General features: G+C 32.0%; 3 protein-coding genes and 1 pseudogene across 10 annotated transcripts; all 4 read left to right on the top strand.

Moving 5' to 3' along the window:
• Positions 1-10,598: 10,598 nt before the first annotated feature.
• LOC120084714 (UBP1-associated protein 2B-like) lies at positions 10,599-18,785 on the top strand. Of its 8 annotated transcripts, none has more exons than XR_005483761.1 (3): positions 10,599-11,890; positions 17,750-17,830; positions 18,499-18,538. XR_005483761.1 is itself a non-coding variant. In XM_039040541.1 (3 exons), exons 1-2 carry the CDS (start codon positions 10,680-10,682, stop codon positions 17,792-17,794), a joined length of 1,302 nt encoding a protein of 433 aa, XP_038896469.1. In that variant the 5' UTR covers positions 10,599-10,679; the 3' UTR covers positions 17,795-17,825; positions 18,499-18,785. The 8 variants fall into 8 exon arrangements, 6 of the variants coding, with proteins under 6 accessions (XP_038896469.1, XP_038896463.1, XP_038896458.1 ...); XR_005483760.1 differs by having other exon boundaries at positions 17,147-17,830; positions 18,499-18,520; XM_039040541.1 differs by having other exon boundaries at positions 17,704-17,825; positions 18,499-18,785.
• Positions 18,786-35,740: 16,955 nt separating this feature from the next.
• On the top strand, positions 35,741-43,824 carry LOC120070267 (transcription factor TGA1-like). The gene is given in 10 exon segments (XM_039022163.1): positions 35,741-36,045; positions 37,559-37,683; positions 38,672-38,746; positions 40,444-40,503; positions 40,602-40,679; positions 40,808-40,871; positions 41,963-42,234; positions 42,734-42,961; positions 43,372-43,384; positions 43,387-43,824. Coding segments are annotated over 10 exon segments (1,107 nt in total). The 5' UTR covers positions 35,741-35,969; the 3' UTR covers positions 43,503-43,824.
• Positions 43,825-45,961: 2,137 nt separating this feature from the next.
• Positions 45,962-47,125, top strand: LOC120078340 (transcription termination factor MTERF5, chloroplastic-like). Its single transcript, XM_039032591.1, has one exon. The coding sequence runs from the start codon at positions 45,962-45,964 to the stop codon at positions 47,123-47,125; it is 1,164 nt and encodes a 387-aa protein (XP_038888519.1).
• A 9,465-nt stretch (positions 47,126-56,590) lies between these two features.
• On the top strand, positions 56,591-56,727 carry LOC120070405 (annotated as a pseudogene).
• Positions 56,728-62,981: the final 6,254 nt, after the last annotated feature.

Below are 62,981 nucleotides of genomic sequence, written 5' to 3'. Positions count from 1 at the left end.
CTATATTTTTTTAAAAAAAAGAAGTTTTTTTTACAAAAAGTTTGAAAAGAATTTAAGTTTTCTCTTCGGCGAAAAGAAACTCACGGTAGTCGTCAAAGTAAATACAGATTTACTAAAATGCGTCTACGACTAAACGATCGTGCAGATGCTAGCTAAACGAATCGGCAGTGTTTTACTAACGATCGCATAGCTTTGCTAGACGATCGCTGGCCCAAGGTAACGATTGTAGACATTTTAGTAGACTAAACGATCAATAACGATTTTTACTAGACGATTCGCATAGTTTATCTAGAACGATGTGGGCATCGACCTATACGAAAGGTCTCTGACTTCTCCACTTGCCAGATCATGTAACGCGATAGTTGTTTCTCCGTTCGTCTGCCTTACACCAAGTTCAAACAGAGCCCACCCTCTAGATTCTCACACCGAGAATACCAAGGTCGCCTTGTTGGTGGTGTCAGACTCAAACTCGACACCATCGAAGTTTTCCAAAGGCTGTTCGTGGTCCTACGGAGGGCCGTTCGTTGTTGCGGAGGAGTTCGTGATCGAGGAGATCGTTGAGGATGATCGCGAAGTGTTCGTGCGGTGTTGCGATCATGTAGATCGAGTGTTCGTGGTCGCTATTGTTCGAGCGGTCGTGCATCGGAGCGTGGAGACGATTCTGCCTTTGTTAGTACAGTTTTTCCCACTGTACATTTGTTGTTTCATGTTGTAATTTCTCTGTAAATTGTATAACCACTTGTATTGAAGTCAACTGTAAATGATTTGTTGATTCATGATTGTAATTTGGAATAGTCTTGCTTCTGCTGCTCACAGAAATCATCATTCCGATTTCCTTCAGAGGCAACCTCTAACACTGAGCAAAAGGGACCAGATCTAAGGAACTATACCTTGGCTAGAGACAGATAAAGGAGAACAATTGTACCACCTTCAAGGTATGATGAGTATATCAACCTAGCTCTAAATGCCTCAGAACAAGATAATGATTTAGAACCTTCTAACTTTGAAGAAGCAGTCAGTTGTGCAAACACAAGAAAGTGGATAGAAGCAATGAATGATGAAATTGAGTCCTTGATGAAAAATGACACATGAGACCTAGTTCCTTTACCAAAATGGTTCAAACCAATAGAATCCAAATTGGGTGTATAAGTTTAAGGAAGGCATCCCCAATATTCAAGAACCTAGGTATAAAGCTAGGTTGGTTGCTAAGGAGTTTACACAAAGACAAGGAGTTGACTACACTGAGATATTTTCCCATGTGGTCAAACGAACCTCTATCAGATTACTTCTATCTATAGTAGCACAAAAGAACCTAGAGCTTGACCAACTTGATGTAAAAACAACTTTTCTTCATGGTTATCTAGAGGAAACCATATACATGTGTCAACCTGAAGGCTATCAAGTCAGAGGGAAAGAAGATCACTATTGTCTACTCAAGAGGTCCATCTATGGACTCAAACAGTCTCCTAGGTGTTGAAATAGGAGGTTTAATGAGTTTATACAAAAGAATGGGTTTATTAAAAGCTCATATGATAGTTGTGTTTACATTAACACTAAACTTTTGCAAACCCTGTCTATCTACTTCTATATGTAGATGATATGCGGCTATCAGGAAGTACCATAAAAGAATTGAAGCAGATTAAAGATTTTTTGAAATTAGAATTTGAAATGAAAGACATGGGAAGAGCAAAAATGATACTTGGCATAGACATTAGAAGAGACAGAATAACACACAAACTTTGCATAAGTCAGACCAAATATTGTGAGAAATTAATTTAAAAGTATCATATGAAAGAAGCAAAAACAGTAAGCAGACCTATTGCTCAACATTTCAAACTATTAGCGGATAATTCACCTAAAGAGACAGATATCGAGCATCAAAGACAAATGTCTACAATACCTTATTTCCAGGCAGTGGGAAGCCTAATGTATCTGATGATCTCTATAAGACTAGACATAGCCTATGCAACCAGCTTGGTCAGTAGGTATATGGCCAACGCAGGTAAAAGACATTGGGAGGCCACCAAATGGATTTTGAGATACCTAAAGGGCATAGAACCAGAGCTATTTGGTTTTGTCAACTCAGACTATGTAGGGGACCTCAACAGAAGAAGGTCATTATCTGTTTATATCTTCCTATATGGAAGTTGTGTCCTAAGTTGGAAGGCTTCACTACAATCAGTGGTAGCCCTTTCCACCACTGAAGCAGAATTCATAGCCCTATCAGAAGCAGTGAAAGAGGGTATATGGCTAAAAGGTCTACTACTTGACTTTAGCAAATAATAGAACACGGTCAAAATCTATAATAGAACACAGTCAAAACCTATTGCGATAATCAAAGTACCATACATCTATCTAAACATCCTCAATATCACAATCGTACAAAACATATAGATGTAAAACATCACTTCATTCGAGAACAGATTGAAGAAAAGAAGGTTGAAGTTCTGAAAATACATACCTCGAATAATGCTTCTAACATGCTGGCCAAAGCCGTAACCCAGCTCAAACTCCAAAAGTGTCTGGATATCATCGGATTTGAGCTGCAAGACAAAGGATAGAAGAAGAAGGTTAGCAAAGAGGAGCTGATTCAAGCAAAGTTAATTTCAAGGTGGAGATTTGTTGAGAATTAATATGAAATTAACCTTTACATACAGTTATAACTACTTTGTAAATCCTATATATAAAGGATAGTAGCTATAAGTTGATTACAAGCTAATAAATTACTTCAAAAAACTTTACAACTTATCTATATTTTCCTTTGATCTCTCCGAGAAATAATATCCTCCAGCTCCTCCATGGATGTAGGCTTTACCTTGCCAAACCATGTTAAAAATCTTTGTGTTCATCTTCTTTTCTTCTTCTCTTCATCCTTTCTTCTCTTCTTCTTTGCATGCTAGCCTTCATATCATCTTCTTCTTCAAAGTGTTTTTCTTCAGAACCCTCAAACATCTACATACTCTCTCTCGTTTTCTCATTGAACAAATGACAAACTGAAACAGATTGACTGCAATCTGTAAGGCATCAGTGGGCTAAGTAATTCCTGACCTTTAACATGTAAGGGAGGATTTTCTTTTCACGTGGATTGTGCTTAGCCATATGTTTTTTCAAATACCGGAGGTTTTCAGCTCACGATATGTTTTCTTTTCTGGTTTTAGGCCTCAATGCATAGTGGACAAGCCCAACAGATTCCATTCATGCCTATTAAAATAGGCAATTCGTACAAAAATCCTGTAGGATGAGTTCACTTGAAAAGGGCATGCACTACAAGAATTTTGGGCTTTAATGTCGATTGGAAAAGGTGAAATCGTATGTATAATGTCGGTTTCAAAAAAATGAATCTTTAATGTCGGTTTTAAACCGACATTGAAGATGGGCTTTAATGTCGGTTTTAAACCGACATTGAAGATGGACTTTAATGTCGATTTTAAACCGACATTAAAGGTCTAATTATTATTTTTTCTTATTTTATTAAAAAACCCTTTTCGCACACATATTTCAACACTCTCACGCGCGCCGGCCCTCGATCCATTTCTCTCTTACCCAAACCCTAACTAATCTCCTTGACCGTGCGAATCGTTCGTTCGTCTGTGGTTGTCCGTCTATCTCCGATAGTCTCCATCAAGTTTGTTGTCCGCTCTTCAATCTCCAACCGTCAATCTCCATCGCGTCAGTGTTCAGATCTGTAGTCGTGGGTCGTCTCTATCGTTGCTCGTCTCTGTCGTTCAGATCTGTAGCGTTGCTCGTCTCTGTCACAAATCAAAAGGTTAATGTAGGTCTCTGCCTCATGGTATTTGATTTGTGTTTACAACAGAGTATTTGATTTGTGTTTTCTAAACTCCGAAAGGTTAATGTAGGTCTTTCTTCCTTAATGGATGTTCGCATAACATATCTAGATATCATGAGACCGTTTGCTGAATTTGTGAATTATTGACAAATACCATCATAATATATAAATTTGTGAAAAAATAAAGGTTCTGGATTCTTATATGCAGGTTCATGACAGCAATTATCCTCAAGCCCTCCATTATTGGGCAAACATTATATGATAGTATAAATTCTTAGACTTTCTTTTTAGGATTGTTGATTCATTATTTGAATATGTTAAATTGAAATAAGAATTAAACTATTTCAGAGTAAGGTTCTTTTGGAAAGTAGTTGAATTAGAATCTTTGAGTCAACTCATTTGAGCAATAATGAAATGATTTTGAATGAAGTTTTTCATTTGTTAGGTTCAAGTTTGATATGTAAGGCTAAATTTTGATTCTTAGGGATTTGGAGGGAAGATAGGAAGATTGCATTGGACATGTTTTAAGAAAGTTGACAAGTGGAGAAGGTGCACCTAACACAAAAAGGACTTCATAACAACATTAATAACAGGTACAAGGTAATATTTATAAGATGTTTATCTTAAAAGTCTATTTGTTCTAAATTTATTGATGTTGCATATTTTACAATCATGGATAAGTCATGGATGAAAATGAATAGAATGTCAGCTGAGTATGGTTTAGGGGTCGAGATGTTTATTAAAAATGGTCTACAACATTCAAATATACCGAATGTCATGAGTTGTCCATATTTAAAGTGTGTGAATGCAAAGACTCTAGATGTGAACAAAATAAGAGATCACTTATTTTTTAATGGTATAGATCAAAGTTATCAGACATGGCCTCGTAAACTTGTAGTTATGGTTGACGAGAAAAAAATGTCTCTTTTTCAGTATATGAGTTTGGTTATTTATATTTTTCCTACTTTGAACTTTTGTAACTTTGGTTATGGTAGGAACATTCAACAATTAAGAGCTTCAGCCAGTTCTCCAAATATACTAATGCCAATGGTACCATCAAACTATTGAAAGGACATGCCATGCATAACATGAACGATGTAGACATGATCTGTATCACTTTGGACGAGCATATATTTGGAAGAGATAAATTTATTTATTTAGACCGCGATGATCTGATCCTATATTGCAATATGGTTGAAATAAGCTACATATGTATTTTGACATACATTGCGTAAGTATTACTCATCTAGATTCACTCATGTATACTTTATTTCATGTTTATAAATAATAACTTTTACTTTGTTTAGGTATCTTTAGGATGAATGTGGTCATGATATTACGAAGAAGTTTTTTATAATTGATCAAGCAAGAATATCGCCACACGTGAAGTCTCAAGATATCCGATCCAAAAATTTAGCCAATCAACTAGAATTGGCTAATTTAGACCAATTAGTCCTCATTCCATATAACACAGGGTAAGTAGATACAAGTTCTTAAGTTATTTTTAATTTGCATTATACACATACTAATATTTCAAATTGTTGGCTTATTATAGTTATAATTGATATTGATTGTAATATCAATCTAACAAGAAAATTGTGTTTTATGTTTTGGACTCTCTTCGAAGTAAGGTTCAAGAGGATTTTCATGGAGTTATAAATATGTAAGTGTAATTGAACTTTCTGAGCTCTTAATTGAAGTATTTATGTTTAACTAATATTTTTAAACATTTAGTGGATTGAAAAACATGGCAAACCAAGCACAATCTCCAACACCATCGGTCTTCTCCAAAATGAAAACCTGTAAAGGAATGCATTCCATATTCTAACATTTTATGTTCATTCAAACATAAGAATAATTGTTTTCAACTTCTTTATATGCAGTGCCCTCGTCAATTAGATTCTGTAGGATGCGGGTACTATGTGCAAAAGTATAATAACGAAATAGTGCATAATCCTACTTACTCCCATTACTAGCCCTCGTACGTAAATTATTTATTTTTTATATAATACTAAGCTTTAATTTAATAAATGGACGTAAACTAAGTTGAATTATATTCTTTTTTTTTTCTTCTTTGTAGTTCAATACAAAAGATGCATATACCCAAGGAGAGATTGATGTAATTCGAACCCAATGGGCAAGTTTTTTGGCCGATTTGTGTAAGGATGTAATTCTTGTTTTTTGTCTCAATAGAATATAAATGCTAGCTTAGAATGAATGTAAACTTATCTAATCATGATCTTTGTGAATGAAATTAGTACTAATTTATATTTGTGAATGAGAGAAATGATGGTTTGGTGTAAGTATTGCTAAGAAAGTCTGGTTCTGGTATTGTTATGCAAATGTTGGTGATTAGTGTGTTTATTTCATATTTTGATGAATATATGTAATGGATTAGAAATATTGATTCTTGTTTGTGGATAAATTCATAAGTGGAAGAAAAATATTGATGGGCTTGCCATGCAAATTTTTTTATACTTTTTAATATAAAACAATGACAGACATTTCCTGACCCAACATGAGACATATAATGTCGTTTTTAACTTATTGACCAAAAAAATGAATTCGTCAACAGAATTTAAAAAAAAAAGGGACAGATTCAGGACTTCAATGTCAGTTAAGAATTTTAAAAAAAATAACACAGGCTTTAATGTCGGTTGCAACCAACATTGAAAGCCTTTAATGTCGGTTGGAAATTTCACTGAAGACCTTTAATGTCGGTTGCAACCGACATTGAAGGTTGTGTTATTAAACTGACATTAAAGACAACCAACATTAAAGGGCTTTAATAACACTATCTTTAATGTCAGTTTAAACCCAATATTAAAGCCCGAAATTCTTCTAGTGATGTTATACTCGCATGCTATACTTAAAATGTGTTTAAGGGGTTCAATAAGACACGAGAGGCTCACTATATTGTGGTGCTAGTCATATCAATCTTTAGTTATTAGAGATTCCAAGTATTTAATTATGTGATGATCATGTACTCAAGAAAAGATACACCCAAATTAGACCTTTTTTGAATTAATATTAATATTTTTAAAAATAAAAAGGTATTTGTAAAATATACTAATTTAAAAACTTGTTCGAACAATATCCAAGTTTTAATTAAATCAATGCAAAATGATATTGCTATGCGTGATAATGTCATCTCTTCAAGAGAAAAACTTCAATAAAATAACAAAGTATTATTTCTCTAGCACTGTGTCAGTTTTTCCTTGTCTTGGAATCAAAATGAGCATGGGTTCAAACGCTTACTATGCATCAAGAAGATTCCAAGTATCTAAAGATTAGAACTTATAGGTAAATAAGAGTCAAATACTAGAATAAAGACCACACATATAAGTATGTAAGGGATGATTGAATTAACTTAAAATCTTCTTGATAGGTTGTGTTCAGTTTCTCGTCCCATGTGAAAAATCTCATTGTTCGAACATTTGAAGCTAGAGTCCCATGCATGCAATATTAATTGTTAGAGAGGTTTTGTTTCTCCTTTACGAGAAGACTAGTAAATATTTAAGTTTAAGTTTGAGAAGATATTTTGTAAACAAATATTTAATATTCCATTAGTATATAAAATAAAATAAGAGTAATTATTGTAAATGACAAACTGCTGAAAATATTTTCAAATATAGCAAAATATCACTATCTATCAGTGATAGACAATGATAGACGCTGATAGACTGTCGGTGTCTATTACTGATTGCATTTTGCTATATTTATAAATAGGTTAGCTCATTTTACTATATTTGCAAACATCTTTAAAATAATATCTAAAAGTATAGTTATAAATGTTCAACTATTCATAGAAGTTTAAATTTAAATATTGACATAGTAGACTCTCGTACTTCACGGTGACATCTGATTCTCCAACACCCAAACATTGGTCCTTCAAGATTTAGAGATCTGATTCATTAAAGAATATGAAGAAAAGATAGGAGATGGAATGAGGTAAAAAGTGGATCGAGAGTGAGAGCAAGGAACGAAGATTTAGAATAGAGAGGTCTACAGACTTATTTGTTGGTTGTTTTGATAAATTCACTCAACGTTGACGTAATCTAAAGGTTAAAAAAAAACAACTTGGATTTTCAAAAATTGGGTGAAATTTCATTTGTACCTCTCAAAACAAGTCATTTGTACGAAAATCTCATAGGACAGGTTCACTTGAAAAAGACATGCTACTTTAATGGGAAAAAAAAAAAAAAAAGTGTTTAAGAGGCTCAATAGGACATAAGGGGTTTACTCTATTGGGGTACTAGTCATATCAATCTTTAGTTATTAAAGATTCTGAGTTTTTTTATTTTTTTATTTATTTTTTTTGGTTAGTTCAACATTCAAGTATTTCGTTCATTATCAAAAGCATTAAATTATTCAATGATCATACACTCAAGAAAAGATACATTCATATTAGTCCTTTTTTTATTAATATTAATATTTTAAAAATAAAAGGTATTTTTAAAATATACTAATTTAAAAACTTGTTTGAAGAATATTTTGGTTTTAATTAAGTGAATGCAAAATGACATTTCTGCATGTCATAAAGTCTTCTCTTCAAGAGACAAACTTCAATAAAATGACTACAAAGTATTATTTTTCTAGCACCATGCGAGTTTTCCTTATCTTGACATCAAAGTAAGCATGGGTTCAAACTCTTACTACGCACCAACAAGATAATATTTGCATATAAGACAAGACATAACTATCAAGAGTCAAGTTTATGATTTGGAATCTAAATTTGGGATCTGATTCCCCTGGTATTTCCTTACATCTCCTACGACCTGGTTACATCATCATTCCTAATCTTGATGCTTAACTATCCCCACAAACCAACACGGGTTCTTTCAGCATTATTTGTCCTCACTCACATGCTTTTTAAGAAAATTACAAGAAATTACCCAACATAGTATTGCTCCAAGCTAAGCACCCTTTGTATGCTTTGTCCTTATTTACATGTTTCCCAGGAAAATTTTCAAGAAGTCACCCAATATAGGATTGCTCAAGCTAATCACTCTTAATTTTGAAGTTTTTATGATTGAGTTACTGAAAAGGAAAGTGCATTTTGTTAGTATAGGTAGTTACTTTCAATTCTTTTAAGTATTTTTTAACCATACTTATATATCTTCAAAATCTCTCCCATTTTGATGCGGTCTTTGTTCATTTACGTTTCCCTCCTAAACTTGGAGTATAGCATAGATTGTGTTCAATTTCTCATTCCATGTGAAAATCTTATTTTTCGAACATTTGAAGCTAAAGTTACATGCATGCAATAGTAATTGTTAGAGAGGTTTTGTTTTGACTAGTAAATATTTAAGTATGGAAGGGCCCTTTGTGAACAAATATTTAATATTCCATTAGTATATATTCTAAAATAATTATCTAAAAATATAGTTATGTTTAACCATTCACAAAAGTTTAAATTTAAATATTGAAACATAGTTTCAAATCATTTTAATTTCAAATATATAAAAAATATAAGTCATTAAACAAAAAAAAATAAAATTAAGAAAAAAAAATAATTCCATCGTATATTGGCCTAATAGTCAATAAGAAACATGATCTTGATAAAGGGAATAAGAGTCATGAGTTCAATTCATGGTGGTGACTTATCTAAAATTTAATATCCTACGAGTTACCCGTAGGAAATGGAGATAAAGAGTAAATGGAGATAAAGAGTAAATGGATAAGTTTATTGAAATTGTATTTTTTAAGTCCTGATGGGTAACCATTTGGGTTTTTTTAAAAAAAAAAAAAATTAAGATTATTTCATCTATGTTTCTTACAATGATTTGCATCTTTACTAAGTACAATGATTGAATTCTTAGCCAAATTCCAAAAACAGAAACTACTTTTTTTTTTAATTCTCAAATTTTAGCTTGATTTTTTAAACCATCGGTGAAAAATAGATAACAAAAGAAGAAATTTGGAAGAGAAGTCTATAGACTTAATTTTCAAAAACAAAAAAAATATAGTTATCAAATGGGACCTTGAAATTTCTCTTAATACAAATGAATTTTTTAAACTGAGTAAATAGAAACAAAATTAGAAACCTATAAAAAAACCTATTAATTTTTTCCTCAAAAAAAGGATAATTGCAATTGGTAACATTTTTTGGATAATAACCAAGTGTATAACATCATTTTGAAAATTTGCAAATATAGCAAAGTCTATCATTGATAGAATTATGTCGTTGATAGACTCTTACCAACTATAGATTTATCACTGATAGACTCTACCAATAATATGGTCTATCATTGATAGACTATCTAAATTTTGACATATTTGTAATTGCTAATACTTTGGGTCTGGGGTCTATATTTGTAACTATCTCTAAAAAAACTAATAATAAATAAATAACATGCATACCAAATTTGTGATTTACCGTGTACTCAAAAATGAAAAAAAAATACCATAAAGTAATTCTTCAAAGAAAAACAAACCATAAATTAATGTATACGAAGGGAAATTATATTTTTTTCTATTTATAAAGAAGGCAAATTTTCAAATAGAAAAAATGTTAAATTATTTACAGAAATAGCAAAAAAAACTACTAATAAACACTTATAAACTTCTATGAACGTCTATTAAATACTGACAGACTTTTATTAGCATCTATAGTGATGGATTTTCAATCTGTTTCTAATACGGACTTCTATCCGTTTCTATAAAAAAAATTAAGATTTTTGCTATTTTTTCTTCTAAATTTCTCTCCATGATAATTGATAACAAATATTTTATTATTCATTTTCATCAATATATTAATAATATATATATATATAGTATATTATTATAATTATTAATATTCCCAATTTCGTTCACACTCGGGGCAGTCCGCCGAAACCTTGTTTCTTCTTCTTCCCCTGTTCTTCTGAAGAGCCGACTCAGTAGTTCTCCAATGGAGGGAACCAACAAAACCACCAAAAGAAAGCTGGTCAAGAAATCTGAAAACAAGGTCGATAAGAAACCCAAGAAGGAGCTTGAAGATACGGTTCCCCCTCAACCACACGACGACGCCTCCGACTCCGATTTGGACGATCTTCCCAAACTCCTCGAACCCTTCTCCAAGACCCAACTAATCGAGCTCATTTGCACCTCCGCTCTCAAAGACCCCAATCTCCAAGCCCAAATTCGAGCTGCTGCCGACCGCGATGTCTCTCACCGCAAGATCTTCGTCCATGGCCTTGGTTGGGACGCTACCCGAGAAACCCTAACGTCGGTTTTTGAATCTTTTGGTGAAATTGAAGATTGCAATGTGGTTATGGACAAAAACACAGGGATGGCTAAGGGCTACGGGTTTATTTTGTTTAAATCCCGGCAGGGTGCGAATAAGGCGTTGAAGGAACCTAGGAAGAAGATTAATAACCGGATGACTTCCTGTCAATTGGCTTCTGTGGGTTCAGTGCCGCCCTCGCAAAGTCAGGAGGTTGGGCCGCGGAAGATTTATGTTTCTAATGTGCACCATAATGTGGATGCTGAGAGGCTTAGGGCGTTCTTTGCGAAGTTTGGAGAGATAGAGATGGGTCCGATCGGGTTCGATCCCGAGACAGGGAAATCGAGGGGTTATGCCAATTTTATTTATAGAACGAATGAAGGCGCGAGGAGGGCTCTTGAGGAGCCACACAAAGTGTTCGAAGGGAATAAATTGCACTGCCAGAGGGCGTCTGAGGGGAAGAACAAGAATCATAATTCCACGCAGGCAGCGCAAATCCTGGGGCAGACTCAGCCGCCGGTTATGGCGGCCATGGCTGCAGCTCCAAATTTTCAATTGTTTGCTCAACATCCGAGCCTTAATCCTGTGTATGGTGGATATGGGAGTCCAGCTTTGGGAGGTGGTATGTTGAACCAGGGAGTAGTTCCTATGAGTCAAGTGGGTCTGGTTGGTAGTTCAGTTGGGGCTGGGATAGGCTTGAGTGGTTATAGTGGGGGGTCGTATGGCTTAAGCCAATTAAGTGCTGGGGCTTCGTCATTGTTAGGCTCTTATGGGCCTGGTTCGTCATCACTGAAGGGGTTGCCGCACATTTACTCGAGCACAATGCTTGGTAAGACGGTTTCTGAATCAGGTCAGGCGGCTGGTGGGTCTCTCGGTGGATACACGTCACATTTGTGGTATGAGATGTTTCATATTCTTTTTATTCACTGCACTTTAAGCATATCATTTATATGTTTCAACTGTTCATTCAATGCATAGCATTGATTACAGTGATAGCTAATATATATAGATTATTGATGGGTGCTGTTAGGACTGCCATCAACAAAAGCCTAAGTGTATAATTGTGATTTAGTTTAGGTGATTGGTATATGAAATACCTATGGTGGCCATTAGGTGGTAATTCTGAGAATTTGTAGATTATTGCAATCCTCTTATTGGTTATTACAATCCTCTTATTGGTAAAATGGTTATCAAACTACTTTAGAAATGGTTAAATATGCCCTGCTCAAAAGGTAGTCATGACCTCTGGCCTAGGCACCTTTATTTAATACTTCCCACATATTATCTGTATATGTTTATGATGTCTGGTAGAGTTATCAAAGTAAAGTACTTGAAAATAAATTGTAGGGACTTCTTTAAAAAGAGTTCGGTAAAGGAGGGTTATGAATTATATCTAGTAACTGTAGGAGGATGGCTTGTTGCTGTGGGTTGCAAGAGGTTTTAGGAGAAATAATGTTTACGGGGTGCAGGCAGATGCCACTCCCATTGTAGTAAAAGTTTATGCTTAAGAGCCAACAGGCCTATCAATTTTAGAACAAAGATATCCAAATTGACTTATTGGAGGACTAAAATTTCTGCATGATTGACCAAAAAACATCCAAATGGATTGCCAAGCTTACAAGAACGGAATCAAATTGACCAAATCAACCCAATTTGTTATACCTAACTAATTTTTGGTTATGAATTGTACCTGCCTATCTGCATTGCTCAAATCAACCAAATTGACATTATTTGGTTGGGTACTTCGGTTTTGATTTGGGCTCATAGTACCATTAAAAGGAGTTGTAGGAAAATATTATCATGTTTTAGGTACTCTTAGGCTTTTCTCGTTGGTCCTCATGTGATGAAAGAGTAGATCTTCGCTAAAAGCTGATTGTGTTGATGGAGAGAAAGGAGGTCCCTGCCATTGGATCTGAGATCAAACTTCATCTTTAGAGGATAGATAGGGCGATTCGAGTAAGGTTCAAGTAGATTCACGATGAATCTAACATCTTTGATAGGCATACAAAAACAACTGCACCCCCATTTTAGAGAGGGATGTTCGTGTTTGGAATCCAAATCCTAGTGACGGATTCTCTTGTAAGTCCTTTTTCAGATTCTTGTTGGATCCCTCCCCCATTAGGGAGTGGGTTTTTGACGTGGCTTGGAGGATTAAGATTTCAAAGAAAGTTAGGTTCTTTACTTGGAAAGTTTTGCTTAGTCGGGTGAACACTTCAAGTAGGCTTGCTAGCAAGATGAACTCACTTGTGATGCCTTTCTATTGTATTCTCTGTCAGAAGGTGGCAGATGAACATCCGGATCATCTCCTTTGGGACTATCAGTATGTGCGGGTTGTATGGAGTTGCTTTTTGCAGGAGTATGATGTTTGAATTGTCGGCCAAAGGAGCATTCGAGCGAAAATCGGGTAGTTCCTCTTCCATCTATCTTTTCAAGAAAGGCCTGTTTTTTTTTGTGGTTTGTGGGGGTGTGTGTGGTAATATGAGATATTTTGGGGAGAGAGGAACAATAAAGTGTTCAGAGGCAGGGACAAGGACTCTTGCGAGGTTTGGTCCTTAGTGAGGTTTCGTGCGTCCCTTAGGGCTTCGATTTCGAAGCTTTTTTGTAACTATTCTCTCAGTAACATTTTACTTAGTTGGAACTCCTTCCTTTAGTAGGGGTGTTTTGGTAGGCTTTTTTTTTTTTAACACCCTTGTATTCTTTTATTTTTCTCCATGAAAGTTGTTGTTTATATATTAAAAAAAATAATAAAGTAACACTGAGCCCCCAAAAGTCATTTGAACACCAAAGCAGTTAAGATTAACAAGTCTTTGGATTTTCTTATTAATGATAGTTCAAATAATTTGGATTAGGATTCTCTATTGTTACTATTTTAATCAGAGTAAGGCTTTCTAAATCTTTAAAGCTCTCTACATTGTTTTGGAGAAATAAGGTCTTGTAGTAAATTATTTTGTTCTTGAGATCTGTGCCAATTCATCCATCTAAGTTCCATCTTGAGAGAGATACTTTGCTTGCAGAATGGGGGTGGAGATAGCCGAGAGAGTACAATTCTTAGTGGCCCAAAGTCGTCTTTAACAAACATGGGAGCCAGGATTTGTGATGGTTAAATACTGCTCTTATAAGACCTTTAACAATCATTGGACTTCCTATTACTAAAGGCAGTGCGGTGGTTTAGGATTGATCCAAATGTAAATCTGGTAGTGGTACATCTATTAGATATATGAGGGAGATGTTTGATGTAGTATGAAATTTTTTTGCCCTTTTTTATGTACACTGAGCACCTCTCATATTATTAACAAGATACGATCAACAGTTGCTGGAATATTAAGAAATGGCATCGGCTTGCCTTTATTTTGTTGATTGTCAAATAATGTGTATTGTCCATCGTGCACACAAGGGAGTCCTTTGTCCAAGGGAAATAGGCACTAGTTATATTAGTTTCCTTTCCACCAAAGTAAAAGATAATAATAAATAGATTACATAGGCAAAACTGAACATCTAATTGAAATAAAATAAAAGATAATAATAATGTAATCCCGTAACAACCTACATCAAGCTGAGAGAGTGGGGCGAAAAATTGGTCTTCTGGTTTTGCCATTGTTGGGTAGTGAGGGATCAAGAATGAGTAAGAAGGTGTGATTGCTTAAGTGTGGGGGCACAAGGCATTGTCACGGACAACTACACTGGATCTCAAGGTGGTGGAGGGTAGGTATGGCAGCGATGCAAATGGTTGAACTTGAGACTGCTATAGCTGTCGTGAATCTGGACATTTCACTGTAAAGTATCCACACTGTGTCCATTGATCTCGAAAATTGGTGATTGACAGTTGCTTCTCTTGCTTCATGGCGTGTTTATTTGTTTTCATCCACTCTCTCAGTTTTGATCCATGGGTCCTTAAGCAGGGTCTGTCGGGTGTTCTGTGACAGGATCAAGTAGGGCTCTATTTATGGATTTTTTTTCTTTTTCTTTGGGTGATAAGAAACCTGTGGATGTATTAGGAAAAACAAAACCTCAAAACAACCTATAGAGCAGAGGAAGAGAGAACCCTCTTCCAAAAGAGCAACAAATCACATAAGAGCCTCCAAATCTTGAAGAATCATGGGGAGTAGGTAATTACAAAAGAATTGGTATTTGGCACCCTATCATTACTTGGGCATTGATGTTCGAATTAGGATATTTTATAGGAGGAGATGATTATTGGGGGATATGAACAAAAGAAAATTCAAGATAGGAAGAGGTTTTGGGAGGATGTTCAAAGGGGGGACTCACATTAAGGCCTCTCTCTAATATTTCTTCTAATAAGTTTTTCAGTCATTTTCCTCCCTTTCTCTTTTTAAGAAAATAAACTATTGGAGCTCTTTTTTCGAAGTGTTGTTTTGAATCTTTTGAATGCCCCTTTTCAGTTGATATGACCTTGTTTGTCCTTTCCTTCATTTTTTTTATTTTTATTTTACCTTTATACGTGCACACATCCAAATGCTGAACTACCATAAACTGATTCCTTATTAATCCTTTTAAAATGACTTTTTTGATAATCAACTTTAAAATGTTTGTTAAAAAATTATTTAAAATCAACTTAAATTTCAATTTATTGGTTACCAAATATTGCCATCTAATTCACTAAAGTGCCCCTTTGATAACCATTTGGTTTTTGGAAATTGTGCTTGTTTTCTTACAACTTTTTACCATAGTTCTCATCTTTCCTAACTATATATATGTATTCCCAGGCAAATTTCGTTCTCATCTTTCCTAACTATATATATGTATTCCTAGGCAAATTTCAAAGACAAAATAAGTTTTTAGAATTTTTTTTTTTTAATATTTATTTTCAAATTTTGGTTTGGTTTTCAAACACACAAGATAGATTATAGAACAAAGAAATCAATTGGTGGAAGTAGGGTTTACAAGTTTAATTCTCAAAAACTAAAAACAAAATAGTTATCAAATAGAGGCCTAAAATATCCATCGCACAATAGATATACTTAAGCTTGAAAGACAGCTCTACCCTAACTGCACCTCCACTCGAACCCGAAAGAAACTTCTTCCTTGTTTCACTCATGTTCTTAGATTTCTTCTGGCCTAATTTGATTTATAACATGTTTTTATTTATTTTCCAACAGAATTTTCCTTGTCTTCTCATGATTTGAAAAGTGATGTCAGGTTGAAATTTTGTGTTCCTTTTGAGTCTTCGACTTCTACTAATGACCAGAAAACACTTCATCAAATTTTTATTTTTATTTTTATTTTATTTATTAATTGTTAATTTTCCTTATGGTCACAAATACTTAAATCTGTCCCATCATATGGTGCTTGTCTTTTAATTAGCCAATTTGGTTCAGTCTTTTTATTCCGCGACTTATTCACTTCCCCATTATTTTCAATTATTTCTTTTGGATTATTTTTTTAATAGTACACTTCACTGGACTTATTCTTATGTTTCCTTTTGATGGTCGTTCTTTTGCTATGCTTCTTCTGATTGGAGCTGTTTGGGGAACTGTTGATTTTGTTGTATTTCAGTCAACAAGAATACTGTGGATCTGTTTTTGGTTTTTGGTCTTTTCCTTTTCTTATTTTATTTTATTTTTTCCTTTTTTCTTTCTTTGATTTCTTGTTTCTTGTTTCATTTTTCTTATTTGGATCTTCAACTTCATTGTTTTGATGGGAGTATTCATTTTACAGGCCAGATTATTAGTTTGCGTTGTCTTATTTCTTTTAGATGCTTGGGAATCCATATTTGCGTTTGAGGTGCTGCTGAACTTGTGGATGAATGATTCTGTACTTTTGGGAGAGTTTCTGTTAAGAGCTTCATTTGGGCTTATTTGGCTTTGATACCATTTTCCGACAAACCCTTTTCATTTCCTTTTACTGTTTTTCATTCTTCTTTTCCCTTGTTTTTTTTTTTCTTTTTCTTTTTTCTCTACCTTTTCTTCTTTCCTCCCCCCTCTTAGTTGTTTTATGTAGTAAGGACCTACTGATTGGCACTAGCCTTATGTTTTATACTTCACCTTTGTTAATATTATCTTTTCTAATCTTTTTAAAGTCGTTATATATATTTTTATCATTACTATTTTCTTTTGTTGTAATATGTTTCTCCTCAAGTAATTTTAATCCTCGACTTCTTAGTTATAACCTTCCTGACTAATAATAATAAATAGAGGCCCCCTTTGTGTCCACTTGGAAATGATGGAGTTAATTGGAGGCTCCTCTTGGAGGCTGCTAAGGATCATTCAGTTCCTTTTAAAGCATGGGTTGAATATTTAGGACTAACCAAACTTCTCAGCGAGTCCAGTGCTTAAAATATTCAGAGGGGTGATGATAAGATGCTTGTTATTTGGCGGCTAAGTTTGAAACTGTTCTTCGGTCCTATTGTTCTGCTAATTTTCTAGGCTATGATATCATGTTGTTTTGTGCTCCGGGCTCAGAATTTGCAGTGGAAGAACTTTCGTTATGCAGGTTTATCTCTTCCTTTTCTTTGGTAGCTGCACTGCATCGCCTTCAACCTCATCAGTCTTTGCTCCTTTGTTTTTGCCCTTTTTGCCTCTACGCCTCATTTTCTCCCCTGTTTTTTTGCCTCCATTGTTGTCGTCGCAACCACCGAACTCATATTCTCCAACCTTTCTTTGAATCGATTCTTTCGATTCTAGGAGTTGACTGTAAAATAAAGTATAAACCTCACTGACGGCATCTGATTCATCATTTTTCATATATGGAGTTGTCAATTGGCTTGGATGTTTGATTCTCCAAGTTCGATCGTACAGAAGGCTGATGATGAACAGAGCAGAATGAGGCAACTTGGAATGTGATTATGTTGGCATCATTCTAATTCAAGACATGGTAAGGTATGGGCACGTGTGTATATATATATTTATATGTATGTGTATAGATATTTATGCATCTGCATTCATTCAAATTAAGCATTGGTTGATGCTTAATGTTAACACTGCATCTAGGTGTTCAAAAGGTCCAGTAACCAACTCATTTGGGTTGAATTGCGTTCAAATAAATGAAAATTTATTGGTTTGATTGATTGATGAGTTCACCTAAAATAATATAAATCAACTCGAATCAATTTGAATCTTATTATTAATTTTAAATTGTATATTGTTTTTACTTACAATTATATATACATATATTAATTTTAATTTTTTTTTTGTATAAATTAAAATTGAGTTAGCTAATTTTTTTAATATATGAAAATAATTAAATAAAACTTTTACATATTAACATTTTACTTTTTCTAAGAAAAACCGAGTAATTGGAAATTCATCCAACCTGATCCTAACCCAAACAAGAAGAAATTTAGAGGGTATATGACGATTTGTAATTATCATGGATCTGGAACCTATGAGAATTACATAATATTTTATATTATGGGAACTTAATTTGTTTCCTAAAAAAGAGTAAATTAATTTCTCCCAAATTTCTTTCTTTCTTTTTTTTTTTTTTTGGGTGAGTGAGTAACGATAATGATCTCCAATTTGTTAATTTTCTCGAATTAATTTTATAGTTGTGATTTGCCTTATAATTCTGGGCTTACTGGTGAGGCGAAATACTCATTTGGGCCTAAGGTAGGCCCAACGAATCAAGTGCACGTGGCGAAGAAGGGTGGCTGAAAATGTATCGGTGGAAGTGGAACGACGTGTCGGAAAGCATCTTCTTTGTGAATCCTCTTTTATAAGAATATTTTTGGTATTTTCAATTTTGTTCCTATTGTATGTGGAGAAATGTTGCAATATTACATTTTATTTTTTTCTAGTTTAATTTAAAATGTTAGTGAAAAGAAAATTTGTAGTCTATTCCAAAATTAGTGGAATAGTTTTTTTTTTTTTTTTTTAATTTATTGGGTGAAGAACATGTGAATGAGAAGAGGAATAGAAATGATATGAAGGATGATTAGTAGTAAATACATGAAAACTTATATTGCACTTATATCGACATTATATTAAATTTGGATTCTATAGCATAATATATGTATAAACATAATACATAAATCTATCAGACAATATGTATCACAGAATAGCCGTTATGTCTAAATATATGACTACAAGAGCAAACAAAATTGTTTTTGTGTTGTATTGTCAAAATAAAAGTAAATATACTAAATTAATTAAGATCATTTGCGATAAAATATAAAATTCATTTGCAAATAATAATAATAATAATAATAACGAAAATAATGATATGTAATTAATACAAAAGAAAAAAAATTACTCTAAATTAAGGATCCCAATATAGGAAAAGTGAAATATGATCACAAATATAGATTAAGAAAGTTCGACTAGTGGTAAAATTGTAAAAAATCTAAACAAGCAATAACTGGATTCTTTTCACAAAAATTGACCATGAAATAAAGTTTAGGAAATATCCTATTTGACCATGGACACAATTTAAGCAAGAACATGTTTGGGACAAGAACTATTTTAAGATTATAATAATCACTTTTTGTTATCGTAAATATTATTTTGTATTCTCTAATTACCTATAGTCAAACACCATTTCAAAATTTTTATTTGTTAAAATATTTACTATTTGCTATAGTTTTTATTATTTTACTTTCATTTTTTTATTTTTTGTTTTAGTGTTTACTATTTCCTTCTCAAACTAAAATAGTTTATACCTCAAACACATACTATTATAATCTAAATTAAAATAATTTATACCCAAACACAAACTATTATAACTCAACTACAATAACCTAGGACATAATAACTAACTCCTTATCCGAGACGCTCCTTAAATGTTTGGGTGGAATAGGCTATTAATAACTTACTCCATGTTTGAGTTTCAAATTATAACCGTTGATATTTTTAACTATTATAATCTACAATTAACTATAGTATTACTATTTTAATTTCTCTTTATTACCATGCTTACTATTTGTTAAAATATTTACTATTTCTCACTCAATCTCATTTTCTTTTTATTATAGTGTTTACTATTTTCTACTTATATTATAACGGTTTACACTCCAAACATAAACTATTATAACCTATATTAAAATAATATCCACTCCAAACATAAACTATTATAACCTAGATTAAAATAATCTACACTTCAAACATAAACTATTATAACCTACCGACAATTATATTTCGTAGACTATAATGACTATTAACGACCCAAAAAGCATCTACTAAGTTAATGAAATTTTAATTTTATGCCCATAGGTCCACCTCGTTTTATAGTGTCTAAAATTTTCAAATTTATATGTAATAAATCCTTGAACTTATAATTTTATGTCTAATAAATCATCGACGTCTTTGACATTTTAAAAAATTTACAAATCTATTCGACATAAAATTTAAAATTTAGCATCTTATTAGACACAAAATTGTATTTTATGTAATGTATTTGTCACTTCTTATAAAGTGTCGAATATGCCATTGATCTATTTAACAAAAATATGAGTTTCTAGTTCCGCTTTTAAAGTTTAGAGACCTATTACAAAGTTAAAAGTTCAAATATTTTTTAAAGTTTAAGGACTTATTAGTCACATACATACTAAACTTGTAATTTAATCTTATTATTATTTTTAAAAAAAAAGATTCGATGACAAGATTACGATGTATGACTATCTCAATTATGTATGAAAATTTCCCCAACTCTAAATGAGCCTCCACAGAAATAAGAAAGAATATCTCAAGAAGAAAATAACTAGTACAAGACAATTGTACATATTTATTTAGAAAGATGATCAATAATCAATATAAGAAAGGAGAACTTGTTAAATCAACCAAAAAACTTAGCTAATAAGTGAAGGTAAATTTAATATCATATTATCGAACAAAACTTGAATATGGAAATTTTTCTAGTACTATACTCTATTTATTCACATTATAAATTTATCTTCATAAATATTTATGGACCTCACATTAATGTCAAAAACGAGTTGACGTGACACACAATAAGTGAAGGTAGCATGAAAAATTGTCCATATCTACCGTCCCATTGATAGACACCTTAACTTCGAAGTAAGCATTGAATGATTCTTATAGTCGTTTAACTCTATTTCGCCCTTGGAACGTGTGACATAATAATTGCCCTCATGACATGATTAGGTTGAATTGGAGTCTCGATTGAGCTTAGTTTTCATGTTGTTGAGACTTCCCTCGTGGTGTCTTTGATTGTTTATTTGCTTATGAGGATTAATCAATTTAATTAATTGATTAATACTAATAGAGAGTGTGTGGAATGAAATTCGGATATGAATGGAAAGAAAGAGGAAGCTTTGAGATTAAGATATGATCACCACACCCTACGCCTTGTTTAATATCAACATTTTCTTTTTAATTATCATTATTACTCGTTTCTTTGTTCTTAACCTTTCTTCAAGAAACAGAAATCGTTTATTTTTATGATTATTTTTATTTTTAGTTCCTTATTGAAAACTAAAATGTATAAACATTAATTGTGAATTTATAATTTTAGAAAACATCGAGAAGAAGAATGTCTTATTCCTTGTTGAAAATTGAAATATATAATACAAAAAGAGAAAAGTTAGAGATATATTTTGAAATTTGAAAATAACAAAACTATCAAATAGCACCTGATGTAATGTTCACGACAAGAATGAAATAATAAGTTCAAAGGAATTATAAAATCTAGGAAGTTATGAATTCGTGAGACTAACGATTTAAGGAGTTAATAAGTTATAAAATTAATGTTTTTTTAGTAGTGGGACCCATAAACTCTTTGAATCAAACAATGAGTGAAGTTCACAACTCTACTTCACAACTCATATTGTTGAATCCTTGAGCCAAATACACATGAGGTGTTAAAGTTTCATCCAAATTTAATATAGTTGAACTGACATAAGATATGTGTCATTGACTAAAAAGTTAACTCCACATATTATTGAACTAAAAAGAATATATTGATATATTTAAAATAATTTTGATTTTAATTGAGTAAATTTCTTTATGATCTATTATTAATATGACTGCTTATTTTTATTGAGGATTTCACACAGAAATCAAGGAATCTTACAATCTTAATAAAATATGTTGACAATTGATCCAAGACCTAAAAGTCCACGAGCGAGCTCAAGCTTAAGAAAATTTGGGTGATGACATGAGAAAGCACAAGTCTCAAAGGAAAAAGTCAGATCCTCGAGTTCTAGGTCAACCAATCGAGTTGGTAAATATTAGAAAATAATCGAGTCATGCTTGGACTGGCACCTTGAAGCCTCAAGCGCTACAAATCACATTGACATCACCAAAGTTACAGGTAACATGCGAGTGTCAGAAAAAGAACAATATAAAAAGACCTCACAATTTTGAAGGAACATATTAAGATCTCATATTGAAAAAAGCTAGGCGTTATAACCGATTAATTTTTTAGATGAAATCCATATAAAGAGATAATTTAAAACAAAAATAAAAATGGACATAAAAAAACAATTATAAATAATGTATTTGGCACCAGTCCAGTCCTATCTTTGGTCTCCATCATTGACATTTTGCCTCCATTTTCATCCCCAGCTATGTACTTTCAATCATTTTAGTATTTATTATTATTATTTTTTAAATTTTTCTNAAAAAAAAAAAACTAATAATAATGGAAATGAAATGTATGGCCAAATTCTCCCCAATGGCATTCTCTGTCTTTTCACAATTTCTCTCAATCATCAACTTCTTTTCCATTATATATATTTGGAAATTTGAAATTACCTCAGCAAATCGGAACTCAAATTTCCTTAAATGGAAATCAATATTTTCCTCTCAAATCCGAATACTTAGCCGACCAACGCAACGAATTTTCTTTTAGATACATTTACACAAAACTCCCCTTTTTGACCAACTAAAAAGGGAAACCTTATTTCTAATATATATATATATATTCTACCTTTATCATAATTTACATCATAATTTATTCCAATTCAACCATAATTTCATCTCATTTAACTAATTGAATAATTAATAAACTCAAATACTCTCAATTAACTATTATTTCAAACTCAAATACTCTCAATTAACTATTATTTATAGTTGAATGAGATTCTTTTATGGGTAAAAGTCGTTAGAGCTACTTTTTATTAGTAATATTTTTAGAGTAACGTTATCAGTAAGGTTTTAAATGTCTTTTTGATGAAAATATCAAAGTTTCAATTTTATAAAAATATCAATATATTTATCTTTGACATGCCAAGAGGTTATAGATATTTTTGTTATGTTTTATTAGTTTTTTTTTTTTTCTGATCTTTTGATTCTCTTTTATATTGATGTTGAACATGTGAACAACGAAAGTATCAATGAAAATATCAACATGTGAAGAAATTTAATTTTATTATTATTATTATTATTATTCTTACTCTTTATTGTTATTTTGGTTTGATGATTTGTACTCATTCTTATTTTTCTTAATTATATTATTTGGAAAATAAGAAAATTTAGGAAAGGTAATTATAGCCAACCATATGTTCATGACCTCATCCTTAATGCCAATGCACTTTAGTATCTAGAAGAGATTTGGAAGTATAAGAGCCCCAAAAAAAAAAGGACAATTAGAAATAGAATGATATATAAAAAAAAAAAAAAGTAGTCAATAGTAAGGTTTATAATTTTTGTAAGTAAAATGGAAGTTTGCATGACTTTTAAAAGTATAATTGATATGAATGGTTGGGATTTGTGCCCCAAAATCTCTAGTTAATTAGTTATTTAATATACTATTTGATTATTTTATCAAATATATAATAATGAATTATCTATTATAGTAAAAATCTAAAACTATTATATGTAATCTTGAACCGTATGTGGTTGATATACACGTAAATCATGTTCAAGTAATAACTCAAAGGGTATATAGTATATGAATAAGATTAGGTAGATTATCTTGGTAACACTATAAATACGATCCACTTTGTAATTGTTACAAACGATATGATCTAAACTGTTCATGTGAAAACATGTGAGTGGAGTATCCTATTCAAAGAATTTGTATAAGACTGGACTGCAAAATAATTAATCTCTCTTTGTAAATCCGTTAGTTGAAAAGATTAATATTTCACAGAATGATCATAAATAACTTGAAATTAATCCTGAGTGAGTTATGAATTTCTGCTTGTGAGGGCTTGTCCTTTGATTTGTATGGGTGAGAGTGGCCCGAGCCACCATATGTCTTCCATTTTTGGGATTTGGCCAAATAGGGAGCTTGGAATGTAATTTCATAAGATGGAATTCGTTCCTTTCCGTATAGGGTAAGTAGATGAGTGTTTCACTTAAGTGCTAACTCTTGGACTTGAACAATGGGACCCCATTGTCTCAATGCACCCGAGAGAAACTTAGTTTATGGTTGAACCATAAATAAATTGTTCATTAAAAGATCAATGGTACTTAAAGATACATATATAATTATAGGGGTAAAACAGACATTTGACACAGCTGTAATTACAAACAACTCGTGAAAGATCAACTTACATATAGTTATTACATCCATGGACGTAATATGTTCTATAGTGCATAAGAATACAACTATGGGTCTATAGTGGTCTACCTCATAGTTAATGAATGTTAATTAATTAATTAAATAGTTTAATTAATTAATCTCGAATCACTGATGTTTATAATCTGTAGGTCCATTAGGTCTCTTTACTAGCCCACAATAGATTAACAAGGATCAAAATTTTGAAGGAATAATTTGAATTGTTCAAATTAGATTAAAAAAACATATATTAATTATATATAATATGATTAATACCAAATATAATATATATAGATGTATTATTATATAACTACTTATGAATATGATTCAAATTTTAAAATTTTCATATTCATAAGTAATTATATAATAATATATTTATATATAGTTAAAATTTGAATGTGACTCAAATATTAAATTAATATGAATAAAGTTCCTATTAAAATTATAGATTATAAATTCATATGAATGTGATTCATATTAAAACTATAGATTAAGAGAGAAATATACATTTGAATATGATTTAAATTTTTATTTAATTAAATATGAAATATTTAATCAAATTAATTAATTAATTTCCTCTTAATGAAGGGGAAGTGGGGAGTTAATTTTCCTACCTTAAATCCGAGATGGGAGTTATTATGGAAGATGGATTTTTTAGATTTTCTCCAAAAGCTCTCCTCTTCTCTCTATTCTCAAATACAGAAAAGTTCTCTAAGACTTACCTTTTACTCTCTCACAAACTCCCTTAATCTTTTAACAAGACTCCCACCGGTCGGTTCTTGCAAAGAGACATAGCCAGGAAGACCTTTTAAAAGCGTTTTCATTAAGATGGAGATTAATTTGTTGGAAGAGATCACATTGCTGAAAGAAAGAGTTCTTCAAAAGTAATTGTTACTCTTTTCATAAATTCTATGCTTAGCCTTGTAAATTTCAACATAGTTTCTTCAATATTCTAAATGTTTTATCCATATAAAATTCGATGTAAAAGCAATCAATCGCTTCAACAAACATTCGATTCCTTCATATTATTCACAATACTTTTCAATGTGAGTTTATTCTGGTTTACGCCAAGAAGAACATTGATACAAATTTATATTTAATGCATTCAAGCTTCATTTATGACAAGTTTAAGTTAAACAAACTTGCATAATGAAGTCAAGTTGTATTAAATGAACACGAATAATACATTCCAACTTTTATTTAAAGCAAGACAAACATCAATTAATCGAACTACAATTCCGACTTTTAATGAAATTTTAATTATACATGGACGACGATGTGAATTATTCTTAGATTTATTGTCCTTTACAATGTAACTTTTTGATCCTTGAATCTTTTTTATGTGGTTGGATTTATGTTATGTTTTGAAGGCTTAAAAGCATTTTGGTTGTAACAAAAATGAGGTTCGTTTTTTATGATATTTTAATAAAATTGAAGTCCTTTGGAGTTAAAGGCCATGAGCAACGTTCTTTGCATATATGTGTTTAAACTTTTTGTTAAGATTATATAATTAGTATATTCATCCAACTATTTATATTGGGGTGATCAAATCTTGAATTTAGAAACAAATTTTCTTCATACATGATATTGATTTACGCATATCATTTAGGGAGAAAGGTGTGTTGTTACTAAAGCTATTGATTTACGCATATCATTTAGAAACAAACTTTCTTTGCATAATTTGTTTTTATTTGTAAAATTTGGTTTAGAAATTCAAATGTACTTCTAAGTGTATAATAAATCAACTTGTTTGGCTCAAGATTCCAAGCACGTTTTGAATAATTCTCTTAAAAAAAAAAACTGTTTGGAATCGCTTTTTAAATTAACCTCAATTTTTCTATGAACATTTTCATAATAAATTAATTAGATGCTTTGAGCACACTCTTGATTCGGGTTTATTAAAGACATGTTTTGATTGATTAGAGAAAAAAAATATTTTTTTAAAAAACTCATTTTTATTTGAACTCCTTTGATAAAATCTAGTTAAAATATATTTCAAAAGTTATTTTTAGTGGTCGCCAAACACTTAATTTTTTTCAAAATCAAAATTTAACATTTAAAAAATTAATCCAAATGCACCCTAAAATTTGTGCCCGGAGAACAAAATAACTAAATTTATAAAACCTACCTATATAGGTTTGAATTTGTTTAACTTGTGTCCTCTTGTCTTTCCAAAAAGTAAAAGAAAATATACTGACAAATTTGAGTTTGTTGAACTTATACACTACAAGAAAATTGAGATTTCATAGCATTTTCTAACACTGTCTTAATTAGTTTTTAAATGACAATATGTTTCTGTCAACAATAAACAATTGCTAGCTATAAACTATCATGGTCAAATGTATTGTGATAAGTTTTTTTTTCCAATAATTATACTAAAAATTAGATATTATTGTATCTATATATATAGATATTAACTGTAATAAATATGACAATAAAACATATATACATATTTGATGGGCAAATTTAAGATTTATAAATTACAAATTTCGATCAATATAAAAGGCACGGTAATTTTATGCATAGATAAATTTGGTAAATAATAAATTTTACTTTTCTCATGCATGTTTTAAAATACGATAATTTAATTTTTGGCAACTCAACATAGTTCAACTAGATGGAATATATTCTGTTATGAATAGATTTATCGAAATAGGAAAAGCCAAATCTCAAAGATATAAAGCTTAAAGACAAAAAGGGATAACTGAAACGCGAGGGGATCGAGGACCAAGTCCATAGGAGGTCTATAGGTTGGTCAAGTATGCACACAATGGTCGATCTACATGTAAACTGTGTCGCTGCCTCGGCCTTTTCCTATGAGACCGACCCACAAGTATGTATTTATGGGAGCCATTCAAATTTTTAACACATGATCCATAAAAGATATATATAACACTAAGAATTGAATGGACAAGGTACTTAAAAGGTCAATTATAGATTTAAATGATGATGGTATAATTACCACCGAGTGGTCCAACAACTTCAAAAGTTACAAATAGGACAATGATGAGCCTGAATTTCAATTATGTAAGACTAAGTGATATATAAGCTATGAAAATCATTTGTCTATGGCACATTGAATTTGTTACTATTATACTATTAAGCTATTCATCACACGAGACTAACTTGATCGTCAGAATGTATGTGATTTATTACCGTATTGAGATGCACATAGTTCTTTTTAGTAGCAAGCTGACTTCAATTTGTTAAACCATTTATAATATCAAAATATATCATCGACTCAATGTTAAAGGTTTAAATTCTCTCATTCTTACGTTAGAATTAAAAAAAAACGTGATTTTATTTATAATTCTACTTTTAGTTTTTCTATGGAAGTAAAAAGAGAGAAGATTTATGCCTACATAATTATATCATATGAAAATCAAATATTTTTTCAAACCCATAAATTTTAAATTAGTTCAATCTATTTAAACACATAACTTAAGTCATCTAATTTTTTAAACACATCACTTGAAACAATGCACTTTTTTGTGATATTTATTTAGAATAATCAGAAAATCTTAACAAGATTCATAGTGATTCTACATAACTTAGATTATGGATATTTGAAAGGAAAGCAAAAAGGCTGACAAATCCAAATTGCGTTTTTTTAAAGAACAATTATGATATTTTTATAGGAAAGAAAAAAAGCAAGAATAATTGCTTTACAACTATGTGATTTCATCTAATTTATCAATATAGTTGAGACATTCTTTCTCGTTTTGGACTACATTTTTGGTCCTCTAATTTTTAAATATATTTTTTTTAATTTTCAAATATTTTTTAGTGTACTTAAATTTCATATATAAGATTATTAACTTATTTTGATAAATCATTTATTAAGGTTCCACTTGGTAATTATTTTACTTTTTATTTTTTATTTTTAAAAATTAAGTTTATTTTCTCCCAATTTTTACAATGATTTATATCTTTATTAAGAAAAATAGTTGACTTTTTAGTCAAATTCTAAATATAAGAACAAGTTTTTAAAAACTAATTTTTTAAGTTTTCAAATTTTAGCTTGATTTTTTAAACCATTGGTAAAAAATAGATAACAAAGGAAACAGTTTGAAGGTGAAAGTAATATCTATAGGCTTAATTTTCAAAAACAAAAAACGAAGCCCCTGTTTGATAACCAATTCGTTTTTTGTTTTTTGTTTTTGAAAATTAAGCACATTCTCTCTTATTTCTTATCATGAATTGCATCTTTTTTAAATATAATAGTTGAATTCTTAGCTAAATTCTAAAAACAAACAAATTTTATAGGTTATTTTTTTTTTTTTAGTTTTTAAAATTTAACTTTGTTTTTTAAATCATTGATAAAAATAAATAGATAACAAATGAATAAATTTGAAGGTGAAAGTAGTGTCTATAAACTTAATTTCTAAAAACAAAAACAAAAAATTAAATAGTTATTAAACTAAATGGTTATTAAACCGGACTAAATGATTATCAAATGAAATCAAAATAATTAACATAAACGTGAATCATTTTGAAAATTGATGCTACTGTATGTCACTTCAAATATTTGTTATTATTGTAAATAAATATAATTACTAATTTTGTAAATATGCAAAATACACATTTATACTAATTTTGATAAATTTATAAGAACATACTGAAATATTTTGCATTTAACAAAATAAACATAATAAGTTGTTCTTTAAAAAAAACATAATAGGTTGTGATTAAAAAAAAAAAAAAACTATAATAGGTTGAAGTACACGGATAAAAAATAGAATAAAAATAGAAGCTTAAGAACTAAAATAAAGTTTAAATTTTTTTTGGGGCCTTTTTTCTAAAAAAGAAGAGTTTTTATTTTAATTTATTCAAATGTCACTTGCTAAGAGGACAAGTAGCCTAACATGTTAAAATATTACAAAGTTAATCAATAACTAGTTAATTAATAGTTACTATAATTGTAATCTCCATCATGTTAGTTAATTTTAAATATAAAATTTCTTTCAGAAATTTAAAATAAAAATTACCATGATATGAGTCCAATGATTTAATCATATAAGATTAAGTTTAAGTTCAATAATAAAATAATATATAAAAGAAAATTATGAAAAAAATATTAGAATTATTCAAATATAAGAAAATGACTGTTTATCATGATATTTTATTATATTTAAAAATATTTTTAATAATTATACCATTTAAAATAAAAATATTATTGATTATGAGTTTTGGTAGCTTTTTAATTCCATAAAAAGAATGTTACCAATAATAGTCACCAAATTCAATTCAATTATTCAAATTATTTATAATTTATTTGTTCAAATTCTTGGAATGATAAAGAGGACCATTTTGATATCCTAACTCTCCAATTTTTTTTTTTTTGAAAAAAAAGAAAGAACAATGATGTCACCCTACACATATATTAATTGTTACATCTATCATATTAAATTAATGAACACTATATTATATTATTCATAATAACAACTTATATAAAGTGGGATTACAATAGCAGAGCATTAATTTCATCCATCAATTAGATTTATTTGACATGTCATGTTTCTATTGGTTAATTTATAAATTGAATATTGCTTTTGCAACATTTCACTCAAGTCTACAACAAAAGACTTAAATATTGATACTGATCCAGCTATCAAATTCTAAAATATTACTCTGACATCAATAAATATTTAAGAAATAATGGATAAAAATTCATAAAAGTATTCAAAATCATTTTTTAAAAGATGTAATCTCTTGCATTATTTCAAAAATAAGATATTTACTTGCTTAAGATTTTTTTTTTCTTTTTCTTTAATTTAGTATGTATCTTTTTTTCTTTTAAATTCAACCCTTTCGAAAGTGGGAGATCAATTCATTGACTTTCGATGTAATTGTATTATTAATTTTAAGAATATATTTAGGAGTGATTTTAAAATTATTGTTAAAATCACTTTTGTCATGTCTTTGATAACTTGAAATTAATTTGATATTTAAATGTGACACTTTTAAATGCAATTTCATTTTATCACTATTGGCTTTGAATCGTTAAAAGTACGTTTTATAGTAATTTTCAAAATGACAAAAATGATCATTTTAAAATCAATCACGAATCCGCCTTAAGCTTATACAACTATTTACTGTCATCATGTCAATTCAATCAAAATTCATATAATAGACATATCATATAAACATCTCATAAATAAGGTTAATGACTTAAACTAAATAGATATGTTAATTCAAAGTTTAAAACGTAATTAAAACCTTTCAAAGTTTAATCTCTAAACAGGCATGTTGTTAAGGAGTTAAATCTATAATTTATCGAGATTGTTATCGACTTAAAATTTTAAACTTGATAGTTTCATTAAGAACAATATATTTTAATAAACGAAATCAAGCGACAACTATGAAATTAACTTCGGTGTATACAAGAAGACTCAAATCGACACGTATTTCATTTTTTTAAAAAAAAAAAAAAGAAGAAGAAAAGGAAAAATTAAAGTATATATAATTGAACGTAATTTTAAAGTAGTAATATAGATGTGTGAATGAAAAAGTTTAGATCCATTTGGTTAATAAAGAATTAAAAGATAAAGTGAAATAAATATTTAAATGTTTGGTTTCATTTTCCAATAGTCACGTCCAAGTGGCTTTTCGAAGTCTCAAAACGAGCTCTTAAGAACAAATCTTGCCCCCAATATTTTATGGAATAATTTAATAACCACCACGTCAACATTATCAATTTACAACTCCGAGACACTATTTTTCCATAATTAAATTTATGGTCCCATTGTGGACGTGTCGAAATATTATTGGTTGGAACACAATTCTTTTGGTGGACAGGCATGTAGGCTTTTTAATCACATGATTAGCTTCGGTACTTATATATGGCTTCCTAGTTGCCCAAAGGGTCTCAACTTTTTGTTTTTATTTTTATTTCTTTTAATTCTTTTGGAAAAATTAACTTTTTATCGCTATGTATATATATTTTGAAAACATTACCATCTTTTAACGAACGAGTGAAGATATATTCGAATCTATAATATGAAAAAGAGATTCTCAAAGGTAAATTTTTTCTTTTTTAGTTTGAATTGTATTAATCAGTGTTATGCCAAATTAATATTCTTCTATCTGTATAAATAGTTTTAACTTCACTCGAGTTAAATTCTAATTTAAAATTAATAAATCCGTAGTTTTTTTCTTGAAAAATTATGTTGTGGGTGTTTTATATATATATATTTATTGAATGAGACTATTTTTATGGCAATGGACTGTTTTGATTATGATATTTTATTTATTTTTTTAGCTAGATTTGGATAACATAGACTTGGACATTTTTCTCCTACATTATTGGAGATATTTATTGGTTAGAATTTAATGTGATTAATTAGTGAGTTCATGATAAATTTTTATGATTTAGTAACATTGAAATAAAAAGTAAAAAAAAATCATTTATTTAAATAACGCGAGCATGAATTAGTATATCATAAAACATTGATAGTCCAAATCCTCATTCCAACTATATTTAAATTTAAAAAAAAGTTAAAAAAAAAATTTGAACAACTCATTAAATTATAGAAGTAAAAGAGAGTTCCTTTTTCTTTTTCTTTTTTTTTTCTTTTTCTTTTTTTTTTTAATAATCTCCCTAAAGACTCAATCTTGATGGAATCTAAAACTTGATTGCATTTCTATTTTTTTTAATTATTGTTCTTAAAATTAAAAATAGTTAAAATTGGTATTGTAAAAAAAAATAAATAAATAAGTACAGCACCATGCAAATGAGAATATATTCATTAGCAAAGTCTTTTTCTATTTAGATATTTTAAATGTAGGACTCCTCTGCTCCTTCACATCAAGCATAATTATATCAATCTTACTTTAACAAGTTCTTATTTTAAATGTGTTTTAATCTCTCCTTTTTTTCTTCCTTTTTGACCTTTTAAATTAATGTAGTTTGAGTTGAAAAATTAGATTTCTTATATGGATAATTATTCGATAGAAATTAATTTATTTACATATTACATAGTATGACAATGAAATTAATTTTGTCAACGTAAGCATAACTCAATTTAACATATAGTTGAAATTATCCTATAAAAACAATTAAAGTAACTTATTTACTATATACTGTAAATAATAATAATAATTTCGAATTCTATTTATAAATATAATTGTATTCGTTTATGATAAAAATTAAGAGAATCTGAACATGTCAAAGAATACAATTACTTTAAAAATTAAAAGAAAAAGGGAAAAAAAAACAGTTACTTGCAAATTCTGGCCTTCTAATACTTATCTCTTATTAAAAAATTACTTCGGTCTCAATAGTTAGTCGTACACGTTAAGTATTCTTGTTATTTCTCGACTCTTTAAATACAATACACAATTGATTTTACCCTAGTAAATATGAAATTAACTAAACTGACGATAGTTGGATTGACATTTGAATATATTGATAACAATAAGGTCCATAATTCGAATTTTCTACTTCTAATTATACTAAAGTAATAATAAATAAAGGAAAATTTTTTAAGACAAAATGTCAAACTATTTATAGAAGTAGGAAAAAACACTGATAGATATGATAGACTTTTATCAGCGTCTATCACTAATAGACACCGATATATTTTTATCGGCCTCTATCCGTCTCTATTAAACAAGGTTAAAATTTTGCTATTTTGAGTAAATAGTTTTCCTCATTTTTAATTTTTGAAAATCTCCCTAAATAAATAAATAAATATGAAACTCCAAAATTGAAACCTTTAAAATTTAGGCTATTTTTCGTAAACATTTGGTTTCTAATTTTTAGTTTTTAAAAATTAAGTCTATAAACATCACTTCCACCTCTAAATTTCTTATTTTGTTATTTACTTTTTATCAATATATTAGATCTCGTTTGGTAATCATTTGATTTTTATTTTTAGTTTTTAAAAATTAAGCCTATAAACACTCATTGTGATTCTAAATTTCTTGTTTTGTTATCTACATTTTACCAATATTCTCAAAAACCAAGCCAAAATTGAAAAATCATAAAAAAAAATAGTTATCAAAAACTTGTCTTTGTTATTGGAATTTGGTTTAAGAATTCAAGAAGATATACAAACCATAGTAAGAATTTAATAAGAAATAAATTTAATTTTAAAAAACCAAATAATTATGAAAAGAAGTCTTAAAAAGATGGAATTACGAGTGAGAATTAACCAAATAAAAGATATAAAAGAAATAGAAATAAGAAAATAGCATCCTATAGCCAAGTTGAGAAGTGACTTGGAATCTAAATTCTCATTCTTGTTAATGAATCTAAGAAAGAGAAAGAAAGAAGCCATTTGTAAGTGGGAAAGCACTTTAGAAACCCACTTAGAGAAGTAAATAAGAAAGAAGCTGAAATAGGTGACATTCCATACAAATTTGAATAAGCATAGAATAAATTAAAATATATAAATAAAAGGCAAAAAAAAAAAAAAAAAAAAAAACCACTATGGAATCCAATCACCCAACCCAACCTGCATTAAACAAATCCCAATTGCCTCCCACTTTCTTTACTTTATATACATACCATTCCTCCATCATGCCTAATTATTCATTTTTTTTTCCTCATTTCTTTTTCCTTTATACTTATCTCAACCTATTTTAATTTCTTTTTAATACATTATCCACCATTTCCATCCTTACTCGTTCTTTCGCGTGAAGAACCACTTCAATTATTCTAGATAACAATTCATCTACCAAAATATATAGTCCAATTGATATAGTACTTATATTTTTAACTTTAAAATTAGATCTTTGATTCTCCAATCTCACATGTTACCAAGAAAAAAAATATATAATTCATTTAAAAGCTACAATTATGAAAAAAAAATGATTAGAATATTTGGTAAATAGTTTTGAAATCTCTAAAAGAAATTTAGAGAAACCATATAATTAATAGCATTTCGTGTAACATGTTTTATATATTTTTTTAAAAGACTACTTCCAAAAGTTGTATTAAAAACTATATTGACCAAACTTGTTTTTTAGTTAGGACTCATTTGTGGAATATTATTTTAAATATAAGATATGATAAGAAGAATTTATTAGATTTCTATTCTTTAAAAAGAAGTAGAAATTAAAAAGGGTGTCCAAATAAAAATAATTTAACAAACTTTATACAATAATTTAGGAAACACTTGGATGTCTCTTCAGAAAAACACTATGGCAACCATGGAAGTGGGAGATGCTATTTGAGAAATTGGTTGGCCCCAATCACCACATAGATATTCCCCACATTCTTCTATAATTTTGTAAAAAAAAAAATAAAATAAATAAATAAAATAAATAAATAAATAAATAACCAACAAAAAAATAAAATAAAATTGGGGTCTCTAGAAACCAAGCATGTTGTCTCTCTTGGGATGATGAGCTATACTACAAATGGTAAACAAATTTGTTTTTATATATACTTGAAAATTGGAATAGTTTCATGACAATTAATTAAAAAAAAAAGAATTAAATCATGTTTTGTTAATTACTAAGTCATTGTCTTATTTTAAGCATGATTGTTAACAACTTGCTTAAAGGTTAAAGAGCAAATTACAAAAAAATATCCTTAAAATATGATAGTAGTCATAGTTACATCTTTAAATCTCTACAATGTTAAAATTAGACCTTCAAACTTACAAAAATTGTAAAAATTAGATCCTTAAATGATAAAAATTGAACCCCTTATTCTACAATTATGTAAGTTTGACGGCTCAATTTTTACGATTGTAACTTTCAGGGTATAATTACAACCACCACTATATTTTATGGCTATTTTTCTTTGAGAACTTAATTTTTTTAAAAAAAATATATAATACAAAGTCATCATCCAATTCCAAGAAAGTTTACATAGGTCATCAAAGAAATAATAAGCTCCCTTTTAACTACCACAACAAAACGACACAAAATTCTAAAAGAGAAGTAGGGATCCAAGTAGAATTTCCATTCTATTGGTTTATTTAATTTGAAAGTTTGAAATAACCAAACAAATCTATATTATCAATCAGATAAGGATAAGATTTTTTTTTTTTTAATATTCATATAATTATTTTTTCCCTAATCAGAGACATGATTATAGCAGAAAATGTTGATATCATCATCAAGTACTATATTAGTAATATAAAATAATAATAATAATAATCACACGATTTTAATATATGATAAGAAAGAAAGATAGGTAACTTTAATCAATATATATATATATATATATGACATCACAAAATTAAAACTAAAACTAATAATGTGCAAAGAGAAACTAAGCTTCAAAAAACCACAGCCATGAAAATCCAATCATATTAAACCTTGACCCATTTCAAAACTAAGCCCACATCCCGTATAAAAATAATAAATATTCATTTAAGAGAGAGAAAAGACAAAAAAACCAAAAGGAGAGAGAAAAACAAAAGAAGGGTACAAAAATATAATTGAAAAAAAAAACAGCGAGAAAAGGAAGACAAAAAGGGCAGGGAAAAAAAAAAAGAAAAGAGGGCAGTTAATTAAGATGGTGGGAACAAGAAATAGAAGCTAATTTGATCCAAAGAAGAAAGCAACTGACTTTGAAGGCCCTTTTTTTTCCTCTCTTGGGGGATGTTTATGTTTGAGCTCACTAATTATCCAAAATACACTGCTTTTCCAATCCAAATTTCTTCTTCTTCTATTCCAGGTTTGTTCTTCTACCTCTTCTCTTCCATTTTCTCCATTTATATTGATCTACGCTCTCTCCAGTATTTCGATTTTCACGATTGTTATGAGTGAATTTGGACCAACGGTGCATCTCTTCACTCTCGATTCGGCTTTTGATTGGTTTTCAATCCAATTTGTTGATCCGGCGGTGTTCGGATTTTAGTTTTTTTATTTTGTTATTGATGTTTTAACTGTTGAGTTATGCTCGGATTTTTGTTCGAATGATTTTGTTACATGGTTTTGAAGTTTCTGGGAAAATATTGTCTTCTTCTTGGAAGAGTTGCTGGGGAACTTTTTCTTCCCATTTGTCAAGAATATTTGGGATTTTTTTTAAGTAAATAAATAAAATGGAAAAAAAATATATTGGTGCCAGCTTATTTGCATTATTTTTTATTGGTTTATTTTATTGCACTTCGCTTTCGAATTAATCTTAATTATATCTCTTTTGTTTTTATTGTAATTAATTTCATTATATTATATGATTAATTTGTCCCCTTTCTTTCTATCTTCAAATTTTGAAATTTAAATTAAATTTCAACTGTTCTCGAGTTTTGTTTCGATGAAATTAAAAATTATCTCGATTTTGATTTGATTATATGCTTATGGGTGGTTTGATAATTATTTCAATTCCTTTTAATTTTCTTTTAATAAAATGGTCAATTTTTGGCTAATCATTTTAGTTGTTTTATTATTAATTTTAATTATTTAATACAAGTGAAGTATGAAAATTTTAATCTATATATTGAAAAATGAAGTATATTTCGATTATCACTGATTATATCTCATTTTAGCATTTTTAGTTGTTTTATTAAAAATGAAAATATATATATATATATATATATATATATCACAAGCCAAAGAGTTTAAAAAAAAGAAGAAAAATCCAATTTATCATCTTTGTGCACCATTACAATGCAATGATTGAAATTTGAATTTTCACTGAAATTTAACTAAAAGCAACAAATTTTTTGAAAATTGCTTTGTTTAATTTTCAAAACTTAAAAAGACTTGATTTTTGAAAACATTGGTAAAATGTAAATAACAAAATAAAGAAAATTTTTAGACATAGAAATGATGTTTATAAGTCTAATTCCAAAATACTACAAACCAAGAATTCAATAGAACTGTAATAAATCATTAAAAATTAATAAATAATGAGTCTTTTAAGAAACTAAGTAAAATTAGAATTGATTTTCATTTGATTATTGCTTTCATAATTTGCTAATTAGATTTCAATTCCATCATTTTTATTCTTTCATAATAAATTGATATCTTCACTGCTATGTTTCACTTTGTAATATAAAATTAAAATGGGTTTGTTTAAGAATATAATATGATATAGATCAACAAGATTAATAGATGTTGAGTATATTATTGTTATTAAAATTGTTAATAATAGTATTATGGTTTTTTTTTTTAAAATTTTTTTTAATTTAGAAGTGTTAGGTGTGAAGATAGCATGAACTCATCATCCACTAAATTTTACAATCCAGGAAGGATGGGATTGTATGAACCTATCCACCATATTGGAATGTGGGGAGAAACTTTTAGAACCAATGCCAATTTAGATCCACCATCCTCCTTTATTATTGAAGCTGATACCAAGCTAGAAAATCAGGTGATTCTCTTTCATAACATTTTCATTTTCTGTCTTTTAAATAAAAACATATTCTATATCTTTTTTTTTTTTTTTAAGATTTGACAAAATAAAATTTAAAAATTAGACCCATAATCCAAACTTACTATTTTTGCAAAAATGGCAGAAAACAAATTCAATCCATAAAATGTCAAAAAAGTATAAATATACCTGATACACACTTGACACACACGATACATTTGATACGGTTGATACGCTTAATACTGTTGATACACTCGATATACTTCATATACTAAAAAGTACCATAGCTACAAGATAGTAAAAATGTGTGACACATTTTAAATATCCCATTCTTAAATTGCCACCCACTATAATTTTTTTATTAATTCCTTTAATAAACAACCTTCATTAAAAGATCACCTATATATTAATATAAGTTATTATTTTTTTTCTTTTTATATGAGTGGCAATATTTTGTTTTTTAAGGAAAAAATTACTAATGTATTGAACATTTTGAAAAATTATATGTGTGTTTAATTGACGTACGAATGTGTTAGCGATGAAATCTGTGGTTACAATCCCCTACCTTCTAGTGTTAAAAAGAAAAAAAAAAAAAATCATTTATAGTTTTTTTTTTTTGTTGTGTTTTAAACATTAATCTTTTTATATTTACTTTTTTTTTTTCAAAGAGATTCGAGTTGAAATTTTTAATTTTCAAATCTAAAGTTAAAAAAATAGTTAAAATTAGATCATTTGTTAGTTCATAAGCTTTATTTTATTTATAATATAAAAGTACACATAAAATTTCTATCATGCATTCTTTTTTTTATTTTTATTTTTTTAATTTGACAATAGTATTAGAAAAAATTCGAAGATTTGACCTTTTGATATGATATATGTGTAAATTTTAATGAGCTCATTAAGATTAAATTTATTTATTATGTTTTTTTTAATCTATAAAAGAATTATCTTAAATATAACTAATTTTTGTTATCTTAAACTTTTTTAGTCCGATGATGCTTCTCTCGGCTCACTTGGAGATCCACATGTATTTGATCAAGATGATACCAAACGCATTGATAAGGTACGATCAAACATTTTATTATATATAACATTTAAGATAAATTTAACTATTTAAGAGTAAAAATCTTTTAGTCAATTAAGACATAACTAAGTAGTAAAGATATTGGCAATCTTTTACTTAGGCCGAGGATATGAATTTCACTCTACGATTTTTAACATAAATAAATAAAATCTATCCTTAATGTGGAACGTATTAACTACTTTATAAAATTTAAATACAAAACATGTAATTTATCATTTATTTTTATCAATAATATATGGATATTAGAATTCATTTCTAACATTTTAGTCATCTAAATATTTATCACACGATAATTTAGAGATAGTTTAAATAATTAATTATCAATATCACACATAATTAAGTATCAATATCACACTTTATGAGTCATATATATTCAAAACTTTTCCCTTATCATGTAAAACATTTTCTCATTTTAAAAAATTAACGTGAATTTAAATACTTACCATGTAAATATCTATGTACTCAATGAATAAAACCCGTATCTATATCAAATTCTTAACATATTATTTCTAAAATTTAACAACAAAAATAAATAATTTTTTTATTATTATTAAGTAGCAAAAGGTGTAGGCAGAAAAAATAAAATAAACATGGTTGTTGTTGGATAAGCATAAGGTTTTTTTAAAATTCTATTTATAAACACTATTGGTCTGCTATCTACTTTTTACTAATATTTTTTAGAAGTCTAGCAAAATTTTGAAAATTAGAAAAAAAAATAGTTTTCAAATTTTTTATTCTAACATTAGAACTTGACTTCGAATTCAATATTTCTGTATCACAAAAGTGAAAATCATAACTTAAAATTGGGAAGAAACAAATATAACTTAAAAAAAATAGAAAACAAAGGTTCCATTTTTCCAACGGTGTCTATAGGCTAAGAATATTATAGATAACTTTTTCTCAATAGACACTAACGGTATATATAGATAACTTTTTGGTTTTTCTCGGTTTCTTTGCTTCATTATCTTCTTTCTATTAATATTATCACAAACCAAGTCAAATTTTGAAAACTAAAAAATAAAATAGTTTTTAAAAACATGTTTTTGTTTTTAAATTTTAATTAAGAATTCAACTTTTTTTTCCCTTAGAAAACATAAAAACCACGGTAAGGAATTGAAAGAAAACAAATAAAATTTTCAAAAACCAAAAATTAAAAATCAAATAGTTACCAAATGGGGCATAAACAGAAAATTAAGGCTTCGTTTGGTAACCATTTCGTTTTTATTTTTGGTTTTTGAAAATGAAGCTTATTTTCTTACCTTTTCTTATAATGGTTTGCATTTTTGTTAAGTACAAGAGTTAAATTCTTAGACAAATTTCAAAAATGAAAATAAATTTTTAAAAACTATTTTTTTTTTCGTTTTCAAATTTTGATTTGATTTTTGAAAACATGAGTAAAAGGTAAACAACAAAGGGAGAAATCTAAAGATGGTAACCGCGTTTTTATAGGCTTAAAGTAAAAATAAAAAATGAAAGGACTACCTGGAGGTTTAAAAATCAACTAGTCACCGCCTAAATTTGAAATTGTTACCAAAATAAATAATTAAAATAAAATGTAATTAAAAAAAAGTATTTGGGACATTTCAATACCGAACAACTGATAAGTAATTTCTTATTGTTTTTTTTCCCCTCCATCAAGAACAACATGAACAATTATACTGAAAACTCAATTGCAGATTCAAAGACGCCTGGCACAAAATCGGGAAGCAGCTCGCAAAAGTCGCTTGCGGAAAAAGGTAGGAACCAAAATTCTACCATTCAATTTCAAAGTTTCAATTGCAATCACAAAACAGTGTTAATAGACTACTAATTCAAACCCCTTTTGCAATTGTAGGCTTATATTAAGCAATTGGAAACAAGCCGCTTAAAACTCATTCAATTGGAGCAAGAGCTTGAAAAGGCAAGACAACAAGTATGAACAATAATTCCTTCTAATTGATTCATTTTGTTTAGCCCTTCATTCAACTTTTTACGGAAAATTATGTATGGGTTTCGTTTCTTTTCCTCTAATTTAATGTCCCGCCCTGTCTTTTTCTTCAGGGTCTCTTGGCTGGATCCCGATTTGATAATAACCAGTTGGGTTTATCAGGAACCACAAATTCAGGTTGGTTTTCTGGTGGCCAATCGTTCTTTGTTTCTACCCTTTTTTTTTAAAAAAAAAAATCTATGATGCTTCAATGTCTTGTCAATAGTATAGTTCTTGTATGGCTTGATTTTTGGTCTGGTAACTGAAAGATGGGAAATGAAAGCTCTAAGATGTGAAATTAATACGAGAGGTTCAATTTAGGGGAAGTGATTAGTGCCTAAAATTTTTGCAGGTCAAGTGTTTGTCGAATTGTCAACATGAATAAAAAGTCCAAAGTCTTAACCCAACATGTGGGTCATCGTAAACTGTAAAGGTTAGGATATGTTTGAACGTTTTTGAGTCCTAGACGTAAAGATTATCCAACATATCGATGTATGGTAAAGGCAGTTTCTCCCATTGGATGTGGTTGCATGTTTCATCACTGCTTTAACAAAAGGCATTTTGTTTCTTCTTTGCTTTATACTTTTTATATTTTTATATCAAGATTGACTGGTCTTCCTTACCACTTTCAATAATTTTCCTTGAGGATGACCTATTTTAAGTGGCATCACATCTCGTTCAACATAGATTTTCTCGTAGACGTATGGTATGATAAAAAAGATTTGCGGCCTGAAATGGGATGTGTCCTCCAAAGTACTGAGTTCAAGTCTTGGAAACTTAGAGTTTGTTTGAAATGACTTTCTAAATACTTAAATATTTTCTTTTTTTTTTACTTAAAAACATTTTTGAACACTTTAAAAGTCATTTCAAAAAGGTTGTTAATGAATTAAAATCCTTGTCTATCTCCCAATGCCCTTGAGGGTTGAAATGGTGGAGTTGTAAGCTTTAATGCAAGGAGCAAGATCCCAATACCCCAGTTATGGAAACAAAAACAAAACAAAAATGCTGGTGAAGTTGTAAGGAAGAGAACACTTAATGAATTTGACTATTCCAAAACAACTCTTTTTGTCTACTTGTATACCTCTGCAAATTCATTTCCGAAGCCTCATTGACTAAAGTTATGACCTATTCACCTTAATTTGTTACTAACTTTCTTCATTTTACTTGCAATCTACCTTAATCTTTAGCGTTCTTATCTTCTGAACATATCCTCATTATTTGTTTTGTAGGCATCTCTGCATTTGAATCAGAGTATGAGCAATGGGTGGAGGAGCAGAACAGGCAGATTTGCGATCTGAGGACTGCTGTGCATGCCGATATTACTGATATCGAGCTTCGAATACTCGTAGAAAATGCAATGAGACACTACTTTAAATTTTTTCGCATGAAAGCTAAAGCTGCAAAAGCCGATGTCTCTTACATAATGTCAGGCATGTGGAAAACATCAGCCGAAAGACTTTTCTTATGGATAGGAGGATTTCGCCCTTCAGAACTTCTCAAGGTATGATCTTATCTAATGTGAGTAGCAAACCATAGTAGAGAGTTGACATCAAAGTAAGAGTCAATCTTCCAATCAGACAAGACTTTAGGTCGAGTTTAAATCACAAACATGGCTTAATTCACTATTGTATGTAGCTCCATGGACCACCCCCTTGAAAGAATGAAGATTAGAGCTTTAGATATACTCAACATTCTTGTTTATTTCATGTGTTGTAGTGAAATCTATGTTAGAGGCATAAATTTTAAGGTATTCTTTGGATGCTTCTCGACAATCATGGTCTCAAAAGTCCCACATTTTGACATTTTTATATTGTTGAAAATCAATTGATTTCTATGTATATATTAGGTCCACAATTTTCGACCACTCTTTGATGCTACAATATTTGAAGTCGGGAAATTCAGAAAGCCTTTCATTATTCAAGAATGAGAGTACTAAGTGAATTTATATGAGTTCATGAACACACTTAGTTTAATGACATTCACAAAGTTGTCATATGCAGGTTTTGATACCTCAACTGGAGACATTAACTGAACAACAAATTTCGGAAACTGGTAGCCTTAGGAAATCTTGTCTACAAGCAGAAGATGCTCTTAGACAAGGTATGGAAAAACTACAACAAAATCTATTTGATAGCGTAGTGGCTGGTCAGCTGGGAGAAGGAAGTCATCCTCTACAAATGACTGCTGCAATGGAGAGATTAGAAGCGCTCATTAGCTTTGTGAATCAGGTAACATATTTCTTGAACTCAAGATCATAAGTCAAATGAGATATGATGTGTTATTTTATTAACATTCTCCTTGGTCACTTAAACCTTTCACATCCTAAGTCCAAGCCATGTATGTTAGAGTGCGTTATCACCTCGATCGTTCATTCTCTAACCATTTAGAACATGATTCATGAGTTCAATGGGCCTGTAGCATCTAAATTATTATAAATTTTATTGATGTTCTTAGCAAGAATTATTTCAATATCTGAGAGGCATTATAGGGCTAAGATTTTCAAGGTTTAGCCGAAGCTTAGCTCATAACCCACTATTGGTACATCTAGAATTATGTTCGTCTTCTTGAGCATTTCATGTAACATCATGTATTTTTTTTTTTTTTTTTTTTTTGTTCTCTTTTTCTAATGCCCAAATAGGCTGACCATCTACGACAGAAACATTGCAACAGATGACAAAAATTCTAACGACTCGACAATCTGCTCAAGGCCTTCTTACTCTCGGGGAGTTTTTCCAACGACTCCGAGCATTGAGCTCGCTTTGGGACTAATCGTCCTTGTGAGCCTGCATAGTTCATTATCAAACATTTGTCAACCTCAAAGTTGCTTCATGATTATCCCAAGGATCTACAGGCGTTTTGGTAATGTATTGGTAAAAACATTTATGAAACAGGGATGCAAAGCTATACCATTTTGCAAGCGTCCTACACCTAAGTACTACACCGCCCGTTTGTTAAATATCGAGATTCTTATCGAGAGAAATTGCAAGTATGATTGATTTTTTGAAATCTGTTGTATTGCCAAGTTGTCTTCAATATAATCTATTTAATGTCAATATAATCAATCTTCAGGATGAACATTTTTGTGATGACATGCAATTTTTTTCCTGCTCAACTGATTGCAAGAATGACATTTATAAATGACTGTGAATGTAGTAGTTAATTTCTGTTAGTTGATTCAAATTAGAATCTATCAAGAAGAAAGTTGTTTTTTAACCTTTTCATTTAGAAGCAATGAAACAATAATTATATTCTAATTTACATTCCAAAATAAATGAATTGGAAATATACAATTCCCCTGCAAATATATTTCCTAATACTCTTCAAGGTGTAGCATGAGGATCACAAATATTCAACTTATGAAGAGGATACCAAAATTGTTGTTTCTCCCAAGGCCTTCGTAAAAATGTAGACAAGTTGTTCGTTAGAAGAAATATTGACATGTAGTAGTGGCGTTGTCCTGAATACCATCACAAATATAAATGACAGTCTACCTCTGTTTTTTTTTTTTTTTTAAAATTTTTTGCATTCATGAAAAACTAGATTTTGAGTAATATGTAATTGATTATCACAAAAAAAAAAAAAAAAAAAAAAAAAAAAACAAAACAAAACAAAACAAAAAAAAGAAAAGGCATGGGGATGATCCACCCCAAGACTCCCAAAAAACACTTTAAGCCACTTGAGTTCAGATGTAATGAAGTCATGGAGTGATACTTGGCCTCTGCTAATGAATGAGACATGATTTGTTGTTTCTTTGTTTTCCAAGAGATATGGGAACCATCAAGAAAGACAAACCAAATGGTGAGAGAGCTAAGGAGCAACTTGTTCAATTGGAATCACATTAGCCTAATAAAGAAATATCACAACTTGAGTGAAGAAGGATTCCTTGACCCAGACAACTTTTTTAATAATGAAATCGTACAAATTGCAACATCTCAATGTTCTTGTCATGATGTCTATTTAAATTGAGCCAAAATGTGCACCACATAAGCCAAGTCAGGTTGCATAAAAGAAAAAGTACATGAGACGTCCTTCTAAATGTCGATATCGTTTGGGATCTCTCACTAAAGTGTTAGTAGCTAGTGTTAAGAGATGATTTTTCTCAATTGGAAACCCTGCAATTCTCGCTCCCAAGAGCTCCATCCACAAGTAAGGTTTTCAATTCTAGCTTCTTAGTGAAGTGTAAATCAGAATGAGATGAAGGAGCGAGAATGAGAAGAGCAACCAAAAAGCGAGATGAAGAAGCGAGAGTGAGACTAAGGACCGAGAGGAAGAATTCAAACAGAGGAAAAAAATGAAGAAAAAATTGCAGTTGTGTCGCATGTGGAACAAAAGGAAGATGCGAGAAGCAAGAGGAAGGAGTGAGAAGAAGGAGCGAGAAGCGAAAGGAAGAAGCGTGACAAAAAGGAAGAACCGAGAGTCATGTTTCATTAGTTTTTTAAACCTTGGGCCAAAAGTCAGTTGGACTCTAAAAAGAGTCCATTCGTACAAATTTTCTCAAATCATAAAATGGAGCCATTTTCAATTATTGAATGCGGTTGTCTGAAACCCTAAAATTTTTATGTCTCTGAGTTCTTACATCTTGTTTGGTATTGAGATTTCAACGAAAATGATTTCAAATTCCTATTTGTATTTGGAATCAAATTGATTTGAATTAACTAAAATTAAATTTTCTTGTTTGGATATCCAAGGTAAATGAAAAAGAAAATATGATATTCTACATTTTTGTCCTTCTACTTTTGCGATAAATTGTATTAATAATTATAAGAAGTAATTTGAACTTACTACATTTTAAAATATGAAAATGAATTGAAAATCTTAATTTTGTTTGGAACTGAATGAAATTTAATAAAATATAAAATTAGCAAATGAAATAAAATGTATTGTTAGGATATTTAGAAGCAAGAAGTTAAAAGAAAAACTATTTTTGCAATTATACTGTTATAGTTATTTTTAATTTTAAATAAATAAAAAAAATAAAACAAACCCTAAACTGCAGTCTGCAGATTATATGTTTCGCCATCTCAAAGGTTTTCTTCAATCTTCACTCCCTCCGGCAGCCAATCTCACCGTCTCTCTCTTCATCTCCACCTGCCGTCATCGTTGTGCCGACACACTACCGTCATCCTTTTTCTCCTTCTCTTGTTTCACTCTGTACTGCAATCTCCTCATGCTCCAACCTCCCATCTCCAGGTCTATCATTGAGATCTAAGTTTAAACAAGGGGGGTTAATGTACGCTCTGAGACCATCATTCTCTGTTTCCTCTCGCCTTAATCCTCCTTCCTTCCTCCGAATTCATCCATTCCTGTATTATTTCTTCTCTTCTTCTTCTTCTTCTTCCCACACCCAATCCTCTGCTTCAAATGCAATCGTCGTCCAATACCTCATCGATACCTTCCAACTCTCCCCTGCCAGAGCGGCGTCGATTATGAGCTGCCGTAGAGGCCTTCAATCGACGGAAAAGCCTCAATCCGTTTACAAATATCTTTCAGACCTTGGATTCTCCGATGCCCACATTCGATCGGCGATTCGACTCGCGCCGCAGATCGCGTTTTCTAACATTGAGAAAACCCTGAAGCCAAAGATCGAGTTCTTCCAGAATCTTGGCTTGGTCGGCTCCGATTTGAGTAAGTTCATCTCAAGGCATTCTACGCTTTTGACTGTTAGTTTGGAGAAGAAATTGATGCCCAGTGTTGAGATTCTTAAGAATATTTTACCTAAGGATAATTGTAATGACGATCTCCTACTAGTTATCCGGCGATGGTCTGATAGGCTTATGAGAACCCCATGTAAAAGATTGTCTATAAATATTAATTACTTACAAAGTTGTGGGATTGTTGATTCTCAACTCCTTATGTTACTGAAGAGGCAATCTTCACTTTTCGGTAGGAGTGAATCTCGACTTAAAGATATTGTTTCTGTGGTTGTAGAAATTGGGTTTTCTACCAATACTAGAATGTTTGTTCATGGACTTCATGCTATCAGTAGTGTAAGTAAGGTGACCTTAAAGAAGAAAGTGGAGCTGATTTGTAGCTTCGGAATAACTGAGAAAGAATGCATGAGAATGTTTACTTCTGCTCCTGTTTTGATAAGGACTTCCATTGGTAAGCTTAAGCTTGGTCTAGAATTTTTCATGAATGAGGCCAAAGTCAGCAAATCAGATATTGTTGGTAGCCCTGCTTGTTTGATGCACGCAATGCAGGGGAGGGTGCTCCCTCGTTATAGAGTTCTACAGATTGTGAAGTCGAAGAGGCTAATGAAGAAGCACCCGAAATTTATCCTCACATTGGGGATGTCTGATGAGGATTTCTTGGATAGATTCGTGTGTAGGTTTCCTGATAATATGAAGGATTTGTTGGTGGCCTATAGAGGTAATTCTGTGAGTGCTAAGTAGTTAGCAACATCAAGACGGCGCTAGAAGTAGAGCTAATATTTGATCTAACAACCTGTTGCCGGGTCGCCTGGTTTGTCGATCTTGATGTGCTTTGTTCCAGCTTTGTGCACCTATTCTATTACAGGGCACTTCTTCAGATTGTTGTAAGTTTATTTGACAATGGAAAAACCAAAATCTTTCTAAGATTATGAAGCATGATCACTTTAGCTTGGGTAATGTGTTTGTATTTGACAAGTATCTAACTCTTACTTATTTGAAGACATAAAAGACATTTGATGGACATGCGTTTTAGGGATTCTCTATATGTAATAGAGTGATATTTTTTTTGGATGGCATGGTTGTGTGTTCATGTCGGATTGCCTCAACTACATTTTTTAACTATCTATTTTTTTTTTTTTTTTTTTTTGTGGAGATTTTTATAGTCTTAAAACTATTAGATTTGCTAGCTCGACTGCCATAGTGCTATCGAACTCTCCCACCCCACACTTTAATTACGATATCTTTACCAAAAAAGAAAAAAAAACTATTAAATTTGAATTTCAACATTTGGCTTGAGTTTTACTCTTGTGTACCAACCTTGATAACATTTAGCATCAGGATGTCTTTCACAGTTCAAGTAAAATTACTTAACATTGAGATGATTAACAACCAAATAATACCTGTGGAAATGGAGGGAAGTAGAGAACATATATGTGTTATTCTCTTACAATAATAAAAAATAAATAGGGAACAAGAAAGTTATGGATATTAATAGGAGGTTATTGGATGATTTTGTAACCTTATAAAGATTATGAACATCTATATAATTATAATATTTATAATATTCTCACTCAAATGTATATAATACATTATTCATATATTTTAACAATCTCATTATAAACCTTGTCTTCACATATTGTTGTTGGACGATCTCATGAATCACCAAGCCTTCAACATGATTTGACGTGGTTGTTACAGTCTATTTCATATATTGTCATAATATAAAACATCTTTCGTATGTATTAAATAAGCTATCTAACATCTAGTTTTATATAAGTTAGACATATAACTTGCACGTTCAGAGCCAATTAGACCAAAATTAGATTTGTTAGAATAAAATAAATTAGTATACATTGATCCTCAAAAATAAATATAATATATGTTTAGCTTCATCTCCAATATTCTTTTCTCACTGTATTTTTTTTTACAGAAAACAATATACAATTTATGTATTATATTAGTAAAGATACTTAAATGCACCTAACCTACTACACGAAATATTAGGTACATCAGGATCAATAAGCTATTCATTATCTTCTCAAATGTTGGATGATATCATTTATTCCCATCAAGGGAATGAATGATCTTTTTAATGGTCAATGGACATGTTATGTACATGTAGAATATTTTCTATATGTAAGTTAATTTATAAAATTTCACCTGCTAAATAATTCATGAGTAACGGAAGGAAAGTTTTATTTTATGAGATCTTTCATCTCAATTTATTTCTTAAGATATTCTATTGTATTTTTATAGGTCTTCAAGAGTCTTCTATAAAAGTATTAACAAATATGCTGTGATTTCTTTATAAAAATACATAGATAAGTAAGATTATCTTTTAGGAAATTTGAGCCGACGACTTAATATTTTGACCCATAATGCCAAATGACCCCATTTTAAAAAGAATTTTCAATTGACCATTTGCTTACGTCATCATGGTATGAGATTACAAAAATACCCTTCCAGCCTATATGATACTCGTGTGCTCAAACTCAACGGTCGTCCCATGCTCAAAATTCTCGTGCAAGTGTCGTTCAATCTCACTCTGCAAAACCATCGTCCATTTACTACTGTAATCGAAGTTCTTGGGTAAGTGAATTTAATTTTTGTCTTACTTGTTGTGTTGCGTCTATTTAGGTTGTTTTTGTTTGATCGGTCGTCACGTTCATAACTGGTTTCGGGGTTTAATCGATCGCATCTGTTTTTTATTTTGGGTTTCGTTGTGTTTTCGATATGTTCTGCATTGGTTGAAGACGAAGAAGATATAGTTAGAACCAGACAAGGTAATGAGCGAGTTTTGCGAGAGTGAGATGGGCCAGAATGAGACGGGCGAAAGCGAGATGGACTAGAGCGAGACAGAGAGAGCGGGATAAGCGAGAGCGAGACGGGCGAGAGCGAGATGAGCGAGATTGGCAAGAGCGAGACTTTAACACTATGTATTGTTAGTGATTTTTTAGTACAAACCTATTAACTGCTAAATTGAACGTTCTTACAATGCAGGAGTAATTTAAGATGTCAAAAGCTTTGAAAATACGTGAATTTGATAGGTTACCCGGGCAAGTAACCAGCCTAGCCCACGTTGCGAATGGAAATAAGATTGTAAAGGAGAAGCTTACCGGAAGGCAGTTAGAGATGTTCAAGAGAACATTTTTTGGGTGATTTGTAGATATTGAACTTGTATTCAACAACCCACTAATCCACTATATATTATTGAGGGAAGTGAAGAAGTCGGGAGCGGACTCGATTAGTTTCTTTGTTAGAGGAAAGGTCGTCACACTTTCGAAGGACAACTTTTTATTAATCACTGGTTTGTGGTGGTCTCCTACGCGAGTTGTACGGAGTGAGAAGTCCTCACAAGAACTTGCGACGAGGTACTTTGATAATCAGTCGACCTCAGACACATTCCACTTGAATTTACTGGAAGAAGAATACAAGAATGACATGTTGTTAAAATCACCTTAGTATATTACACAGAGGTTGCAATGATGGGTAAAAACAAATAAAAGAGTGTTGTCGATCGTATTCTATTTGACGATGTTGAAGACATAGATTATTACAACAATCTTGATTGGTGTATAATTATTTAGTAGAGGACACTCGACGGTCTGAATACTGCACTGAATGACAAGGTTAGTTTATTCAAGGAGAAGGTGAGGGGAAATAAAAATTATGTTGTGAGTACTCGCTCCGTGGATTTCCCTAAGCATTCCAGGTAGATGTTCCTCAACTTTATCTTTGGTTTAACATTAACATAGTTATAAATACGAGTTGTTTGGATTTAGGTGTGAACATACGAGATCCTATCATCGATAGCAGGAAACGTTGCCACTCGAAAGAGCAAGGTAGCTGTGCCTCGTATATTACGGTGGTCATGCTCCCACTCAGTGTAATTCCAAGTACTCGAGAGAGACATTTTTTAGTCTCAAAATGTAAGTGTAATCTAGCCACAGTATGTTTATTTGGTTGTTAAATGTACACTAACCATCTTACTGGGTTGGATCCTTAATGCAGCCAAAAGTCAAAGAGGGTCTTGTCATGTCCGATGCTGAAAAGAAGTTTTGGAACACCCCAATTGATAGACGGGCTGTAAGACAAGTACACTCTGACAACAAGAGTTCAAGGAGCTCTAGTAGTTCAGAGAGTGGCAGTAGTTCAGAGAATAGTTCAGAAGGTTCGGAAGGTGAACAATAGGGTAATTTAGAAGGTGGAGTGAGGGATGACGAATCTGATGGGGACAAAAACATCCACTAGTCTACGTACACCCCTAGCGAGGATATGTTTCATAATGTGCTGGTGGGTGACGTACGTCTTGAGCCTGGGGAGGAGTGTTTTGTCCCAGAGGAGGATCGTTTTGAGCCTAAGGTTTCGGGCCGCAAGGAGGGAGCCAATGTTGATCCTGATGTATATTCGTACTTGCATTGACAGCTCAATATCGAGCTTGAATGCCTATGTATCGAACCTGGAGACGGACATGAGAGATATCAAAGCACAATTGTCAACCATTGTCTCTATTACAGTCTATGAAGGGTTCCACGGTGTTTGAGGTGACAAGGCCCCCTACTCCACAGTAGGCCACGATGCCACCAAATCACCCATCCCGACTCTATCTCGGTCACCCACCCAACCTGTACCAAGGTCACCTACCCCACCTCCACCTAAGTCACTTAACCCACCTCTACCTTTCGATTCATCTGTACAACTTGATATCACGATCTCCTCTGACACCATACATCTCGATTCACAGGTATGATCATTATGTGATTCGAAAATTTCTTTCTTCATATTTTTTATTCGACATGTTCACCATTTTGTTATATTTCTATAGGTTATAGTCGAGAATCGAAAAACAACATGTAAGAGAAAGGCTGCTGATAAATACATACCTCCGGTCAAACCAAAAAAGAAAATAGCAAAAGAGAAAGAAATTAAGGTTCAACTTCCTTTGGATTGTCCAAATATTAAGTACCCTTTCCCTGGGGTACCTACGATACAGTTTAAAGCGACGATGCAGTACTCCTTGGAGAATGAGATTTCAGCTGCTGTATTCACCGAAATGATGAACTGGATTGCCGATAATAATACGTACAATGAGATTCGAGAAAATGCAGTTCGAACATTATCCAAGTCCTTTTTCCAGGAGTTGATTGAACTAAGTTCATGGGTTGAGTGTGACGTAAGTTTACGATCCTTATCCTTTTTACCAAATACATACAGTTTACTCCCCTCTCCTAACATATATCTTATTCTAGATTCAAACCCTAAATATCCTATTTCAGTTCATAAAAGATAAATTCTGTAGGCGACCAGACATGTGTATGGCCAGCTTCACCATCCTACCAACTGGAATAACGGTAACCATTTACTACACTTATGAATAGGAATACGTTGGTTGACTATTATGTGTTTTTAATGTTCATTTCGTTGTGTAGAGTCACTTGAATTCTCGAGATGGGGTTTTCAAACATATTAAGAACAAGTCAACTTTGCATTCTGCCGTAGTATTTGGGGAAGAGATGTTTCTGAACTATGTCATAGGTAAATTCGACGTCAAGTGGTCAGATGTGGACTTCATGTATACGGCAACAAACATCGATCAACATTGGATGTTGATTGCATTCGATCTAAATAGAGGCCAATTGTTCGTATTTGATTTACTACCTTCCATGACATCGAAAAAGAAGTTGGAGTCTTGCCTTGAACCGTTGGCTTACACCCTACTATCACTTTTTCACTACTGTGACTTCAAACGTTGGAAGCTGGACATAGAAATGTCTCGTTGGAAGATATCCCGACCTTCCTCTACAAACACACAACACAGGTCGCTAGATTGTGGAATATTTATTGTAAAATTCTTAGAACATTTAGTGACTGGTAGTACCCCATTTGTAATCACTCAGGAGAAGATGAGTGACTATAAGATGCAGTTGGCATGTCAATTGTGGACGAACACTCCATATTATTGAGGTACATGTATATTATATATTATTGATGATGTATATTATGTATATTATTGATGTAATTTTACTAATATGTTATTTAAATTGTTAGTGTAGAACTAACATGAATAGACAAACATTTGAGTAACATAAATAGAAAAACTTTAGGAAAGTTATGTAAGTGATAACGAGATTAACGAGAGCGAGATCCAGAGAGAGACATTTTCAGAAAGATTCATGAATAGCCAACAAGTTAATTAAACTTATAAAAGGGAGAGCGAGATTAGTGAGAGCGAGATAAGCGTGACATTTGAAGAAATTTGTTAATAGAAAAACTTTAGTAAAGTTATGTAAGTGATAGTGAGATTAGCGAGAGCGAGATATTTCCATAAAGATTCATGAATAGCCAACAAGTTAATTAAACTTATAAAAGGGAGAGCGAGATCAGTGAGAGCGAGATAAGCGAGACGTTTGAAGAGATTTGTGAATAGACAAACTTGTGTAAGTGATAACGAGATTAGCGAGAGTGAGATCCAAATAAAGCGAGATATTTCCAGAAATATTCATGAATAGCCAACAAGTTAATTAAACTTATAAAAGGGAGAGCGAGATAAGTGAGACATTTGAAGGGATTCGTGAATAGACAAACTGTAGTAAAGTTGTGTAAGTGATAGCGAGATTAGCAAGAGCGAGATCTAGAGAGAGCGAGATATTTTCAGAATGATTCATGAATAGACAACCACTTAACTAAACTTATAAAAGGGAGAGCGAGTTTAGCGAGAAATGCGAGAGTGAGATAAGCGAGACATTTGAATCGATCGACACATAGAAAACTACAAGTGGCACATAAAAAATTACAAGTGGCACATAGAAAATTATAGTTTTAAGGATTACAAGTGGCACATAGAAAATTACAATCGATCGACATTTGAATCATTTGGATTAGAATTAGTAGGTCGCCCAGACATGAGCGGTTCACTACAATTTTGTTGATTATGCCCATAGTTCCCACACCTACCATATTTTATTTATTTGCGGTGTTCTCCTCTTGATGGTATTCTTTTTACTCTTCGTCACCCGACCTGTACCATTTTTCTAGAAGGTGTAATACGATTTTACATATATCTCGGAGGTCTCTTCCATTAAGATATATGATCGAGTGGATTTATGGGCTCTGCATAAGCAGCCATGAGGGAGACAATGCTATAGAATGAAATACACAAACCTTGGATGAGGATGTTTCATTCTCACGCAGCCACAATTGCATGCGAACATGGGATACCGAGTGAGTAAAATTCCTTGCACGTGCATTCCTTTGTATGGAGGTTCACAATACCGTCCAATCGATTGTCCCACACATAGATCCTATAACAATCAATCGGATCATCTCGATATCGTTTACCCTTGTCACACTTAGTTGCTAATCTGTTTTCACAGTAGTCCGAGTGTGACATCGTTCGAGATGCTCAATAATTTCTCCATTCATAAAACCATGACTGGATGAGGCCTCGAACATGTTCCAATAAGCACATTATGGGCAGCTGTTGATATTCTTTGATTAATGAATTAAAACACTTTGCACTTTTGGACGTCATGTTATCATATCTTTGTTCTATTTGGTAAACATGCACCCACCTTTCAAGACCAATATCCTCCAAATATTTCGATACAACACCCTTTCGAAAAGTACGTAGTTGGTCCAAATGCGCTTGGAACTCTGACATTTTAAATGCCCTAGCTGCATCTTTGAAAATCCTAATAATCATATTGTCCTTAAAGTTGGAAAGAATATTATTTTCTAGGTGGTATGTGCACGATTCATGAAATGTCATAGGAAAAACTACATGAATGACATTTCCAATAGATACCGCTCAATCGGACACGAACACTAAGCTAGGGGGTTCTCCAATGGCACACTTTAAATTCGACATAAACTACTTCCAAGCTTGATCAGTTTCATTGTCCATTATGGCATATGCTAGTGGGTAAACTTGGTTGTTACTGTCCATGGAAATGCCGACCAACATGGTCCCTTTGTATTTTCCTTTCAGATGCAATCCATCAACAATTATCACAGTTTGACAACTTGAAAAACCTCTAATACAAGGTCCTAATTTCCATAAACATGTACTTGAAATTAACATCATTTTCAAGTTCGATTTCAAACTTTGTACCTAGATTCTTCATTTTTAACGCTTCACCATATGCACGTAAAACAACGTACAACTCTTCTAAAGTACCCCTAGTGAGAGCATAAGCGGTTTCCCTTGCACGCCACGCCTTATCGTAACTTATGTTTATGTCATACTATTTCCTCATATCCTCAATGATGTGACGAGGTTTATAAACACATCTTATGCCTGTAAACTTGTCTTTGATTAGTTCACCAACTACCACAGTCGTTGCTTGTCTATGGTCATGATTTAAAATTCCAATAGAACATGTGTGTGACCGCATATACTTTATGATCTTAAATATGTCATACCCTGGAATTTTCACTGCACGAAGACTCCACTTACAATTATCCACTATACATTTGATAGTAAACAAATACTTAGTTGACTTCCTTACCTTATATTCAAAATTATTGTTTATAAACAGAATAGACAATCTCATTTTTAAGTCACTCTTACTCAAAAAAAGTTGACCAACTTCAACATCTGTCTCAGATGAAAGGTACCAGGCATAATCAATTCCCCTTTACGACATGAAGACATGGAATTCAACCCTGCTAATCTCTCATTAACAGCAACTGTAGGTCTTGCACCTCTAAAGGACCACAGTTCATAAAATTCAATCCAACTAATCTTTAATTATCAACCACGAAAGGATCACACTCTTTTGAAGGACCACAATCCATAAAATTCAAGCCTGATGATCTCTCATTACCAACAACGAAAGGATCATGCTCTTCTGAAGGACCACAATCCATTAAAGTAAGTCCTCCCGATCTCTCATTACCAAGCACATGTCCGTTACATTGAGTTTCTCTTTCCAAATCCACTACATGAATGCTGTCATTGTCTATTGATAATGTTGATGGTTGAGTGTTCATATACAATGGAATATCACCCTCTTCTCGATTAAGCTCATATGATACCTCGTATTGTCTGTCTACACTCGTACTATCATAACTCATATTCACATTTCCATCGTGGTATGATTTTAGCGTTACATATAGCTGAACTCTATAAAGATCTTCCTAGAAAATAAGGAAGCGAACATCATCGTCATTTCGTATGTACTGTGGAGGGGCTTCAAAGTCAAGCTTATATTTAACTCACATAACAACATCAAACTATAAGCAACTTACATTTGCAACCTATAAATGTGAGCTAAGTTTTTAATACTTCAATGTAATAGGCACGATGATTCCTGTTAACTCGCCTTCAACATACAAATTTTGGTTCTTATCCCAATGACCTCCGTATCGAATTAGTAAACACTTTTCTGTTATCCTACAAAGCAAAAGAACATTTTTTTATTAAGCAGATAGTAATACACATGGATCTCTCTCGCTGTCACTCCCAATTTCTCTTGCTTTATCTCGCTCTCACGTTTTTGCTCAATCTCGCTCTCACGCCATCGCTCTATCTCTCTCTCTCCAACTTTCTCGCTGTCGCTCTCTCTCTCTCCACCTTTCTCGTTGTTGCTCTTTCTCACACCCCTTTCGTTATGCTATTTACATACATTTTTAAGATCACGTTCCTACAAACACCAATGAAACCAGGTTTAAGAAAAATCCGTATCGTTATGAAAAACCCATTCTGAAAACTTCGTTTTTTTTTTTTTGAAAAACTCACTTTTGAAAAACCTTGTTCAATAAATCTCCGTTCAACAAAATGACAGTTCAAATGAAGTTTAGATCTTAAAGAATTCACCATTACATGTTTGCTGTGTGTTAACGATTTTAAGTTGTAGACAGATTTCATGAAAGTTGTCAAATCAATCGTACAGTGAAAAACAATCACATCACGATGGAAGATAGACAGATAACGAGAGCGAGATCCACGTAGCGAGAGCAAGACAATTATCAGGGGCAATTCTTGTAATCTCATATCGTGATAACGTCAGCAGAAGGTCAATTGATTGTTTTTTTTAAAAAAATCGGGTCATTTGGCATTGTGGGCCCAAGTTTTAGGTCATTGGCCCAAATTTCCCTTGTCTTTTTTCATACCTTTCTTTCAAAAAATATTTAAACAATTATATCGCATTTATGATAAATGTTTTAATCCATATGATGGATCTCTATAATAATTCTCTATCATTTGTACTTACCTGGATGGGGCTTTTGAGTGATCAAGAAGGCCCCCGACCTAGGTTGGTGACCTCCATTGCAGTTAGGAGGGCTGCCCGTCTAAGGTTGGTTGAAAGTGGCAGAGCTGAAGGAAATTTTCGAAAAAAATCCTTTGAGTGGAAGCAAAGATCGTCCCAAATTCCATTTTTATTGAATATAAGGTTTTACAGTAAAACAACAACAAGATATGCATTTACATGATTGTAGCATGCTTTAAAACAAAATACTTAGGGTTTCAGAAACCTTACCTTTGAAGAACTCTTTCTTCAAGAACTCCCTCGTACAAGCCACAAACAAAACTCCTTCTCCACGCGGATCTCCTTCTTCAAGAACGGACTGAAGGAACTCTTATTCAACAGACCCTATGAGTGGAAGCAAGATCTTTTCAAGTCCATTGTGAAAGAATTGAAGGCATTAACAAACATATAGAACAGTTATGCATCTAAGAACAAATTACAACATACTTTAGTAATAAGTAACAAAAGGAACGAGAGACATACCTTTGAAGAACTCCTCTTCTGTGAATCTTTCGCTCTTATGAAGAACTGGAACAACCTCTCGCTGTTGCTACAATCGTCTAGGAAATCTCTTACTGTTGCTTAGATCACGATTAGTCTTCTCCACGAACAAGAAACCCCTTCGACACCACCACCCTAAAAACTTGGTATTCTCGGAGTGAGAATCCAGGAGGTGTGGGCTCTGTTGGATTTGGTAAAGCGATGAAGGAAAGCAACGATCGAACTATACGATCAAACAAGTGGGAGAATGTACTGTCTATCGCATAGACTTTATATGCTTGATCGTTTAGTAAATCTTGCTAGGTACACGATCGTTTAGTAAAAACACTCTTGATCGTTTACACGATCATTTAGTAAATCCCTCTTGGCACGCGATTGCTTAGTAAATCACGCTGGATCATCTACATGATCGTTTATAAAAGGCGCTTTACACGATCGTTTAGGCTGTCAATTAGAAGGCTATCATGTAGTCTCTCGTCAACTAAACGATTAGTAAAACACTTCATGAAACAATTTTTTTTTCAAAATGAAATTTCATTTTATTCTTCAGTTATGAAAACTGAACATAACCTCCCACTTTCATGCACGGTTAGAGGAGAAACCACCCACAATTATCATATAATTGTTTTAATTATAAATGAGTATAATAACTAACTTATCATATTATATTTATAACCTATAGTTTTAATATCACATCATATGTAACATTTAAACCATAGTTTTTTTCTCCTTTACTTAATATAAATCATATTTATATAAAATTCCTCCAATTAATGTATCTCATACATCATATCAATTATATCACATATAATTGAACCAGTTTAATCATATCATATATAATCAAATTCCCTCTTGTTGATTTGAACATTTCAAACTAACCCAAAAACTGATTCTCAATTTGAATCCATTGAGCTACCAAAGGGACCTTATGGACCTGTAACTTGAAGCTCCAATAGTACGTGAATAGCTGACTAAACTCTTTAATCGTGAGATCCACCATCCGTTAACTGCCGTGCACTCCACTAAAGATCGTCAGTTGCACTCTTCTCACCACAGATATATTTCTGTGTCCATTGGATATAACCAATCAATAGTACGATAACCCTTCACAGATCGCTCGTAAGTACAGCTGGGCCAATTTACCGTTTTCCCCTTGTAGTTACATCTAACTCCTTAAGTATCACTGATTCCTCTAATGAACAATACATCATAGTCCTACTATGAGTGAACACCTCTCGGTCCATGAGAAAGTGTGTGACGCCACATCACTCAAGCCCCAGAATCAGCCCTTAAGGGAGCAATCTATCTACTTACCCCTACTTTGGGGAAAGAGTGAATTCCATCTTGTGTAGCTGAGTTTCCAACTTCTCAATCAGACGAATCCTCAAAGTGATAGGTTTGTGTCGGCAATCTGGCCACTCACACCCATGCAAATCAAAGGACTACCCTCATAGGTAAGAGTTCCCAACTCACTCAGGATTAAGGTCATGTTACTTATGGTCATCCTAGTGAAATGAAAGTCTCTGTCATGAACGGTGTTATATAACGAGACTAAACACTTTGTGGTTCGGTCTTATACAAACTTCTTTATAATGAACACCTCTGCTCATTAATGATCAGGATCAGATCATCTATAGCACTTTACAACATTTGTAACATTTACAAAGCGGGTTGTATCCGTAGTGTCACCAGGATAAGGCTTCCCTCCTTTATCAATATATTACAGACCATTTAGGTTATCACTTAAGGCATTATCCACTTGTATGTCTCCACATACATGCTTAAGTCACAACGATAACAAGGATCTTAGTTTATTGGTTTATGGTAAATGCAACTAAAAAATCTCATATTTCATAGACAACAGTGAAGAAAATATCTCATATTATTATATCACAAGTGTTTGTTCATACAAGTGTTTACAAACTACAAGACCCTACGAGATTTAGGGCATCAACCCCAACAATCTCCCACTTGTCCTAAAGCGAGTGGGTGTACAAGATAACAACAAGTACAAAACAATAAACTAGAGCACTAAGGCCCAGTATAAAAATCTCCCACTAGCCTTCGTAAATGAGTCAGCAACATTGTGCTCCGAAGCGATCTTTGTGACTATCACATCCCCTCGATGCACTATCTCGCATATGAGATGATACTTCCGCTCTATATGTTTGTCGTGCTTGTGACTCCTAGGCTCCATAGAGTTCGCCACAACCGCTATTATCACAATAAAGGGTGATGGGCCTAGATATGTCTGGAACAACTTCCAGATCAGTCAGGAACTTCCGGAGCCAAACGACCTACTTAGCAGCTTCACTAGCCACTACATACTCGACCTCCATCGTGGAGTCAGCAATGCACCCCTACTTAGTGCTTCGCCACACTACAGCTCCTCCGTTAAGAGTGAACACTGAGCCTGAAGTGGATTTTCGAGAATCCTTATCAGTTTGGAAGTCAGAGTCTGTGTATCAAGTAAGGATCAAATCCTTAGCATACACGAGTATGTAGTCCCTCGTTCTCCAAAGATACTTGAAGATGTTCCTAACAGTGGTCCAGTAACCCTGTCCTAGATTAGACTGATATCTACTGGCTATCCCAATAGCGTAGCAGATGTTCGGTCTAGTACACAACATCACATACATCAAACTACCAACGACAAATGCATAGGGGACCTGTCTCATCTCCTCAACCTCTTGGGGTGTCTTAGGACACTATTCCTTAGACAATGTAATTCCATGCCGAAAAGGCTGTAGGCTCTTTTTGGACTTCTGCATTGAGTACTTGATCAACATCTTGTCAATGTACGATGCCTGAGACAACGCTAGCACTTTGTTCTTTTGATCCCAAAAGATCTGAATACTAAGAACAAACTGAGCCTCTCTCAAATCTTTCATTTGGAATTGGGTCGCTAGCCAGTCCTTAACTGATGTCAATAAACTTACATCATTCCCAATGAGTAGGATATCGTCGACATACAATACTAGGAAAACTACTGAACTATTGATGATTTTCTTGTAAAAACAAGGCTCATCAACGTTTTGGTCAAAGTCGTACGATTAGTATCAAACCGAATGTTCCAAGATCGAGATGCCTGTTTCAACCCATAAATGGACCGATTCAGTTTGCAAACCTTTTGCTGTTGACCTTAGGCTATAAATCCTTCGGGTTGCACCATATAAATAGTCTCCTCAAGATTACCATTCAGAAAGGTAGTCTTGACATCTATTTGCCATATTTCATAGTCATAATATGAGGTAATGGATAGAAGGATGCGGATAGACTTCAACATGGCAACAGGCGAGAAAGTCTCCTCATAGTCAACTTCCTCCATCTGGGTATAGCCCTTTGCCACAAGTCTAGNAGTCAACTTCCTCCATCTGGGTATAGCCCTTTGCCACAAGTCTAGCCTTGAAGGTTTGTACCATCCCATCAGCACCCCACTTCCTCTTGTAGATCCATTTACAACCTATAGGTTTTACCCTATTAAGTTGATCTACAAGATCCCATATTGAGTTGAAGTACATAGACTCCATCTCGAGATCCATGGCTTTGACCCATTCATCCCGGTTAATATCCTCTATTGCCTTATAATAAGACAACAGATTCTTAACCTCGCCATCGGCTACCGTAGCCACGATTTCAGTGAAACCCATATAGTGAATAGGTGGGTTCGCAACCCTTCCACTACGTTGAGGTTCCCTCAACTCTTGATGTGAATTAGACTTACTAGATGAACTTCTATCAACAACTCTTGTTGATTGGGCAGGCTCTTCAACAACTCTTGTTGAAGCTTCAGTAGTTTCGTTGGAAATTTCACATAACACGATCTTACTACGTGGACTGTGCTCCCCATATGATCCTCTTCCAAGAAGGTAGGTTCATCGACACAAATACTTTGTTTTCCTTAGGATCATAAAAGTAACCCCCTCACCTTTAGGATAGCCTACAAATAGGCACAGACTCGAACGTGGTTTTAGTTTCTTAGGATTAGCCTCAAGCACATGTGCTGAGCAACCCCATATGCAGAAGTGATGAAAACTAGCTTTACGCCTATTCCACAACTCCAAAGGTGTTCTGGCAACACTCTTGGAAGGAACACAATTGAGGATATAAACTGTAGTCTCCACTGCAAAACCCAAACGAGTTCGGTAAGGAAGCGTAACTCATCATCGACCCAACCATGTCCAACATAGTTATGTTTCTCCTCTCCGATATACTGTTTTGCTGCAGTGTACCAGGCACTGAGAGCTGGGAAACGATTCCATATTCTATCATATAGTTCTGGAACTCAGAATCCAAAAACTCTCCACCCCGATCTGATCGAAGTGTTTTAATTTTTCTATCCAATGCGTTTTCAACTTCAGCCTTGAACTCTTTGAACTTTTCAAAGGATTCTGACTTCCGTTGCATCAAAAAAACATACCCATATCGAGTGTAATCATCAATAAAAGTGATGAAATACTCATAGCCTCCCCTGACTCACACATTCATCGAACCACAAAGGTCTGAATGCACTAACTCTAGAGGCTCTTTGGCTAGATAGCCTTTTCCAGTAAAAGGTCTTTTAGTCATCTTGCCTTCAAGGCATGACTCGCACATAAGTAAATAATTTTCCTCTAACTCGCTTAGAAGTCCATTCTTTACCAACCTCTCATTCCTATTGAGATAAATGTGCCCTAATCGAAGGTGCCAAAGTTGGGCATTTTCCTTAAGAGAAACCTTAAGTCGTTTATTTTGAGTTACGACAATTTTAAACATCTTTATGTTATGGAGGGATTTTGTTGCTAACAACCTTAGCACATACAAATTTTTTTCTGATTTTGCTAAACAAATCTCAACACCATCTTTCAGAATAAACACTTTATTCACCAAAAAGTTGAGAGTATATTTACATTCAATAAGATACTTTACAGAAATTAAGTTCCACTTTAACTCAAGAACAACATACACATCATTTAAAATGAAAAATTTATTTCGTAAAGTCAACTGGAGTCCTCCCATTGCCACAGCTGAGACGGCGTGCTCGGTGCCTACTCACATCGTCATCTCACTAGCCTCAAGCTGCCACCAAGATCTAATCCCCTGAAAAGAAGAACAAACATGATTAGTGGCCCAAGAATCAATAATCCAGGCAAAATCATCATTCTTCACTAAACAAGTTTCCAAAACTAGTAAATCATATTTACCTTGTTTTACCTTAACCTTACTCTTCTTCTTCTCCTTCAACTAGCGTGGACAATTCCGCTTTCAATGCCCATTCTGATTGCAATGGAAATACTTTCCTTTGTCACCCGGCACTGGTCGCCTACCCTGTTGTGCGACAGGTTGTGGGTTAGCAGGTGTCTTCCCCTTCCCCTTACCACTCTTCTTCTTCTTACATTTGGAAGTGTTAGAAGTAGAAGGTGACAGACTTAGTTCATGAGGTCGAACCACGATGGAATTTCTTTGATGATGAAGCAACATTTGCCTCACCAACCTTCTTCTCCTTACTTTTCAGCAAGGATTGGAATGTCTGCAATTCGTTGAGGAGAGTTGTAAGGGTATAGTCAACTTTGTTAAGCACAACATTGCTGACAAAGTGCAGGAAGATATCTGGCAACGAGTGCAGAATGATGCTAACCTGGCTGCTCTCATCGATGCGTGACCCATTCATCTCTGCCACATTAAAATGGACCATCATGTTCAGAACATGTTCTCGAACAGATGTACCCTCCTCCATTTTTGAGTTGAAGATATTTTTAAGATCTTCATGCTTGAGCTGTCTAGAGGATTGTCCGAACATTCCCCGCAGGGACTCCATGATCTCACACGTCGAAACCCTAGGCTCGTGCCTCTTGGCCAAGATATAA

The sequence above is a fragment of the Benincasa hispida genome, chromosome 1 (genome assembly GCF_009727055.1).
Source record: "Benincasa hispida cultivar B227 chromosome 1, ASM972705v1, whole genome shotgun sequence".
NCBI lineage: Eukaryota > Viridiplantae > Streptophyta > Magnoliopsida > Cucurbitales > Cucurbitaceae > Benincasa > Benincasa hispida.
This window is presented reverse-complemented; position numbering and strand designations above follow the sequence as displayed.

What these genes read in the sequence shown, in the direction of transcription:
- LOC120084714 (XM_039040530.1), top strand. Translation starts at nt 10,680, where the DNA reads ATGGAGGGAACCAACAAAACCACCAAAAGAAAGCTGGTCAAGAAATCT. An exon ending in GGATACACGTCACATTTGTG is followed by an intron (nt 11,891 to 18,498) that starts GTATGAGATGTT and finishes TTAATTTTATAG; the next exon opens with TTGTGATTTGCCTTATAATT.
- LOC120078340 (XM_039032591.1), top strand. Translation starts at nt 45,962, where the DNA reads ATGTACGCTCTGAGACCATCATTCTCTGTTTCCTCTCGCCTTAATCCT.